Source organism: Schistosoma haematobium, chromosome 1 (assembly GCF_000699445.3).
Source record: "Schistosoma haematobium chromosome 1, whole genome shotgun sequence".
Classification (NCBI taxonomy): domain Eukaryota; kingdom Metazoa; phylum Platyhelminthes; class Trematoda; order Strigeidida; family Schistosomatidae; genus Schistosoma; species Schistosoma haematobium.
Genome location: NC_067196.1, coordinates 45,171,669 through 45,243,757, shown reverse-complemented (window position 1 = coordinate 45,243,757; position 72,089 = coordinate 45,171,669). Strand labels below are relative to the sequence as shown.

The 72,089-nt window shown below is 37.0% G+C and overlaps 3 protein-coding genes across 8 annotated transcripts in view; 2 read left to right on the top strand and 1 right to left on the bottom strand.

Moving 5' to 3' along the window:
• Positions 1 to 24,604: 24,604 nt before the first annotated feature.
• MRPL48_1 (39S ribosomal protein L48, mitochondrial) lies at positions 24,605 to 28,137 on the bottom strand (the record flags this gene model as incomplete). 2 transcript variants are annotated; one of them, XM_012943205.3, is made up of 7 exons in its annotated part: positions 24,605 to 25,281; positions 25,326 to 25,415; positions 25,460 to 25,562; positions 25,600 to 25,730; positions 25,773 to 25,821; positions 25,859 to 25,930; positions 26,972 to 27,003. In XM_012943205.3, the coding sequence occupies 7 exons, from the start codon at positions 27,001 to 27,003 to the stop codon at positions 25,195 to 25,197; spliced, it is 564 nt and encodes a 187-aa protein (XP_012798659.2). In that variant the 3' UTR covers positions 24,605 to 25,194. The 2 variants fall into 2 exon arrangements, with proteins under 2 accessions (XP_012798659.2, XP_051074204.1); XM_051208803.1 differs by having other exon boundaries at positions 25,859 to 28,137.
• Positions 28,138 to 34,823: 6,686 nt separating this feature from the next.
• On the top strand, positions 34,824 to 66,940 carry GDPD1_1 (Lysophospholipase D gdpd1). 4 transcript variants are annotated; one of them, XM_051208801.1, is made up of 8 exons: positions 42,309 to 42,530; positions 42,575 to 42,756; positions 47,252 to 47,383; positions 52,365 to 52,531; positions 55,789 to 56,009; positions 59,367 to 59,438; positions 60,820 to 60,871; positions 66,583 to 66,841. In XM_051208801.1, the coding sequence occupies exons 5-8, from the start codon at positions 55,843 to 55,845 to the stop codon at positions 66,718 to 66,720; spliced, it is 429 nt and encodes a 142-aa protein (XP_051074202.1). In that variant the 5' UTR covers positions 42,309 to 42,530; positions 42,575 to 42,756; positions 47,252 to 47,383; positions 52,365 to 52,531; positions 55,789 to 55,842; the 3' UTR covers positions 66,721 to 66,841. The 4 variants fall into 4 exon arrangements, with proteins under 4 accessions (XP_035586298.2, XP_051074201.1, XP_051074202.1 ...); XM_051208802.1 differs by having other exon boundaries at positions 47,256 to 47,383; positions 66,583 to 66,823; XM_035730753.2 differs by lacking the exons at positions 42,309 to 42,530; positions 42,575 to 42,756; positions 47,252 to 47,383; positions 52,365 to 52,531 and adding exons at positions 34,824 to 35,045; positions 35,090 to 35,271; positions 39,775 to 39,902 and having other exon boundaries at positions 66,583 to 66,823.
• A 3,538-nt stretch (positions 66,941 to 70,478) lies between these two features.
• Positions 70,479 to 72,089, top strand: part of MS3_00001365 (uncharacterized protein) — a 13,343-nt gene continuing 11,732 nt past the window's right edge. For both annotated transcript variants that reach the window (XM_051208799.1, XM_051208798.1), the window contains exons 1-2: positions 70,479 to 70,509; positions 70,556 to 70,834. In XM_051208799.1, coding sequence (XP_051074200.1) covers positions 70,508 to 70,509; positions 70,556 to 70,834 — 281 coding nt within the window. In that variant the 5' untranslated portion in view covers positions 70,479 to 70,507. The remainder of the gene's footprint in view (positions 70,510 to 70,555; positions 70,835 to 72,089) is intronic.

The following is a 72,089-nucleotide window of genomic DNA, read 5'->3' as shown; positions in this document are numbered from 1 at the left end:
CTTTGTAAACTGCGTAATATGAAGTGCCTATAAAAATAGATTAAAATTTTTCCCCTTTGATAAATTTAGATAATACGACGGGGAGACGAAGGTTATCAGAACTATTCGATATGTTAGCTTAATACATATCAAACAATCTGACTACACATTTATTTGTTAGGTCGTTTATTCATGGAAAAATCAAGGTCAACCAGAAAAATTAAAAGGTGGCAGAAAAACAAAGATAATAGGAAAAATAGTGGGAAATTATCACTTGTTCAAACGGTAAGATCATCGTTTCTATAAATCACATTATTTTATTATTAATTTACAGTATTGATGTAGCTTTAACCCAATTATCTCACTATATTTATTTATCTGAACACATAAACAAGGGGGCACCAATTACATATGGGCCACACAATACCAATGAGGCCAGTGGCAGTTATTATTGATTTACGTGAGGGCTGGAATACTGACCGGGTGCCCAGACCGAAGCAGATGTTTTCTTGAGGAGCCAAACCCGGGGCCTTCGACCTAAAGGTCTGATCCATAAGGCAGCGAAGCAACTTTGGATGATCCAGTCCCATGGTAGCCGGTGACCAACAACTAGGTCACACACCTTTTGTTCCTTCAGGATCCTGGAGCCCATGTGCACCAGTGGTTTTGAGTCAGGGTTTTCCAACTCCCCTAGGTGGATCCTCCATATCCACCAACTCTGTTAATGCACCGGACATTGGCTTTTCGTCCTCTCAATTTCGTAAACAACACCCCTACCACGAGAAGACAGTGAGTAGGACTTCCCTGGTAGTGGCTGTATATGCGTGGCCATGTGAGATCATTTGGAGAGGGAGAATGGACTCTACCCATCCTTGGTGGTACCAGGGCATTATTTCACTACTTTCTCATTAATCAGCCTGTAGTGTGGCATCGACTCGCGGTTGACAATAATCACCACTACAAGAAGGTTGCGTAACAGGTATCAGAAGGCGATTGGAAGTTGGAGCGAGATATATTTGTTGGCGATCTCGTGGTATCAAAGGAATACCGAGATCGTGCCAAAAGAGTACAAGCGGAATCACTGAGCAAACGTAAGCGCGTGCAAAGTCACAATCAACGGAAGGAAGAATGTCTTTAGTACAGTCAAACAAACAAGTAAAACAATCACTGGTACAATTGGTTATCATAATAATTCTTCCCATTAAACCAGTCGCGTTCTCTAGACAAAAGTAGGTCACTACAAGCCAATCAGAATTAAAATGATTAGGACAATTTAAGCTAAATCAATCCTTGGGTACCGAGAATAAGAAACAAACAAACCACTTAGCCAACTAGTACACAGTTTCCAATCACATAATTTGAATGGCTGAAAACTTTCATTTTTTTAAAACAGACCAATAAATGACTTTCTCGAAGTGTATTTTAAAAAATTCCCTTTCATATGTCATGTTGATCGTCAAAGTAAGTTTTTGTTCGGAAGTTGAATTAAACAAGCGATTATGTAAAATGGATACAAAACATATATCCACTCACCACCACTCTATTGAATGTTGTTATGTTTTGAAGATTGTGTGTATGTGCACGTGTATCTCATAAAACAATGTGATAAAGTCAACAACAATAGATTATTCATTACATGAATCGATGAATAAACCAATCCATAATGATGAGTTCCACGCATTGTTTGTCACCTAACATTTAATTAAGTTGTATTCTTGATAATAACGGTTCAAAAACAAATATTCTGTATGTGAATTATAGGATTAAGAAAGAGAGATATTCTTCTGCATTTAAAGCATCTCTCCTACATTTAAGCTTGTTTACGTTAAATGGTGTAAAGCCCTTCAATTAATTTATTTAACAGATGATATTATTCGGAAAGTAATAATTTATCTATGTTCTTTGTATTATTATTATTATTATTATTATTATTATTATTATTATTATTATCATGTACATATATATATATATATATATACATCGGGCTATACTGGCTGGAACAATCACTCCTCAAGGTCCTACCATGCCAGACAGGTCGGTTGAACAGCAGAAAGACTGAAAGCTCAAACCCAAGGTTTGAGGGTGAAGTCGTACTGCTGACTGTACAGAAGTATGACGGCAGTAAGGTGTTTCCTTCAGAAAACCGGCATAACAGCGATGCTGCCTTCTCACAAGGAGGGGTAAGGTTACAAAAGGTCGACTCTAAAAATGCACACCTCGCCTTATCCTACAGATATCCGTCTCCGGTGGCGAAGTTCCAACAAGTATAAGGTTGATTCGAAAATTACTCACAAGAGGTCGTGTGTGACCGGCCTCAAGCAGTTGTTTCTTGGGAACTGCGGTCACACTCTTAGGTCACTAAGACCACCTCTAATCCACTTTCCTTTTCAGGTACTTCCAGATGAACCCTTCCACAGTGTGGGCAACTGGGAAGTGATAACCGCCCTCATAACTCTATCAGCACTCAATGCTACAGTATTCATTATCAATTTCCCTCTTCGATTCCCATTATTCCTCCTACCTCGACTTTGAACTCTAAACTTCCTCTTTTGGCTTCCTTCTCGAGTGTCACCATAGCCAACGATTCTAGTGCGCAAAACACTGTCCCAGGTCTACTGAAGCCTCGCTCCAAACTACACATTGGAGCCTTCAACGTATGCACATTATGTCAAATCGGTCAGCAGGCCTCCTTGGCTAAAACCCTAGGATCCCGTACCATTGATGCATGTTGTGTCTCCGAAACACGCACACAGGATCCTAGTGTGGTCATTCACTTGACCTCATCTCGTCAAAACGGAGAGCCAACGAGATACACCCTCCGTGTATCTGGCGACCCGACGACTAGTTCTATTAGACTTGTAGGTGTAAGCATAGCACTAAGTACGAGGGCAGAACAAGCACTATTAGAGTGGATCCCCGTTAACAGTCGTCTATGTGCTGTTAGGCTAAACGGCTCCGTAAAATCTCAAAAGGATAGAGACACACGTCGTTGCTTTTCGTCGTTTCTCCCTACACTCCCACTTGACTGAAACCCAGTTGAACTGAGAAATGACTTTTACAGAAAGCTTAACATTCAGACATGGTACTCGTAGCTTAATTATTGACTTACGCCTGTTACTCCCAATGGAGCATAGCCCGTCGACCAGCATTCTCCAAACCACTCTGTCCTCCGCCTTCTTTTCTAGTTCCATCCAATTCTTGTTCATTTTTCTCATGTCTATTTCCGTTTCCCGGCGTAATGTGTTCTTTGGTATTCCTCTTCTCCTTTGGCCTTGAGGATTCTATGTGAGGACTTGCCTTGTGACGCAGTTCGGTGCTTTCTTCAATGTGTGTCCTATCCACTTCCAGCTCTTCTTCCAGATTTCTTCCCCCGCTGGAATCTGGTTTGTTCTCTCCCACAGTAGGTTGTTGCTGATAGTGTCTGGCCAACGGATCCGAAGTATTTTGCGTAGACAACTGTTAATAAACACTTGTATCTTCTGGATGATGGCTTTTGTAGTTCTCCAGGTTTCCGTCCCATAAAGTAGAACTGTCTTGATATTTGTATTGAAAATCCTGACCTTGGTGTTGGTTGGGAGTTGCTTTGAGTTCCAGATGTTCTTCAGTTGTAAATATACTGCTCTTGCTTTGCCGATCTGCGCCTTCACACTTGCATCAGATCCGCCGTGCTCATCAATGATGCTGCCCAGATATGTAAAGGTTTTTACACCTTCCAAAGCTTCTCCGTCAAATGTGGTTTGATTGGTACATGTTGTGTTGTATCGGAGAACCTTGCTTTTCCCTTCGTGTATGTTGAGACCTACTACTGCTACACTGTTCGTCTTCTCCCGCATTTATTGTTGCGTGTGCGATAGAAGGGCCAGGTCATCTGTAATGTCTAGATCGTCCAGTTGCATCCTATCTGTCCACTGTATCCCATGCTTCCCCTCAGATGTTGACATCTTCATAATCCGATCGATCAACAGGAGAAAGAGAAAGTGTGAGAGTAAGAAACCTTGCCTGACACCGGTCTTTACTTCGAATGAGTCTGTGAGCTGTCCTCCATGTATGATTTTGCAGTTTGACCCATCATAGGAATTCCGTATGATATTGACTATCTTCTCAGGCACGCCGTAGTGTAGAAGAAACTTCCATAGTGTTGTCCTGTCCATGCTATCAAATGCTTTCTCGTAGTCAATGAATTTGATGTATAGTGATGAGTTCCATCCAATTGATTGTTCCACAATGATCCGTAGTGTTACGATTTGGTCTGTACACGACCGATCTTTACGGAATCCAGCCTGTTGGTCTTGAAGTTGAGTATCTACGGAGTTATTCATCGTGTTTAATAACACCCTGTTGAAGACTTTTCCTGGTATTGCGAGAAGAGTGATGCCCCTGTAGTTATCACACTTGCTAAGATCGCCTTTTTTGATATCTTGATCAGGTGTCCTTCTTTCCAGTCTGTTGGTATTTGATCTAAAATACTAGCCTATATAATCATCGGGCATGAGAAAACCAGGCTGGCTTCAGACCTGGTCGTGATTGTATCAACCACATATTCACTATTGATCAGAACACAGGCAAGCTTATTGGTGTCCGACAATAATAATTTTTCTTGACTTGAAAGCAGCATTTGACTCTGTAGACCAAGAGGTTCTATGGCAGCGTCTGCCACTGATAAGCGTACCTCAGAAGTACATAAACCTTTTAGTTAACAAGGTAATATTTTAACTAATTTACTATGAAAGTAAATTTTTCTATTCATCTTACATTCACATTAAAGTTCAATCATCCTCCACATAATGACTAATAATTTTGTGTTTATTCTCATACTTCTTATAAGTGAGAAATTCTTCAAAGTGAATGACAAGAGAATCTCTTCCCTTCAAAAAAAGTCATACGATAATTAAGTTTGTTATGGTATGATCAGACTTTTTGTACGTCAACATTTCTGTTCAATTTTCTAATTAGTATAAAATAGTGCATTACTACTACTACCACTACTGTCATGTGAGTTTTTATGTTTTATCTCTATAGCAGAAGCATTTTCATAATTTATAATATTATTCAGTCGTTTATACATTTCTCAAGATCCTAGCTACTGAATGGTTAAATGAGTAACCAGTAGGTAGACTAGTCAGTATAATTTATCCAATATTTCATTTCGCTTACTTAACTTTTCATACATAAGATATATTTTGTCGAACATTCTTTGTATAACTGTAAATCTGGGCTTTGTAGTAACAGTGTGTAGTTTGACGACAGTATATCTAAATAATATGCATCACAAATGCCATTTGGAACCTGATAAAAGTTGGGATAAGAAGGCGAGGTCACATTATCTCTAACTCGATGTAATATTTTATGACGCTAGTTCAGTCCCAATGATATTTTGAAATTGGTCTTATTTTCATTGTAACATTTAGTCAGAACAGTATTAGGGTTTATATTCCCCAGTGCAACATTCTTTCAGGTCAGTATATTCATTATCAGTTAAGTGCGAGTTTCATTCAATATGAATGGTGTGAACTTTCGTCCAATATGACAGTTATGCTCTTTGTACTATTCTATGTGAAATTCATATATCTATTACGGTAAACCTATCTTTTCACTTGTATGATGTCCATAAAGTGTGTGTGTGTAAAATCAGTGTATTTTGTTTAATGACAACGTGATTTTTGACTTGTTTATAGGTTATATTTTTGGAGATCAGGTAAATCTTCATTCCACTAGTCATTCATGTTCTGACTTTGCACCTTAGGAATTACAATGGTTTCCGTTTCCAAGTATGGGCAGAAAGACTGCGAACACAACACAGCCAACGCATAAATAACGGAGTCTGGAAACCATTCGTCATACGAACACATCTTGTTAGTAATCATTAATATGCACAAAACCTATGATTAGTCAACAGAACTCAATTGTTCAACAGTTTCACATACAAAATTTAGGAATAGACAAATCCCCCAGTTATTATCTTAATAATCCTAAAGATAAATATTTTTAATCAGTTTTTTCAGTGTCAAACATGATTCGTGTCTAGAGTAAATGGAAACAGGCCTCTGGACTTAGTATCCAAATAATGATTTTCATTACTTTCAAACTGCATTAGTTAGTTTGTCGATTACATAGATACTAGTCCTAACCAAGTAAATTGTTTTGATAAAGGATGTAATTTGTAAACAGGAATGTTCTAATATTTCAAACTTAATTACTTACACATTGGTTGTTCATTGACTTTTTGTCAATTTTATTATAATACAAACATAAAATTGTTAAAGTTTTAAAGCAAATTTTTGGTTCACACATACAACTATTTCATTCATTTAATCTCCTTAGTAAAATTGGACAAAACAAGAATATAAAAATTTATAGGATAAAAGAAAACGAATTCACTAGTATTTCGTAATTTATCTTCAGTTGTAAATAAATCAAGCTAAAAGGAAAATGAATTTAACTGTATTGAAGATGATATTCAATTCCACTGACAGTAGTAAAACAATGAGTCAAATCAATATAGAAAATAAAATCTTACAAATTGTTATTCAAAAAATTATACACAGAATAGTTTTATTTATGATGAGAAAGTAAATTATAAAAATGTGAAACATAGAAAAAGATGCAAGTTTGCATGTATGTAAGAGAAGTGAATGGTTAATGAACTAAATCCATAGAAGAATTGTTAAAAAGTTAAGGTGAATAAATTTCAACTAATTCAATTTAAGGTATTTAAAAGTATAAAAAAATCAATTTTATTAATTTAGATCAATACATGATTATCGAAGTAATGGGAGATTATTTAGCCTACTTATTTTACCAAGATAAGGTTAGAAGTATTTAGTTACTATGAATTCTTTTAATTATTATGAAAGATTGAGAGATATTTATCTGATAAGTTATATTAATATAGTGTCTAAAAATGCCATTTGTAGATCTTTTTTTCTAAACAAACAAAAATTTTCAGTGTTACTACCTTAATTTCATTAACATGTACACTGCATTAAGGGTAAACTTTGAAATATTTCCGACTAATATTTAATTTGTGACTATATACTATTGTACACTGGGATCAACCAAGCTGAAATGAAACCTTTATTTAGTAAACATACTGAAAATCCTAGATATTCGACAGTTATTAGTGGAATCCAGGAGGTGTATTCCGTCCTATTTGGAACTCATCACCTTCATCATGATGCTGATATCCACAGTTGGATTCGAACCCAATTCGTCAAATGCCTATCGTGTTATGCACTACGTTATTAAGTCGAGATAGCCACTAGCTTGTACAAACGGACATGTACTTTAATTCAGTTTGTAATGATTTGATGTTCTTGACTGAATTTTAATCAGTCAATAACAGGATCATTAAAGATTGTATTTGTTTTATATTTCATTATCTCACTGTACATGTTAAAATTTTCCCTAATTTCCATTTTTAATTCTGTTAAGTTCTTTGCTTTATATAGTATATGACAACTTAAATCTATAAGTGTTCGTCTCAGATAAAATTGCACCTCTGACTGACTATCGTAATGGATAGATTGAAACATACACCATAATTTAAGGAAGGCAGTGAAGTATTCTAACCTTAAGATTTTCCAGTCGTTTCTTATATATATAAATATATATATGGAATTTTCTAGTTGTTTAATACAGTATCTTGTAACTCTTAGAATTCTACAATTTATCATCACATTGTAAATAAACAATTATCTATCTTTATAACGATTTACAAAATTTAAATTTCTCTATCGATTCAATTCATTAATTTACTAGTTTCTTTGGGACTGAATGTTGTTTTTAACACATTTGAAGTATTGTCCGCTTGTATATATCCATATATCTATATCTATATATATATATATATATATATATATATATATATATATATATATATATATATATATATATATATGTTTTACATCTAAATAACAAATTCATTTTATTCCATAAATCTGTACGTTCTTGTTTTGTGCAAGTCTTTCAGATGTATATGTCATTGAAAATGATGTATAGATTTCAATGACTTAATAATATCATTCATTAAAACAAATCTATGAACTCATAGAATTTAAGCTTTAATCATTATTGTTCCATTTTGTACATGAAACATATCATTTACATAATGATACTATTCGATCAATATAAAATATAACATATAGACATTTCATGTTTGCATTTGGAAAGAAAAGAAAAAACAAATCATAATTTGTACAGTGATTTGTTTTTTCAATTCACTAAGTAGAAAATGTTTATGGAAACTTAATACACAGACATAAATCGATAAAGAAATTTCGTTGTATATTCATTTGTAAATAGGATTTTTAATAAATGCATAATGATGTAAAATTGATATTATAGATGGATTAATAATGTTTACTTTAATTACACATTTTGAGTCTCATTCTTTTGTGGATTTCTTCTCTTGCCAACCTACGCAACAATTAGATTTTTTTTTCGAAACAAAAGAATGAAATACAGAACTGATGATCTCGCGATTTTATTACTGATGGCATGTCATTTATATATAAATATTGTAAGCTGATATAAATATACATTTTACAATGTCAATATTTAGATCAATATTCTCACGCAGACATGTTTTGATAAATTACAGTTGAATCATTGCAAAGCACAACACATATTCGATGATATTGGAATTATATCAAATCACTTCTTTTAAACAAAACGACAACAGCAACCGATAAATTAGATAGACATACGTGTTTATAGACATATGTAAGGATGTAACTACATTACTTGGAAATAATTTCTAACATAAAATGTAAGGAACCTATTAGGATCTTATTACTGTTGTTGTTGTTGTTGTATCTTACGATATAAACTAACGAATAGAACATTTTTCTATACACAGTAACTTCACATCGTAGTTTTCTATAGAGTCAGCCAATTTAAATGAAATCTGACTTTTGAAGATGTTTAAAAAAAAATTACTACTTGCATATATTAAATCTTTCCAACTAAACCACCTCGTTTAGAGAATAATGATATATTATCAAAATCTGTCCATACCATTCTTTGACAGGTTCTTTGATTATATACAACAAGTGACACTACTCGACTGCCTAGACTGAAGTGAAACGATACTTCGATCTATGACCTGTTGGTTACAAACCATGTCAGCCATTAAGCCACTGTCCCACAGAACACAGTAAGACAGTTTTTTTCTTATAAATAAAATGAACGTAGTGGCAACAACTCTGAACTCTCAAAACATAACGAAGTTCCAACAATTACAACTGTTCAAGTTATTGTTAGTTTATTGTCATTATTGATGGAATAAAATAAAATTAAACAGGATAAATCTTCTGCAACTACCAACTTCATTTTCAAAAGATTGGTTTTTTTATAGTGGAAATCGCTTCACAACAATACTGGTTATTATAGATATAACTAGGTAATGTTGATTGCTAAATAAATTTTAAATATATACAATACAACTGTAATAATAAAATCAATTCGTGTATCATAAACAAATCCTAATTGTTAGCTTGAATATACGATTATAATCTGTTTGTGTGCTAGTCTATAAATAACAAGTCCCTGGAAATTCAGTAACCAAAAACCATTCACAATGTCTTCCTAAATCAAGAAATTTTAAACTTTATTTCAAAGCACTATTATGTAAATAAAAATGATTAACGATGAAAGCCCGGTGTGAGGGAGATTCCGTGGCAACGTTTATGAGAGAAGCTTTCACGAACAGCTTACTGAGATTTAATTCAATTTACTTATCACCATCAAATATAAATATTAACTGAGGTATTGAAATACTCTGACTACTTTTGTACACTTCCCAGATATTTAGTAGGAACGAGTCAGATAAGACCAAGTGGATAAATAATGTAAACTGACTATACAAAACAAGAAGTGCTGCTGTTATCCCAGAATCTTTATGTATGAATGAGCTCCAGAAACGGATATCGGAAGATGGCATCTGCTTTGTGATTGTGATGAATCGTAATTTAATAAAAATACAATGCATAGTTATTCAATTAAAATAAATTTACAATGGAAATAGTTGCAGAATGATATGTGCTGATCGAATCGACAATGTAAATTCTCGTATAGGATTATTTAAACCCCAGAATAACAGTATTACTAGTAGTAGTAGTAGTATGCATCAGAATCTGAAGTGGATGAACTAATAAACCATGTATCTACTGGTTGAAATGTTCAGTTCCAACCTGAACACTCTGTTTGAATCACTAAAACATTAAAAATCCGAAAAATAGTAGCTCTGACTTTTTGTACTAAAAGAAAGACTACCTTTGTCACATAGACACTCCAACTAACACACACTTATTAACAACTACGTTTAATGAACTTCCAGCGAATTTTAAAGCATTCAACAACAGATATGGAATCTTCGTAGTTTTTGAATATTAGTAAGGAATATATATGATACATGTTATGCTCAAGGAAAACAACAGATTATTGGACTTTCAAAATGCGCCTAAAAATATGCTGTTCATCACATATAATACAATAGCCTAATTGAAATTTCTTCAATGAAAAAACAGGTAACCCATATGCTTTACTAGAAGTCATATATTTAATAAAAATCTCATCGGTTTGTATGAAAGGCTCATTTTGCAATGTTCATTGATCTTCGCCAGTAATCAGTATCATATTACATTCAAGTAATATACTAATCTGTTAAATAGTAGTTAATTTCATTTCCTCGTCTCAGGTACTGATAGAATTCCCTCAGTCGTGTTTGTAATCTCACCATTAAGGTAAGCAACAAATTGAAGACTAGACTATAGATGAAGGGATCCGGTAGGATGTTCTGAAACTAACTTTTGCATCCACAAAGACTCGTCAGCAAAAGTATATCTCCATACTTTCTGGAACTAATGCTCTCACTCCATCAAGCAATCTAACATAAGCCACACACAGTCAAAAATTTAAGTATGAAGTAATTTTGGTATCGGATTAGATCTTCTCAAACTGGGACGACTGTGGTAATACACCTTCAATAATCTAACAAAATAAATTGCACGGTTTTTCGAAGGTACATAGTTGCGTGATGACATTGTGAACTTTAATCCATATGGTCCAATCAGCATTAACGACTAGACATGAAATTAGTTACTATCCAATGATTAAGTAGTCTAACTACTTTAAAATTACATGAAAATCGCAGTTTGGGTGGTTCATTGAAAATATCACTGATTTCGGAACTGAGTGATGCATATTCAAATGTCTAAAGGAAGATACATTTTATCAAACTGGCAAACATGTCTTGCTGATGACTCACCTCAAATGCGAAACCAAGATCTAAAGCTTCTTGTGAGTTATTTAGTAAATTTATGCAACCTTGTCTATAATTATTTAACATATATGATACTATATTGAACAAGAGATTAGAACTGCGTTATTAATAGAGTATTCATAAATTTCAAGGTGAGTGATATTTTAAACAATACTGAAAATAGTAGCATGAAAAAAAGTCTGCAAATAATACATGCAAGTCAATAGTCCAATTAACAAACACAAAGCAGATGAGGTGGAAACAAACTAGTGGTAATAGAATCTTACGATTATACAAAGAAAATTAGGAAGGCTAGAAACATGGTAGAATATACGAATGTATATGTTGCTTCTGAATGCAGAATTGGTGAAATGCTAAAACTACTTATGTTTGTAAGTTTTTCATTCAGAAACTCTACGTTATATTTAAAGATTTGAATTGCTCATTGATACATATTCTTTTTTCGGTAGTCCAACACAATAATCCTCAGAAGTGTGCTTTAAAAAATGAGACTGTTTGGCTAAAATAACCAGCTTTGTTTGGGAGATCAAGCTAAAAGACAAGCACTGAGGTAGCCTAGAGCAACCGTTTGCTGTAAACATATTCATGGGCCAAACGTTGATTGAGAAAACAATCCAAAACCAAACAAAATAGAAAACATTTTCCGCAGATCACAAGCTAACGTACTTTTACTTTATTCCTTCGTAAAAATATACAAATATCAATATATAGTTAGAAAATCCACCTGGAAAAGCCCAAGGTGCCTAGATCATTTTTATTTCATCGACAACATGGAAGAATTATCGGCAATGGTGAAAAATTTATATTACTTAATAAAATGTTATCAGCTAAGGCTCGTACTAACTACAATTTCTATCTAATATAAACTGGCTGTGATTCGTATTGGCTAACAATCTTTTACATCTAACACATTAATTTTGTTGTACACACTTGTAATGTAATTTAAAACACTTAATTTTAAGATACATTTGGTAGTACCCCAATCGATTTCAGTAATTAAGATGACATCGTGTATTCCGCCGTAAAATATTTATCTAATATTCTTCTAAAACTAATGACATGTTTTAAAAGCACACATACACAAACAATCAATAGATTTGTATTTCTCAAATATATAATGGAAAGACTTGCAGTAGTATCATTAGACTGTTATATACTCAACCCAAGCAAAACCTGTTATTCGATCAGAGACCGACATATTCTACTTATACAAATAAATACATGGAGGATGCCCTTATCATCCGCGACGTAAACATACCCTACATGGTAAATAAGAACTTTCGTCTAAATTTGAACGAATAGTTTCACAATATTTGGGCGCCGAGTTAATTTGAGACATTAAAAAGAAGAATATATTTGTAAAATCTCAGCGAATGAATTTTAAGTAAATCCAACGTTTCGCCTGGCAATCTGGTCCAAGCTTTTTTAAGGAAAATATAATCAAACAACAAAATTATCGAATATAAATAGGTACATGGTTCTTCGGTTTACTGTATACTGAATAAGTCATCCAATCAACGTGAAGGATTTTTTATAAATAGGTATTTGTATTAATGTGTAAGAGACCTGTTTATATGAAAAATAATAAAGGTCAAACAAATGAAAGTTCATTTGAAAATAATCAAGGGGAGAGAAAGAATAAGAAATTGTCATGTTATCCTAGGTCACACCCTACATGGATTCAATAATTCCCACAAGGTAATTACTTTCACACTCGGATGGGAAGGGGATTTAGTATTTTATCTTCTTCATATTTCAGTAAAGCAATTTCTGGACGGCTCACAATGGGATTCAGTATGTCTAAAACCAACATATAACGAACAAAGTCGGTTTCCTTTGAATCAGAAGAGAGGGTTAATTCAATCTCTATACCCGACTACCAGAAGAAACTGTACCAAGAAATCTATCGATAAAAAACTGCATATCATCCAGTGGATACCCAATGAGAATAACTTCTTTCATGTTCATTCAAAGAAAAATAATACCCAAACAACAAACGGAAATAACATCTAAAATACTCGGAATACTTTGTTTATGAACGTTGAATCCAAAGCCCATATAGCGGAGGAAATTTTAGTGTCGATTAACAAGATCGCTAAGAAAAGCTTCTTAGTCACTTATATTTCGGCTTGTTTTTGCCAGTGAACGAATAATTTAAGAATACGTTAAGGATAAATTCCATCTTTGACTCAATTAGATTAATAATCAGTTTACTTGTTCTTCTGGACCAGATTATATTGCACAAAGCATACTGTCTCCAAGTGAATTTCACAAGTATTACTCAGCATCGTTATTTAAAGGTGAATATAAAACGATTAACAGTTTTATTTGCTAATAATTAGTCAACCCCGGTCACATAATCCCTCCAGAATTAGCTTTCCAAATCATCGATCGGTTTGGGTAAACTGACTGAAAACGTACAGTTCAGAGATCTGTGCACAGCCAGAGAGTTGACAGTTCATCGTTAAAAAGCTTATCTATGAGTTCAGCAACGATATATTCAAGCTACCATCATATTTCGATCTTGAGAACTAAAATTAATAATAATACATCCCTCCCCATTTTACATGTTGTACTTTATTTATCCATGTTTTCTTCTTCTTCTTCTTCTTCTTCTTCTTCTTCTTCTTCTTATTATTATTATTATTATTATTATTATTATTGTTATTATTATTATTAGCTATGAGTAGGATCGTATAGCTTTGGTAGATAAAATCATCGAAATGAAACTAGTTTCTTTCTCAATAATCTTATTATCACGTACAGACAACATTAAAAGGTGAATATTGTTGTAAACGTTGTAAGAAATCAAAAATGAGTTGTATTGGTATTTCAACACTAATTGTGAACGAATAAACACAAGAAAAACACGAGTTGAAGTAGTGTATAGAAAATATATTGTGATTACCAAGCAAGAAACAGCGTGATAGAATTAGGATGGGTATAATTAGAAAAGGATTTTAGTTAAACTGAACTGTTTCTGAAATGGAATTAGTTTGCCGTTACCCAGTTTGACGCAAATAGAATTTGAATGGAACTGATCAGAACAAGAGAAGTGTTCAGAAATTGTGTCACAAACGAATATACTTAACAAAATTGATACAATAAGATCGTCATACAAGCATGCAAGCAACAATATAAGCAAAAAAGATGTTTTTCAGTCACGTGACAGTTTGATCTTATAAGCAGTCCACCTGGATACAAATGTGTATAATCCTTTGATGGAGCATTATGACAAGCATCCTTCACAAATTAAAAACAATTCAGTGGCTAAATCATTCAGATTCTTGTCAGCTGACGCGCACAGCTTTCATGTTAAAAATTTGATTAACAACCATTTTGGAAGCATTTTCTTCATACAAGCTAGTTCAATGACTACAATAAGACGTATCCATCTGTTCGGAAATTCAGTATGAGACAAATCTATACCACAATAGCACACAAAAAGAACTAAAGTAATAACATTTTATCTTGCGAAATAAATTTTCTGTAGATTGAAGGTGATTCCATATCAATATTCCTAGAACACGATAGTAAGCGAACCACCAGTCTTATTAATATTATTCAGATTATTTCTGGACAAGCGTGTACTTCCAAAAGGATTCAGCGTGTTTTGTAGCAAATGAAATGACAGGAGACATGTGATCTGGAAAGCTGAACAATATGAGGATTGGTAGGAAACTCGGATTTTCCATCCACGCAGAAACCAACTACAGTGAATCATCACCTAACTCTTAAACGTTAGAAAATCATTTATCCAAATCGGTAATATAAGTACATTTCTTTTATTATAAACCTTACTATTTTAACTGCCATTTAAGTTACTAGTTCCCGGGCGACCTGTTTCCTAAATAAATGCGTGGAAACCTATTTCAAAATATTTATTCGTGATTGGTAAATAAATGAGTAAATGACCTAATGGAAGAATTAAATATCCATAAAGATAATTCAAGCCAATGAGTTTTTGGTCTTGAACACCGTTAAACACTGTGTAACAATATAATAGTCTATATAGTAGACCTGGAAATTTTCCCAGCAATGTGATTTTTCAGTGTTAACCCTTAGAAAACGTTTTTAAGTGCTTTTTGGTATCTTTGCGACGTTTTAGATGCATATGGATTTTTTACTGCCTTTCTGCATAAAATTACAACTTCAAACATACGGGAAACAAACAGATCTGAGTCATTGCTTAACACTGATCACTTGTGGAACGTTTTGTGGTGCTGATAAGATAGCCAGGAAGAACTTATAATCCATTGGTTGAATAGTAAATGACTTACCATTTGCTGATCCTATATATGCCGTTAATTACAAACCGATGTAGCAATAAAAAACCTAGGTTACACAAACTTTGATATGAACTAGAAAACTTCACACAAACCCTAATTATCTTTCTTAAAAGAATACTTTATTGACGTTATCATCTGGTGACAAGGTATGGGATAGGGAATGAAGAAATTTGAATGCTCTTCTAATGACACAATAGATGACATACGTGAGGACACTGAAAAACAGGTTTTTCAAGCATATATCTGTGAATACTTTTGTGTAGTTATTGAAGTAAAAAGTTCATGTCTCTGCATCAGACATATAAGGATATATCATTTAATAGACTGATTTAATATTGTAATTCGTTTCACTGAGCAAACTTGTGCTTGCTGTGCACTTTGTGTCAATGCACTTCTGCTATCGCAATTAAATGGTCAAACTCTCTGAATTTACGTGATTTAGTGGAGTCCCGTTAAAATACATCGGACCGTGTCTAAGAGAACGCGTGAAAGTGTGGCGAAATCTAGAGTTAAAAGTACGAATTATAACTTACTTACTTACTTACTTACTACTTACAACTGTATTCGTGTTAAAGTGTAACACGCAGATATAAAATAATATGGAGTGTTAAACATCGATGATAGAAAGAATTGGAATAACAACGATTATCAGTATATATATACATTTGAAGACAGATATAAATAACAGAGCTACAAGGTGGTAATTAACTAGAACTCAAAACTCATAAGATGGATTACATTACTTACTAACTTATGCCTGTTACTCCCAATGGAGCATAGCCCGTCGACCAGCATTCTCCAAACCACTCTGTCCTCCGCCTTCTTTTCTAGTTCCATCCAATTCTTGTTCATTTTTCTCATGTCTATTTCCGTTTCCCGGCGTAATGTGTTCTTTGGTATTCCTCTTCTCCTTTGGCCTTGAGGATTCTATGTGAGGACTTGCCTTGTGACGCAGTTCGGTGCTTTCTTCAATGTGTGTCCTATCCACTTCCAGCTCTTCTTCCAGATTTCTTCCCCCGCTGGAATCTGGTTTGTTCTCTCCCACAGTAGGTTGTTGCTGATAGTGTCTGGCCAACGGATCCGAAGTATTTTGCGTAGACAACTGTTAATAAACACTTGTATCTTCTGGATGATGGCTTTTGTAGTTCTCCAGGTTTCCGTCCCATAAAGTAGAACTGTCTTGATATTTGTATTGAAAATCCTGACCTTGGTGTTGGTTGGGAGTTGCTTTGAGTTCCAGATGTTCTTCAGTTGTAAATATACTGCTCTTGCTTTGCCGATCCGCGCCTTCACATCTGCATCAGATCCACCTTGTTCATCAATGATGCTGCCCAGATATGTAAAGGTTTTTACATCTTCCAAATCTTCTCCGTCAATTTTGATTGGATTAGTGCATGCTGTGTTGTATCGGAGAATCTTGCTTTCCCCTTTGTGTATATTGAGATCTACTGCTGCTGAGGCTGCTGCTACACTGTTCGTCTTCTCCTGCATTTGTTGTTGCATTTGGGATAGAAGGGCCAGATCATCTGTGAAGTCTAGACCGTCCAACTGCATCCTAGATGTCCATTGTATCCCGTGTTTCCCTTCAGATTTTGAAGTCTTCATGATCCAGTCGATCACCAGGAGAAAGAGAAAGGGTGAGAGTAAGCAACCTTGCCTGATACCGGTCTTTATTTCGAACAACTTTGTCAACTGTCCTCCATGCACGATTTTGCAGCCTTTTCCGCCGTCGTTGCTAAATCTTCCGCATATTTACGTTTGTCAGTTCTGATGCTCCTCTTCACTTGTTTGTTTACTTCTGTGTATCCAGCTTGTGCCTTGACTTTTTCTGCTCTTGTTCGGCTGGTATTGATTGCTGCCTTCTTGTTCCTCCTTTCTTGAATCTTATCCAGTGTATCAACAGTGATCCATTCCTTGTGATGGTGCTTCTTGTGACCCAGGACCTCATGACATGTTGAAATGATTGCCTCTTTGATCCCCTTCCAGTTGCTCTCCACAGTAGTTCCTTCTCCATTGAGTAGATCATGAAAGGCCTGGAACTTATTGCTTTCATCATGAGGCGTCATAGTTCTTCTAAATGAAGACCTTCTGACTCCCAGGGCAGAGTTTAAAAGGTTTGAATAATTTTTTCTGGTTAGAGTTTTTTAGCGAATTAGTATTCTACGGAATGGGGACATTAACCCCATGCCCAACCCTTCTCCTTAATCCGGGCTTGGGACCGGCAGTAGCCCCCGGAGGGACTCCAGGCGGAGTTAGATGGATTACATACTAGTTATAAATTTGAAGAGTGTACATAGGTTTTGAAAATTAGGTGAAAAACACAAATGAATGGAAAGATAATCTTTGAGAAAGTGAGATGAAAATTAGTTTAGAGTTGACTGCATAACAAAATAGACACAATAATAATAATAATAATAATTCCAGGCGATTTTAATCAAAAACGTAACTTTTTCACGGCAATGATAAATTGACAACTGTCTCTTCCGGGACACATAAATAAAACTTGCTACTGCTTCAAAGAAATGTAAAAAAGCCGATTTATTTTTCATGTTGAAGTATTAATAAACGCCAAGAACTTCCCGACTATCAATTGGATATCAAGCTATTGCACTGGTTAAAGCTGTTGCATCATTAGTCCTTTCGAGACTGTTTGAAAATGCGAATATGTACTTTTATCCCTGTTCTTTCAATGTACAAGACAGAAGCCATATTGACTAAACTGGTTATTATTGATGCATAGATCTGGTTGTTGTTTTGTAGTCTAGTGTTCAGATAAAAAAGTTTCCGATACTCTTCAGATATAAGTTTCATAGCCTACTCATTACAGTCGATATAACTGGAGGAGTATACTCAAAGTATAATAAAATAAATTCATGATCGAAATATTAAACAAAATCTTTCGTGTCACAACACTTTCCCTAATAAATTATTTGGTTTGAAAAAAATTCAAATAAGGTAATAACACAACCCCCCTAAGATAACTCATGCTAACATGAAGATCATTGGCCTGATCATTGAAAGATGTAGAGACCAATAATAAACAAAATATGATAACGATACATAATTGGATAAAGGTTTGAAATTTCTCTATGATTTCGTTATCAGTTTCATATTGCAAGCTTTCCCAATATTCTTTCTAACTGGATTACTTGTAATTCCTTATATTAATTAAAGTACATGGATTCTCGGTGATTTTTTCCGATAGTATATATACTCGAAAAATCAATATTTTGTTCCATAATAATTTCTAAGAAATAGCTAGATACTTATGACGATTTCGTCTGGTCAAATCAACAAAAAAATAGTACAGTGAATGGATTCCATTCAAATAAGTTCATTTCCAATTCATATAGCTGTACGGGATTTTAAATGTTATTATCCTCATCAGAAAACCAACTATAACATTCTAGCACTAAAGAACGTAATTAGGGGAAGTCATTTATCAAATGAAAGGTTCATGCTCATGTATGTCAATGATATAACGTAAAATAATCTCAAAAAGGGAAAACATAGGTTACTTAAGGTGAATATGAAATAAGAATTTGTAAGTAAAAAAACTAATAAATAGTGATTTTTGTGTACGCATTACTAATATCATTGTATAGATAGCTTTGGTGGGTAAATAATGTCAAGATATATATCCTAACCAGAATTCGTTTAGCTGTCCTATGGTTATTTCATGAGAAATGAGCACTTTTTGCAGTAATTTGGCAAAGAAAGGTATATCAATCACATCCTTTCTTTTGTAATGTGTACTATACTCAACCTTAAATGCAGTAGTTGAAATCGATGGAACTTTGCTAAATATTTTTAATATCTTCACCTACACATGTATAAAATTGCTGAAACCTTAGAAATTTACATATTCAGATTACTTTAAGCCATATTTATAAAAAACAACCACTATTTTCTTTTAAACAAATAAGAGCTTCCATCCTCTACACTGGTATCGCTTAAGGCCAATCAAGACCACTGAACAAATTCTTCAGATCAACAAATAACTCTTAAATGAATTGCTTGCTTAACTAGATAAATTTTACAACTAATGTTCTGATCGTCACTTAGTGTGACGACATTTACAGATAAACAAGTCTTCATAATAATATACTTGAGAATATAAACAATGGCGAGTGTTGTTGACCGATCTACTGCGTAAACCTTTAAATTAAATAAAATTATAGTATTAAAATGTTAATTTTAAACTTTAGATGTATTTGAGTAATTTCTTGAACCATAAGAATACCATATATTAAATAATATACGGTTATTGAAATTTATGAAAACATTAAAAAATAAAAAAATAAAATATACTCATAAGTGGAAAAATTTATAGACTATCATTATTATCACAGATAAAATATTACATTGATTTTGAAAACAAAATGGTTGGGTCATAAAAAAACTACATAGAATATGACAACGGATCAAAGAGCGAAACTGATTAGATAAAGATATCTTTCAAGGCGATTCATCGATTAAAGTTATCAATCATAAAACGATACTAATACAGATTATTTATTTAATCGCAATATGTAAAAGATAAATTACAGACGCTAGTAAACATAACAACTAAAACAACTAGGGATTTCAACCAACCGTGTAAAGAACAGCTATTTACTTAATATTTCTTGCAAATACTAACTTTAAGCATAAGCAAAAACATCTTTTAACATGGCGACCCCCTAATTCGTCCCAACGTTGGACCCAAATAGATCACATCGCTAACAGCCACCAATGGAGGGGCTCGATAGAAGACTGTCGCTCATTCTGGAGCACATGCTTAGATTCAGATCATGCTCTAGTGAGAGCGTGTATTTGCCTACGTCTTACTGGATGTAGGAAAGACGCTGAAAAGGAAACCTCTTAGGGTCCTACCCTGAATGACATGGCTCAAAATCGTTTGCAATGGCACAAGTGCAGCTACTCTTTGTGTTCTCCCAAATTATAATCTTCTGAATTATTCATGTCCCTTGTTTCCTCTTTCCAAGTTTATTTCACTGTATTATACTCCTTGAATAACATTTTCAAGCCCTCATGTTTCCGATTACTGTTTATACTCTTACCACCTCTACCACTACGGAATTTGAATCGACAACTGCATCTCTGTGCTAATGTGGTATGGTATGGCAACTCGAACTGACGTACGTACGTACGAAGTTCTACGTTGTTACTGACTGACTGACTGAATATTTTCATATCAATAGTCAAAAAAAATTGTTGTAGACTTACTCCAAAGAATAATAAAAAGACAGGTTAGAAACTGGAAATCTGAAACATGCTTAACATAGCCATAGTATGGGAGACTTTATTGGTCAAGAATTACAACAAAAGCCACAATGTGGAGGTCTGACAATTAAACACTGAGTCCCTTCTTGAAGCCGTAAGGATTCATTGAATAAGGGTCAAATTCTAAGTGCTAAATGATATGATTTTCACAGTGGGACATTTCCATAATTTTTGTTAATGGAGTAATTAAGGATGTTATGTTACGTAATAGGTCGATATGTAACCAATGTAAGAACAATTATATATCTATAAGTCTAAGTTAACTCGTAAGAGATCCGAGAATGTACTTTAAACTTCATTTACATATTATGATATATTACCCCAATATTAGAGAAAGTAATACATGAGTTATCTGTAATCCAATAAAAAAGGACTTGGTTAAGTTTTCATAAAAGCAATGGAACCGCATAAAATTTCTAACCAAACAAGTAATTGGTCATAAATTTAGTTGGTGATTGGCTAGAAATGTTATAAGAATAACACTTTCTGAGGAGTTTACGTAAGGGCTCATATGAAATGGAAATTCTATTTCTAAAGGTGATATGGAATGAATGGTGAATCTTAGTTCTGAATATTGATTTTGATAATTGCAAGCGTTTCTACTTTATTATTGCATCAAACCTAGAGGAATTAAGTCAAATAAAGTTGCCGACAGTATAGAAATACTAGAAATTGGTCTAAGACAGTATCATTCAAGAAAGAGATTAATTATAAGTGGCATAAGCATTCTGAACAAAATTCGCCCATGTTGTGGAGTAGGAATCAGTTAATTCAAGGCAAGCAGACTATACTAGAACAAACAAATAGACTGGATAAAAATTGGTTGGCTAGAAAAACCTCGGGGCAGAAACTGATTTGTAAACCCAGAATGCGCAATACCACAAATATATTTTGGGAATAGTCATAATTGAATAGTTTGTTGGTGTAAAGTTATATTCATAAGTAGTGCAAACGATAGTGATTCGGTGTTCTATAAAACACCAACCAAAATTACTAGAAAACCACTCAATAATAATAAACATTGCATTGAAAAGTATGCTGCTTTATTCTTATAAGTGTAGTGAAAAAAATTTAAATGGACAACTTCAGACACTATGTAACAAGATTACTAAAATAATGAACCAGGATGTTATCAAAATGAAAAACAATAATAGAAAGAGCAAGAACAAACATTCTAGCAGAATAGCATGAATTCATTTTTATTTCGTTGGTTCTCGTCAGCTGCTTACAACCTGTGATATTTAAAATCATAATTAATGGATTTAAATTACTTACATAAAAGAGTTTGATTGGAAGTTATATTAAAGACATATTCATATAGTATAGCAAGGGTGTAAATAAATTTAATAGACTGAATATTGTAAATATATACCTTATGTGATGAAAGAACATTGTGACAACAGTTCAAAGGGTTAGAAACAAATAAACCTTGATAGGAATAAAATGAGTAGAGTTCAGTTGATAAAATAAAATAAGATAGTTGGAATAAAACTCAATGGTGTAATAAATGCAAGAAAGAGTTTAAGGAAAAAGAAAAAAAATTAATAAGATATAACGAAGGAATATTAATCACCAAGGCAAGGAAAGATTAATAACCATCTCCTTTTGAACACATAAATCAGGCTTTTGGCGCCTGATAGCAACTGCTTCAGCAAACTTCAGAAGACTGGAGTTTGGCTGCTTACTAATCACCTTGAATGATTGTAGGGTATCGACCTGATGTCTTGTATCAAGAAGATGTTTGGTGACTGCACTATTTAGAGTCTTTCTTTCTCTTGTTCTGAGGCTTTTTGGGACATGTTCAAAAAATCTGAGATATGCCCTCCTTTCTGTTCGGCCAATGTAGCTGCTTTGGGAGGTACACGTAAATTTATAAATACAATTGGCGGCAACATGAAAAGGATGCTTATCAACTTTTGATTGAATTATTGAGCATGTTGTTTTATACAGAATTTGAAGTTTGGCCGCCGGATAAGTTCTGGCTAGCGCAGTATTCAGTCTCCTGTTGATTGTGTTTGCAGCCTCGTCACCTTTGAAGTTAAGACTTATAGTTATTGGTTTTTTATTGACAGTAATTACTTCAGTATTGTTTTCTTTACGCTTCTTATACTTGTCAATAAACTTTTGTGGGTAAAAGTTGTCTCGCAGGCATTTTTCCACTTTCATCAATTCTTCTTCGAGTTTGTCAGTGGTACATATCTTTTCTGCCCTATAAAATAGTGTTTTAACTAATGCCTTCTTGTAACTGAGTGGACAAAAGCTATTGAAATTCAGGTAAATGCCATTCCAAGTACTTTTTCGATAAATCGAACGTTGGACTGTCCCGTCTCTCCTACGTTTTATAGCAACATCAAGAAAGTGGAACATGTCATTCTGTTCGTGTTCCATAGTAAATTGTATGTTAGGATGAGCGTTATTGAAGTGTTTTAGCATGTGGATTGCATGCTGTTTATTGTTACAGACAATAAACGTGTCATCAACATATCTGGAATATTCCGTCGTTTCGCTAACCGTCTGTTTAAGCACCATTTTTTCAAGATACCCCATAAAAATATCTGCCAGAATTGGACCTAATGGGCTTCCCATTGCTACGCTTCTTGCATTTATTACACCATTGAGTTTTATTCCAACTATCTTATTTTATTTTATCAACTGAACTCTACTCATTTTATTCCTATCAAGGTTTATTTGTTTCTAACCCTTTGAACTGTTGTCACAATGTTCTTTCATCACATAAGGTATATATTTACAATATTTAGTCTATTAAATTTATTTACACCCTTGCTATACTATATGAATATGTCTTTAATATAACTTCCAATCAAACTCTTTTATGTAAGTAATTTAAATCCATTAATTATGATTTTAAATATCACAGGTTGTAAGCAGCTGACGAGAACCAACGAAATAAAAATGAATTCATGCTATTCTGCTAGAATGTTTGTTCTTGCTCTTTTCAAAATGATAAAGGGAACTATGTGTATGAAATAATAGAAAGATTGAAGCTCTATGAGGTAAACGTAATTTAAATTTCTGTGGCAAATATTAATATTCAAACTACGTGGGTATTTTTTTACCCAATTATCACTGACACTTCATTTACTTTGCGAGTAATAAATTAGGTAAACAATAGTATGAGTACATTGTGCAATTTTCACTTGAGAAACAACTTCGGTAGACTAGATGATTATTATACTTAAATGCGACTACTGGGTGAAGATCACAGGAAACAGTAGATATTGCTTTATATGCTAAATTAGAGAAGTGTCGAGTTTTTTATAGTCTACCAATCCTAAGATGAATGGGAAAGATATCTATACTATGACAACCGATTTTCTGAACCTTGTTACTTAGTCTCTAATCATAGACTCCAAATCATTATAAATTTTAGACATTTTCTCGTTAATATACGCCTAGTCTTGTATTTTCTCTAATCGCGCCTTGAAATTAGAAAAAAACAATTATTTTTATACATACTCTGGATGATTAAGTCAGGTTTATGACACGAAAGTTCAAGTTGATGTAAGAAAATTTACCACTTAACATTTCAAAATAGATAACTCATAGCGAAACTGGATCATTAACTCAGTGTGTTTGAATTCATAGAATTATTAAAATATTTCATATGTTCAATTTCTTTTTCGGATATGTTGTAAATTGACAAAACACTAATATGGTTATTTTTCGTAACTCCAGAAAGAATGAGACTTTCTACTTGTCATAGTTGAACAAATACGAACATGGCCCAATGCAAGGGAAAAAATAAAGACCAAAGATAAAAACTTTATTATCCATCAAAAATAAATGCAAAACTATATATACACCAAATGATATCTGATTTACCTATCTAATCACTAGTCGTGTGTGAATACAATGAACTGAATAATACTTAACGTTACATAATTAACAACTTAATGTACATATACAATTTATAATATCAACTAAATAAACTACTTTGATGAGCAAATATAACTAAATTGGTGGTTTATTATTCGCTTCTTACTAACAGCATATGTTAAAGATGAATATATGAATGGCTTCTATTGCTTAAGTTAGGAAATATAGTAATGTAATCATACAGTGAATCAACGCTTAATCGTTACTTGCAAAATGTAATAAAAGATTTAGGGAGATGAACTCAAAAGTTACTCTTTATTACATGAGAATTATGGAAAAGTATTAATGATAGATGGATATTTTACGCCTTATTTATACGGACATTTTTCACCATAATCGAATTCCTGACATGGAAGCTTTTTATGTACCTTAAGATCTCGATCGAATAGAACAATAAACAGAAATGTCAATGCTTAAAAACTAGTTGAATTTGTGTACAAAATGCCAAAAATCAGGAAATTTTTAAAATTTGAGTTTCGACAGTTCCTTTTCCAATGCTTCTTTTTCAAGTTGTGGAACGAAACGATTTTCATCTAAGGAAGTATCCGTCTGTAATAAATTATAACTTATTAGCTTTAATAATCAAACGATACCTTTCCGATATGAATGTTAATCCCTGAAGATAAATTCTGGTAGATCAGATCTAATAATATTGGTAACTGAACAGCTCTCACACCCGATATCTGAAGAAACCACAAGAAAATTAAGCAGAAATAAGTAGTGATACTCTATATATTCTTCGAAATTCAGATATTTCGAAATCTGACCGGATATTTGTCGAATTAGTATGATACAGTCGATAGAGCTTCTTGCTGGGAGGCAGTGGAAAACTAATTTAAAATTAAGTGATTGAAAAGTAGTACAAACTTTTCAACTTCATAACCACAATTGATGAAAAACTTGTGAATGTATGAAGTGAACTTCTCTAGCTGCACGTAGTTATGTCCTCTTACATCAAACTGCACACTTTGATAAATATGAATAGGTGGTTTGACAGACTAATTCACCTAAATACATACTTCATCAGGAACTGTACTTACCAAATAAGGTGGATCAAAACTTTTTAATCTGATACCATAACTTCGATATCTATATGTGTGGAAGCTAAGTGATAATCAAGTCTTACCGATAGGCAATTTGCAATGGAATCCCTTTCGTGAGTATACACCTAAATGACTGCATGACTTTACTGTCCAATCTAGAGGGAAAGGAATAGTATGTACAAAACAGAAAAAAACCCGTAGTATACTCTACAAATATACATAAAGAAACTTTGGTGTGACAAAAACAGGAAACCATACCTGAAGTAATTAAGTAAACACGTAAGCCGCTACGATGTTCAACATCACGGGGAGTAAAAATGGAGTATGGAAATGAAAAAAAGATGGTGATGCATTTTTTTTTCGTAGAATTGAACAAGCTGCAGTGTATTATACTCTGTCTTTGGTTGGCGAACAAATCTCGCTTATGCTAAAAGTGACTTAAGCCAGTAAAGACCGATAAAAACCTTTGGATCCGTGCTAGGATTTTACCACACACTAATACAAAACAGTTTATGAGGCTACCAAGATAAGTGAATTGGTTGATTCGCTCAACTACTTTACTCCCTATCATTCGATGTTGACGTAGACCAGTTTTGAAACAAAATTATACATCCAGAGGGATGTATTTCATATATACTGAATTGATGGTCAAGGCGATCAAAAGACTACATTCTATCAGCATTTCCACTAAACGGAACTGTCACCTGCCCAATATAAGTCAGTAAGTTAATCAACTGACAAACGATCTATCCCTTAAAAGTGATTATCAAAGAGAAATTCATATTTCTAAATGCATCACGACGTTTGAGTAAATTATGTGTAACCATCCACTTACGAGTTTCTGTACGCATGTTAAAAACATGGAAGAAACAGTACAGCATTCTAATACTCTCAGTTGCTTCTAACGCTGATGGACTAGCCGGAGACGAGAGTAAGTTAAGAATTTAGTATACATTTACTAACGAACGGATTTATCAGCACCAAAAATATATCCACTTGTCGTTTATGAACCAATGATCTGAAGATATGGGTAAATAAAATCCAATTAGTCTATGCTAAGTGGTGTGATGAAATAACTTTTCACTGCAGTTAAGACAAAACAAGATGATACCGTTTAAAAATAATAAATAAGTTAAAACAGCATCTGATAAATATTGTTGGGACATGCATCAAATTGTAAGAATACAATAACGTACGCTGTTCTTTGAAAATAGTTGAAATATGACATATTTATAGTAAGCTACGGCAATAACTTGAAAATTACTAACAGAAAGAATGGGTCGCATGAGTATTATTAGCTGTGATATATTAACCTTCAGATGATATGAGTTGAAAACCGACCCTTTAGTGAGAAACACAAATGTCTTAAACTTAAACAAAAGCCTAGTAGCAGCCGTACACGAACAGATTGGGAGAAATTGATGACATCAATTTCATTTAACAATAGCGACGATACAAACATTTCCTGTTTGTAATTATACCATCAGATCTTTTGGCGTTGCAAAGACATAGCATAAATGGACCGACACAGGACTACTTTGTAAGAAAAACTAACGACGTGAGGATTTCGTTGTTCAGAAAACCAACATGAGATAAAGGCACTACTAGACTCAAATGATAAGCAAAGATTTAAACCAGTGTGAATAATTGTCAGCCGTCGACAAGAACCATATTCGTTAGGCATAAGCACAAAATTCATGATCTCAGTAGTTTGATTTATTTACACTCCTAGAAAATAAGCACAATAAAGTCTAGATAGCAAGCTTCATAAAAGACACCCCACATACATAGTCATTAAACTTAACACAATACAAATATATTGTAGTCCTATGTCAGCGTCGAACTAACTCCGCTCGCAACTTCAATCGCGATAACAAAGCAGAAACGTTCTATGGACAGAGAAACATAGAGTAAGTTTGGAGATGAGCTAATATTGAAGTAAAATCTTCACAAAAAAATGAAATCCTTCTCTAGAGAGTAGCATTAGAAAGACACTTAAGTTGACCGCTGATGGTTTATGGATTTGTGACTCATAAATTATATATATTTGGAAATGACAATAAATTTCTAGATTACAAAAACATTTAGTCCACTAATGACAAAATGTTCAACATAACATGAACAACCAATGATGATTCGTAACACTACCTACAAACTCTGCGCAATATAGTTCAATCCCCATTTAAATCTTTTAAAATATCTATGAATATCTTGTCAAATATAATTATGAAAATATTATATCTCAAGTAGTTTTTGATGTCTTGAATATCTTTAAAATACATGATTTTATAGGTATTCAACACTAAATGGCTCAAATTGTTCATACGGTCCTGGGTGGAACAGAAGCTTTCGCTTAACGGGCTTTCGTATCTAGCAACAGTGGATCAGAGATACCTTCAGGCAGGAATGTGATTTTTTTACCAACAAGAGAGGAAAAATTAAAAAAAAGGTGGCAAACCATAGTAAGATACTGTCCATAGTCCTTGGGAATATGTTAAATATTCTCTTAAATATCTCCTAAGTAGTTATATGGACTAGCTCAGCCGGCTGCGAATTCCAACATTTGACAACTCTTAAAGGGTAGAGGGTCCGTTTTGCTGAATTGTGCCTCCAGTTTCTTGTTGTTATCCCTAATTTTTATGTTGGGACTAAGCTTAAGTAAGTGTTTGACGGGATGACCAGAAGTATTTAGTGTAGGGCAACTGGAATGTCACTGAGCCCTAGTCAAATCATTCGAGAGTTTGTGTCACTAAATATCGAACAAGTCATCGATCCCTATCAAGGTCAAGGATAACCAACGCGCATCAGTTAATCGTGTGCCGTGGACTGGCCCATGCGGCGGTGGTCTTACTTTCGCTTGTATCTACCTTAACCAAAATATTTTTGTAACCACGTCCTCTGTGTTATACGGTCTTCGAAGCAGCCATAGCACTTCGATATGTCGAGGGATTAACCCACACTAGATGCTGACCGCGGGGTGTGACTTCTGAGTTAGCTTTTTTGTCACACCAATCGCGTCCAACTCGAGTAGACCTCCAATCATCCGATAAAGATCATCTGCATTGGTGGACTATATTAGGATACTGTAAGTCATTAAAAGGCCACCTCTAAGACGCCTTTACTCCAATGGGTAAAGGTCTAGTGATTGGAGGTGCTCTTTATAAGGCTTGAATTTTAGTCCTCGAGCTGATTTCACGGCTCGCCGTTAGTATGTTCCACAGTGTCCTTATCTCTTGGAGTGGGGGAGTAAATGCTGGTTCCGTACTCTAAATGGGACTAATAAAACTGTTGAAGATTATGTGGAAAGTCCTTCTGTAGAACTGGCCAAAAATGCGCTTCAACGTTATCAGTGCAAAGTTTGCTCGTAAGGCACTTTTATCGCAGTTAGCGTAAGACTTCAAATCATAGGGCACCAACACAACTAGATATTTTTTCAACTTGAGATACCTCAAGAGGGGAGTTGCCTAAGTTGTGGTTGTAGTCTGTAGCATGCCTCAGAAGGACTTCTTTACACTTTGAAGTGTTAAAGTTAATTGTTCTGCCGTCTGATACCAAATCGTTTGAGCTTACTGGCAAGACATATATGGTTGGCCCTATCGAAAACCTTTGAGAAGTCAAGGTAAAAAGCGCGCTAATTAAAAGGACAATAGAATTTTTCCTCGCTGAGTAAGTTCTATTGTTTTGATCGTTTATTACGTATCAAGACTACTGTCTTCACTTTAATTGAATTTATTTCAGTTAAAGTATTCGATTAGAGTGACGTTTCTGTTTCTAAAGTGGCTTGTCGTCGGTACTTTTGAGTACTTGGTTTTCGATTGTATCTGTTAGTACTTTTGGTTCTAACAATCCACAGCTTTTCACATTTTTTTCGTAGATCATTTTTGTCTCTGAGTGTTATTGCGTCTAGTTTTTTTAAAGAAATAGACCCTTGTTTAATGACAGGACAGTGCAAAAAAGGTAATAGCCAACGTCCGGGTTTTCGTTATCCCGTTGAAAGTGGCATGCAGTGCGATGAGTGCAAAGTCTGGTACCACGAAGTTTGCACGAATTTAACGCCTGCGGCTTTTAAACGGTTCAGTAAAAACGGTATAGTATGGCTTTGTCAGCAGTGCTGTTCGGATGCAAACAGCTCTCTAACCGAGGCCATCTCGTTGGTAAATGCTGCGAAAAAGTGTTTCGGAAAGCGAGGTCAGCACGCATCGGACAGTACTCGCTCTGTCGACACGCAAATTGGTGTAAAGCAAGCTCAGGTGAGTTCTAAAACAGCTGACTCACACCGACCGAAAGAGAAAAAACAATCTTCAAAGAGGTCTGTCTTAACTAAAAACTCAAGAAAAGAAGTTTCTTCTGTCCGCCGTCTTCTAAATGATATCCAAAAGAAAACGCCTAGAAGCCACAATCACAAGGCTCGATCGGTTTCTAGCGGGAAAAATAACCTGACCTCAAAAGTCGTAGAAAATCGTCCAGCATCCTATAGTATGTTTGACGCGACTGTGGTTGCTTCTCCAAGCAACGTCGACGAATGGGCGCAGGTTGTAAGGAAGAAATAACATAATGATATAAAAGGGAATCCTGCCCCCATAAAAGTAGTCGAGAAATCGAAGGCTGATCACAATGACAGATCAGTTATTTTTCATAGAATCATAGAGTGAAAGCTCCAAACCGAAAACTCATTTTGAGAATGACATTGTGCTGATAAAACAGCTACTTAATCAACTTGTACTTCAAAATATCTCCGGAGTCACCTTGGTATAGGTGTCTAGACCAGGTAGTCTAGCGAACTTGAAGCCAAATCAATACAGACTGCTTAAAGTAGTATTCAAATCTTCGAAAAAACACGACTTATATTTACAGAATGGACACAAATTAAAGGGTTCGGGAGTTTTTATTCGTGAGGACTTGCCGTTGGTAGACCGCGTAATTAGACGGGAAGCCGAAAAAGAACTACAACTTAGGTTAGACGCTGGGGAAAAGGACCTGAAAATTTTAAATTTTCGGGTTGTAAGGCTTCAATAGAAAATGATGCCGAAGCCACTTAAAATGGCTTCGGATCTGCTACAATAATGCCCGAAGCTTACTCAATAAGCAATCGGAACTAGGTGTACAGATTGACTCTACATAGCCAGACATAATCGCAGTAACAGAAACCTGGCTTACACAGTTTGTAATAGTATGGAACTTGATTTCGGGGGTTTTACGTTAGTAAGGGCCGACAGAGCACAAAAGCGTAAAGGAGGCGGAGTAGCTCTATTCATTAAGAATGCTACCCCATTTGCCATTATCGATAGTGTATCCCATGAGAGTGGGACGTGTGAATTAGTTAGTTGCCGCTTGAAATGCAAGGGACAAGAGCTGCTGATTGGCTTGGTCTATCGCAGTTCAAGCTATGAGGCAAATGAGATCCTGTTAAGCAGTCTCAATACTTGGTCTCAAAGTGGTCGTTGTCTAATCCTAGGGGACTTTAATGCACCTATGGTAGACTGGGAAGATTTGCGGAATGAATCGTCAAATACTTCCTTCAAGCAGGAACTAGTTGATGCGGTTATCACATGTGCCCTAGTGCAACATGTGAAAGAAGCGACTAGGTTCGACCCGGACTCTGAATCATCCTTACTAGATCTTATACTGACTCACTATGAGGATGACGTTGCGAACCTTCATTACATGTCACCACTCAGTAAAAGTGATCACGCAGTTTTAAGTTTTGACTTCCATATAACTGTCAATCACGAACACGCATCAGCCCAATCCAGACCTAACGTCTGGAAAGCAAACATACCAGATGTCATGCACTCAGCATCGTAAGTAGATTGGACAATAGACCCAGAGTCCTCAATTGAAACGGCTTGGTACGCATTTCGAAATTCATACTTAAAAGTTATCACACCCCACATCCCTTAGAATAAACCAAGGGGGCCGAGAAACTCCCCACCACGGTTCAGTAGGGAGGTCCGCATCCTTCTCTGTAAGAGAAGAAAAATGTGGGATAAACTTAGGTCACTGGGGACTGGTGAGACAAAATCTCAGTATCGAAAAGCTCGGAATACCTGTGCCTCAACCCTCCGTAAGTTTAGAAGATTGTACGAAGAGAAAATTGTCGAGAAACCCATAGAATGTCCCAAAAGTTTGTATTCGTATATAAACCAAAGGACAAAAAGAAGAAAAAATATTCCTGCACTATGGGGAGACAGTACTGCCGCATCATTAGTGGAGGACGACTTTGGCAAGGCTCAAGTGTTCTCGAACTACTTTAGCAATGTATATACCATAGGAGCACCCATCACATCATCGCACACAAATCCCCCCACACATACACTGGATAGCGTGGCCATTAAAGAACTCGATGTCTTTGATCTGCTAAATAAGCTTGACATAGGTAAATCCATGGGGCTCAATGAATTGCATTCTAGGCTACTAGAGGAATTAGCTAACTTCGTTGAGAACCTTTTAAGTATATGCTTTAATATATCCGTAACACAGGATCGTTTACCAAAAGACTGAAAGAACGCCTTCAAAACAGTTACGAAACATACATCTGAGAATTACCGACCCGTTAGCTTAACTAGTGTGGTTGTTAAAATTTTAGAAAAGATTATTCGCAAGGAGCTGTTTAAGTATCTCGATGAATACCGGATCCTTTCGGAGAAGCAGCACGGTTTCAGAATAGGTTATTCTTGTCTCACTAGCTTATTAATTGCTTGTGAAAGCTGGTGTGCTCTTAAGGACCAAAAGTTACATGTAGACGTAGTCTACATTGATTTCAGCAAAGCTTTTTACAATGTTCCACACATCCGGCTGTTATATAAGCTGAGAGATGTCGGAATTGTGGACAATCTACTGATATGGATAAAATACTTCCTAGTTGGGCGCCCACAAAGAGTACGGGTGAACTCAAAGTTATCTGGCTGGGAAACTGTGCTCAGGGGAGTGCGTCAGGGTGCAGTTTGGGGGACAGTGCTATTCCTCTTGTATGTAAATGACCTTCCTCGTCTCTTATCATCATCGGTCTTGCTATATGCTGACGATGTCAAGGTATAGAGAATGATACGACGTAAGGGTGATAGCTCAGAACTCCAAAATGACCTGAAGGAATTATCTGAATGGTCTCAAACCTGGTAGTTGTCGATAAATACTTCCAGTTGTGTTGTGATGCATATCAGTCATCAAGGTACAGATACATACACCATGAATAACACTGAGCTACCTGTCGTCCAGACACAATGACTTAGGAGTCATCGTTAGCCAAGACCTAAAGACTACTGCACACTGCTGTGCAATAGCCGCCAAAGGTTTTTAGAACTTTATGGTCAATACGTAGGGCTTTCAGGCATGTCGACGCTAAGACGTTTTTGACTTTATATACAGTGTTTGTACGCCCTAAAATTGAGTACTGCATACTAGCGTTTATTTCCCGCTTAAAAAGGCAGTGAACTTTTGGAAATGTTCGGTAAACAGCAACTAAGCTGATTCCCGCAATAGCAGAGCTTCCTTATGATGCTTGACTGGCCAAGCTAAACATATTCCCGTTGTCATATCGCAGAACTAGAGGCGACTCGACTACAGTTTTCAAATTGCTTAGTGCTAAATTTGCACCTGATATGCCCTCATTTTTCGTGTCTTCCAAAGCAGAGAATTTATGAGGACACTCCAAAACATTCACCAGCTCAGAACAAATTACTTGTCAGCCGACTATTGACTTTCCCATCAAATCATCAACGAGTGGAATTCATTACCTCAGCACGTGTCTGAGGCTCCATCTGTCGACTCTATCAAAAAAAGTTGTATCAGCTGAGAGACCACCATTGCCAGGACTAACACAGGCCATCAAGCCTCCTGTCCTTTTCAAACTGAAAATGGATGATGTCAACCTTCCACTTGCGACCAATCGTAAAATTGTAGATTTTTCATGTTTTATCTGCCTAATCTATAAGTTCTTACGAAGGAGTCACATCACTCCCTACACTGACTTGTCGGATCGCAACAATTACCAATATATAACGGAGAACACATTCATTCTGGAGATAGAAAAATACATTTAGTATGAGTGAAAGCAAGTCATATAGAGCGACCATGCCTGTGAGGCTGAGCCATGCCACTCAGTTAGATTCAATTGACTTTTTTCTTCTCGCCTTCTCCGTCGTTTTGATTTTCCCCGCATCAAATGTTGAATATCTATTTTCCCAGTTGCCTCGTGTTTAGCTTTGAGGATTGTGTGGTTAGGACCTGTACCACAACACAACTCTCACACCAGAATCAGCGTGACGTTAATTCGATAACAAATTTAGTGGGATTGTCGCGCCTTGGAGGTTACCAGAAGAATGATAATAATCCTCCCGGTGCTGACAAGCTGAAAGATAAATCAGAAAGGGGCGGCAGCAACTGGCCGAGAGAAATTTCATAGAGTATTTTCGAAATGTTTGCTTTTATTCCAAAAACGCGAAAAATAGAAATCCACATGAAGATTAATAGTTCAACAAAGTGAGATTATGACAATTAAGAATGATTCCATGTAGAGATATTTTATTAAGTCGTTGTAAGGTGTAGTAATAGCTGTTGATTAATAGTTTAACCTACAAGTAGTACAAGTATTTTGTGTTTATAAATATCAATATCGAATCAGTGCTGATTTCGGTATAATTTTTAGTTTAAATCAGAAAGTCAGTTAAGGTCATTGTTGGTGTGCCCTCCGTATGGGTTGATTTCAAATTTCATCTGGATTAGTTGGCTAACGTTGACGTGAAAAACTGGGAAACCGAATAGTAAGCTGAGGCAAAACCACAGCCGACTAATAGTTCTGGTAAAACTCAAAAGAAAATTAATCTACCGAACATTAAGTTCAAGACAGATCATTTGGATCAGTCGCCTAACGTAGTTACGGTTTAATATATGCAAGCTTTTTGAAATCAGAGGTCAATCCTCTATAAATCTTCAGCATGTGATCAATTTTAATTGAAAATCTGAAATATCGTGCATTTTTAAGGCTGGTTTTAAGATATACAGACATTGAAGTTCTCATTTTTGTTTGCACGACCTATTTCTCATGGCCTACAAATTATGAGTTCACTTCGAATGCGGGTGTACAGTAGGGTATTCAGACATGCTGGGTTTCATCGCGACAGTGTTTGTTGCTTACTCTTCCACGTCATATATTCTGCTGAGGAGACCGATCATATTTCTCAGAAGAAAGCGGCTTCCTTTCGAAGCTTCTCATATTAGTCACCGGGGTGGTTCAGGAGAACAGATTGAAAATACTTTAGAGGCTTTCAGTAGGTATGAATGAGCATTTGTCATAATTGTACGTTGATCACACCTAGCTCTTTGCTTGTTGGCACAAATATGTTCGAGACTGATTGTCATATCACGAAAGATAATCAGGTTGTCGTATTTCATGATAATACGCTAGATCGTTCTACTGGAGTGTCGGGTTTAGTGAAAGAATTTTCATACGAAGATTTACCTAGATACCTTAGAGTAATTGAAGTTCAGTTCACCCCAGGTATAAAGTCATTTTAGCTGTGTCGTTTTTTATTTTTAACTGATATCAATCCAGCCTTTATTGTTAGATCTAATATCAGTATTCTTTAGTGTATTGTGACGAGTGAACAAACTAGATTGTTGTTCTCTCAAGATAACTTTATAACTATTCAGGGTCTTTCAACTACTTGCTTCTCTACAAATCAAAGGCGTTTTACGTGCTGGAAATGAGTAAAAGTCCTGGGGATCCCTTAGGAGTATAAGAAGCTATATACCATGTTTAAGCGGTTCATTTCTTCCATGAGTTCACAGTAGTTTCTGCAGTTGAGTGCTTTTAACGTGCTTAAACATCAGTATGTATATAGTTTGATTAAAAGTAGGAGGGTATTACTGATTTGATCTCACTTGATAGTTATAAGATGTAGTTGCAGACTTGTGTGGTATAAAAATAAGGACTCATAAATGACTGTGTAATATCCACATGTTGTGACGTGTTTGCACCTTTAATTAATGCCGAAAAGCTTCTGTGCTTTCTGTCACAACATATTCTGTTTCAATACAATGCATGGATTTCGAAAATCGGCAAGGTATTCCGGTCAATTTTATTGATAGAATTCTTAATTACCTACCCAGTTGTTTTCTGTCACTCTTATTTTATTTAATTATTTGAACAGATAAATATTGGTACAAAAGGGCACCAAATATGTGTGCCCCACGAATCTCATTTGATATGTGTGAGGGCTGTGATACTGCTCGAGTGCCCAGACCGAAGTAGGTGGTTTTCTTAGGGGGCCACACCCCCAGCCTTTGACCTAAAGGTCTAACCCACAAGGCAGTGGAGCATCGTGAGGAGATCCAGTCCAATGGTAGCCGGTGGCCAAGAAATTGGTTCATACGCCATTTTTTTCCCACAGGATACTGGGCCCTATGTGCACCATTGGTTTCGGATCTGGTTAAAGCGCCGGACATTCGCTGAAACACGCATACAGGATCCCAGTGTGGTCATTCACTTGACCTCACCTCGGCAAAACGGAGAGCCGACGAGGCACACCCTCCGTGTATCTGGTGACCCGACGGCCAGCTCTCGTGGACTGGCAGGAGTAGGGATAGCACTAAACATGAGGGCGGAACAAGCACTGTTAGAGTGTATCCCCGTTAACAGTCGTTTATGTGCTGTTCGGCTAGACGGCTCCGTAAAAACTCGGAAGGATAGGGACACACGTCGTTGCCTTTTCGTCGTTTCTGCCTACGCTCTTACTGACTGCAGCTTAGATGAAGTGAAAGATGAATTTTACAGAAAGCTATCTGAACTTCTTCAGAAAGCTAAACGTCCAGACATAGTACTTGTAGCAGGTGACTTTAATGCCCAGATAGGTAGCTTAAACCAAACAGAAAGGCATTTAGGTGGGTATTTTAGTATTCCGGTTCAGCGAACAGATAATGGTGATCGTCTGCTGCAACTGTGGTCAGACAATCGTTTATTTTCAGCAAACTCAAATTTTAAGCATAAGGAGAGACATCGTCTAACATGGTGACCCCATACACCAAACCAACGATGGACTCAAATAGACTATATTGCCATCAGTCATCGTTGGAGAGGGTCGGTAGAAGATTGTCGCTCATTCTGGAGTACCTGCTTGGACTCCGACCATGCCCTAATACGAGCACGCAACTGCTTGCGCCTCACTGGACGCAAAAAAGTCACAGTAAAAAGACTCATTAGAACTGGATTGAGTAGCGAGAAAACCAAAAGTAGATTCCAGGAACAACTGAGGTCACAATGAGGTAGTTCTGAAAACGAGGCTGACCCAGATGTTGCTTGGAAAGCTATACAAACAGCAGTGACATCTATCAGTGATTTAAACCACAGGGTTACAAAAAACCAATGGATTTCCTCTAGGTCTATTGCACTGATGGATTCTAATAAACTCATCCCATCAGGCTCTGAACACGATGAAGAGCGCAACAAATCAGATCTAGGTTAAGCAAAAGTCTAAGGAACGACCGTGAGCAGTGGTGGGCAACGAAAGCAAAAGAGATGTAAAAGGCGGCGACTACAGGGAACACAAGACAGCTCTACAGACTAATAAAAGAAACTGGAATTAATAAATCAAGTGTAAGTCAAACTATTTCGGAAAAAGACGACCCCCGCATCTACTCTCGGTCCAGACGTTTAGAACGATGGGCGGAACACTTTCGGGAACAGTTCAGCTGGCCTTCAGCTACTCTACAACTACTCTCCATTCCCAGACAGTGTAAATGCAACATTGAAGTAGGTCCTCCAACTCTAGCAGAAGTTCGAAAGCCTATAGTTAATCTGAAACGAGAAAGGGCAGCTGGTCCAGATGGATTGGCTCCAGAGGTTTTTAAGGATGGTGGTCCAATTTTAGCGATCCGGTTGACTAGTATTTTAGTTTAAACCTGAGAACTGGATATAATCCCATCTGAACGTTCGCGATCAGTGATCGTCCCAATATATAAGAGAGGGTTAAAATCACCCTGTGACAACCATAGAGGGATTAGTTTAACTAATATAGTATCTAAAATATTAGCCTCAATAATTATCAGACGCTTAACTAAGACTCGTGAACTGCAAACACGAGAGAATCAAGCTGGCTTCAGACCTGGTCATGACTGCATCGACCACATATTCACCATTCGTCAGGTTCTAGAACACAGGCATGCTTATCGGCGTCCGACAATGGTGGTCTTTCTTGATTTAAAAGCAACATTTGACCCTGTAGACCAAGAGGTTCTGTAGCAGTGTCTGTCATTGAAAAGTGCACCACAGAAATACGTAAACATTATGAAGGCTCTTTACTCGAACACTACTAATCGAGTCAGAGCTTATGGCGAACTGTCATCTGATTTTGCAACCTCAAGTGGTGTCCGTCAAGGCTGTCCACTTTTTCCATTTTTGTTTAACTTCATCATAGACTTATTGATGGAAATAACATTCTCGTCTACTGAATTTTCGGGCATTGATCTCCTACCAGAGGGTCCACTTATCGACTTAGAATACGCAAATGGCATAGTCCTACTTGTTGAAGACGCTGATAAAATGCAGAGTCTTTTGGTAGCACTGAGCAACAATGCCAGAATGTTTGGAATGCGCTTCTCTCCCTCTAAATGCAAGTTGTTGCTTCAGGACTGGTCTGCGTCAACACCTGAACTAAGGATAGGGAGTGAAGTAGTCGAACGCGTTGACAACTTCACTTATCTTGGAAGTCTGATCAGCCCTAATGGGTTGGTGTCTGATGAAATCTCAGCACGGGTTCAAATGCGCATTTGGCTTTTGCCAACTTATGTCACGTGTGGCGAAGGCGAGATATCCGTCTATCAATAAAAGGACGAGTATCCTGCCCGGCAGTCCGTTCTGTTTTAATTTACGGCAGCGAAACATGGCCATTAAGAGTAGAAGACACTCGTAAGCTATTAGTATTTGACCACAGATTCCTTAGAAATATTGCTGGCGTCTGCTGGGATCACCGGGTAAGTAATAGTGCGGTTAGACGCAGGGTATTAGGGAATGATGGTAAATCAGTTGATGAGGTTATGAATCTTCATCGACTGAGATGGTTGGGCCACGTGTTACGTATGCCTGAATACCGATTACCACGACGTGCAATGCTATCCGGTATTAGAGATGGTTGGAAGAAAGTTAGGGGCGGCCAAACCAAAACGTGGCATCAGTGCTTGAAGTCACTAACTTCTAGTCTGAGCCATGTTGGTAGATGCAGACTACTTGGTTTGGGTCCGCGTGACTATCGTAACCAATGGTTGGAGAATGTAGGTGATATGGCTCAGAATCGATCACAATGGCGTCGGTGTATACACTCTTTGTCTTCCTTTAAACTATGAGATTAAAATCGCTTCATATCTTTCTTTGTACTAACTAATTCTTTCTTCCTGTACTATATCCTTATTGCAATCTTTTTTTTATATATTACCACCTCTGAATTAACTACTTTTATGAATCCGGTGTCCATCTTGTTGTGTTAATGAGGTATGGCAACTTGGATCGATGAATATATGTGCCTGGTCCTATGTTGTAGCTGACTGACCGACTGACATTCGCTTTTCGTTTTCTCATTTTCGTAAACAACACCCCCGCCACGAGAAGACAGTGAATAGGACTTCCCTGGCAGAGGCTGTATACGCGTGGCCGTGTGAGAGCATTTCGAGAGGGAGGGAGGGCCCATATCGTTATCTCTTTATATGTGTGTCCCACACTATTTTCGAGATCCAATTGTATCAATGTTTAATAACCTTAAACACATACAAAAATAACATTCCTGACTCTATCAAAAGTAGTAATAAGGCTTCGTTAATTGAGGTATGTTGCATAACAGATTTTCATCAATAGATTCTTATCATACAACTTTAAATTTGCATGAACTTGAACTAGTCGTTATCATGTCTTCGGTTTTTTGTTGACCTCTATTCTGTGCATTGGTTAACATCTGAATTTCCTACATCAATAATCATTTAACTAACTGTGATTTCTTATCTCTACCCCAGTTAGGCTCCTTTTGTATTGCGGAGTCTCCCTCCTCATATAAAATTCCACGATTAGAGGACTTGTTTAATAAGTTTCCAAATACCCCCATCAATATTGATATTAAAGTTAATGACAATCTTCTCATCAATGAGGTTAGTTTGTGACTTCATATTTATTTATGTGTACTCCTTTGACCCCAGTTTTTATCTTTTCTTTATGTATAGCTTCACTTTATATGACCGTTGTATATTTTGCCGATATCCGACGTTCGTAATACACTTAAGAACTGACCCACCTAACGAGGCGGAAGTCTGCAAGGAACTCACAAGGCATCACAAATCGCCATGCCCAGTTGACTTACCTCTGGCCTCTTTTAACGATTGCAGCGATTTTCTGGTTAAGGAACTGACTGAGTTGTTTACAAATGCCTAGCAATTAGAGTGCCTCTATGTCATGGATTGAGTCGATAGCTGTCCTTGTATTTAGGAAGGGTTCACGTCGTTTCTGCGACTACCATCGGTGTATAAATCTACTTCGCATCGCGTCTCGATCATTGCTGCCACCTTGACGTAGTGGTCGGGCTTGCCTAACGTGATCAATCAAACGAACTGTACTGCCTGGAACATTCATTCCTCAAGGTCCTACCATGCCAGACAGGTCGGTTGAACAGCAGTAAGACTCAAAGCAGCAAACTCGAGGTTTGAGGGTGAAGTCGTACTGCTGACTGTACAGAAGTATGACGGCAGTAAGGTGTTTCCTTCAGAAAAACGGCATAACAGCGATGCTGCCTTCCCACAAGGAGGGGTAGGGTTACAAAACGTCGACCCTAAAAATGCACACCTCGCCTTATTCCACGGATATCCGTCTCCGGTGGCGAAGTTCCAACAAGTATAAGGTTGATTCGAAAATTACTCACAAGAGGTCGTGTGTGACCGGCCTCAAGCAGTTGTTTCTTGGGAACTGCGGTCACACTCTCAGGTCGCTAAGACCACCTCTAATCCACTTTCTTTTTCAGGTACCTTCAGAAGAACCCTTCCACAGTGTGGGCAACTGGGAAGTGATAACCGCCCTCATAACTCTATCAGCACTCAATGCTAAATTTGCACCTGATATGCCCTCATTTTTCGTGTCTTCCAAAGCAGAGAATTTATGAGGACACTCCAAAACATTCACCAGCTCAGAACAAATTACTTGTCAGCCGACTATTGACTTTCCCATCAAATCATCAACGAGTGGAATTCATTACCTCAGCACGTGTCTGAGGCTCCATCTGTCGACTCTATCAAAAAAAGTTGTATCAGCTGAGAGACCACCATTGCCAGGACTAACACAGGCCATCAAGCCTCCTGTCCTTTTCAAACTGAAAATGGATGATGTCAACCTTCCACTTGCGACCAATCGTAAAATTGTAGATTTTTCATGTTTTATCTGCCTAATCTATAAGTTCTTACGAAGGAGTCACATCACTCCCTACACTGACTTGTCGGATCGCAACAATTACCAATATATAACGGAGAACACATTCATTCTGGAGATAGAAAAATACATTTAGTATGAGTGAAAGCAAGTCATATAGAGCGACCATGCCTGTGAGGCTGAGCCATGCCACTCAGTTAGATTCAATTGACTTTTTCTTCTCGCCTTCTCCGTCGTTTTGATTTTCCCCGCATCAAATGTTGAATATCTATTTTCCCAGTTGCCTCGTGTTTAGCTTTGAGGATTGTGTGGTTAGGACCTGTACCACAACACAACTCTCACACCAGAATCAGCGTGACGTTAATTCGATAACAAATTTAGTGGGATTGTCGCGCCTTGGAGGTTACCAGAAGAATGATAATAATCCTCCCGGTGCTGACAAGCTGAAAGATAAATCAGAAAGGGGCGGCAGCAACTGGCCGAGAGAAATTTCATAGAGTATTTTCGAAATGTTTGCTTTTATTCCAAAAACGCGAAAATAGAAATCCACATGAAGATTAATAGTTCAACAAAGTGAGATTATGACAATTAAGAATGATTCCATGTAGAGATATTTTATTAAGTCGTTGTAAGGTGTAGTAATAGCTGTTGATTAATAGTTTAACCTACAAGTAGTACAAGTATTTTGTGTTTATAAATATCAATATCGAATCAGTGCTGATTTCGGTATAATTTTTAGTTTAAATCAGAAAGTCAGTTAAGGTCATTGTTGGTGTGCCCTCCGTATGGGTTGATTTCAAATTTCATCTGGATTAGTTGGCTAACGTTGACGTGAAAAACTGGGAAACCGAATAGTAAGCTGAGGCAAAACCACAGCCGACTAATAGTTCTGGTAAAACTCAAAAAGAAAATTAATCTACCGAACATTAAGTTCAAGACAGATCATTTGGATCAGTCGCCTAACGTAGTTACGGTTTAATATATGCAAGCTTTTGAAATCAGAGGTCAATCCTCTATAAATCTTCAGCATGTGATCAATTTTAATTGAAAATCTGAAATATCGTGCATTTTAAGGCTGGTTTTAAGATATACAGACATTGAAGTTCTCATTTTTGTTTGCACGACCTATTTCTCATGGCCTACAAATTATGAGTTCACTTCGAATGCGGGTGTACAGTAGGGTATTCAGACATGCTGGGTTTCATCGCGACAGTGTTTGTTGCTTACTCTTCCACGTCATATATTCTGCTGAGGAGACCGATCATATTTCTCAGAAGAAAGCGGCTTCCTTTCGAAGCTTCTCATATTAGTCACCGGGGTGGTTCAGGAGAACAGATTGAAAATACTTTAGAGGCTTTCAGTAGGTATGAATGAGCATTTGTCATAATTGTACGTTGATCACACCTAGCTCTTTGCTTGTTGGCACAAATATGTTCGAGACTGATTGTCATATCACGAAAGATAATCAGGTTGTCGTATTTCATGATAATACGCTAGATCGTTCTACTGGAGTGTCGGGTTTAGTGAAAGAATTTTCATACGAAGATTTACCTAGATACCTTAGAGTAATTGAAGTTCAGTTCACCCCAGGTATAAAGTCATTTTAGCTGTGTCGTTTTTTTATTTTTAACTGATATCAATCCAGCCTTTATTGTTAGATCTAATATCAGTATTCTTTAGTGTATTGTGACGAGTGAACAAACTAGATTGTTGTTCTCTCAAGATAACTTTATAACTATTCAGGGTCTTTCAACTACTTGCTTCTCTACAAATCAAAGGCGTTTTACGTGCTGGAAATGAGTAAAAGTCCTGGGGATCCCTTAGGAGTATAAGAAGCTATATACCATGTTTAAGCGGTTCATTTCTTCCATGAGTTCACAGTAGTTTCTGCAGTTGAGTGCTTTTAACGTGCTTAAACATCAGTATGTATATAGTTTGATTAAAAGTAGGAGGGTATTACTGATTTGATCTCACTTGATAGTTATAAGATGTAGTTGCAGACTTGTGTGGTATAAAAATAAGGACTCATAAATGACTGTGTAATATCCACATGTTGTGACGTGTTTGCACCTTTAATTAATGCCGAAAAGCTTCTGTGCTTTCTGTCACAACATATTCTGTTTCAATACAATGCATGGATTTCGAAAATCGGCAAGGTATTCCGGTCAATTTTATTGATAGAATTCTTAATTACCTACCCAGTTGTTTTCTGTCACTCTTATTTTATTTAATTATTTGAACAGATAAATATTGGTACAAAAGGGCACCAAATATGTGTGCCCCACGAATCTCATTTGATATGTGTGAGGGCTGTGATACTGCTCGAGTGCCCAGACCGAAGTAGGTGGTTTTCTTAGGGGCCACACCCCCAGCCTTTGACCTAAAGGTCTAACCCACAAGGCAGTGGAGCATCGTGAGGAGATCAGTCCCATGGTAGCCGGTGGCCAAGAAATTGGTTCATACGCCATTTTTTTCCCACAGGATACTGGGCCCTATGTGCACCATTGGTTTCGGATCTGATTAAAGCGCCGGACATTCGCTGAAACACGCATACAGGATCCCAGTGTGGTCATTCACTTGACCTCACCTCGGCAAAACGGAGAGCCGACGAGGCACACCCTCCGTGTATCTGGTGACCCGACGGCCAGCTCTCGTGGACTGGCAGGAGTAGGGATAGCACTAAACATGAGGGCGGAACAAGCACTGTTAGAGTGTATCCCCGTTAACAGTCGTTTATGTGCTGTTCGGCTAGACGGCTCCGTAAAAACTCGGAAGGATAGGGACACACGTCGTTGCCTTTTCGTCGTTTCTGCCTACGCTCTTACTGACTGCAGCTCAGATGAAGTAAAAGATGAATTTTACAGAAAGCTATCTGAACTTCTTCAGAAAGCTAAACGTCCAGACATAGTACTTGTAGCAGGTGACTTTAATGCCCAGATAGGTAGCTTAAACCAAACAGAAAGGCATTTAGGTGGGTATTTTAGTATTCCGGTTCAGCGAACAGATAATGGTGATCGTCTGCTGCAACTGTGGTCAGACAATCGTTTATTTTCAGCAAACTCAAATTTTAAGCATAAGGAGAGACATCGTCTAACATGGAGACCCCATACACCAAACCAACGATGGACTCAAATAGACTATATTGCCATCAGTCATCGTTGGAGAGGGTCGGTAGAAGATTGTCGCTCATTCTGGAGTACCTGCTTGGACTCCGACCATGCCCTAATACGAGCACGCATCTGCTTGCGCCTCACTGGACGCAAAAAAGTCACAGTAAAAAGACTCATTAGAACTGGATTGAGTAGCGAGAAAACCAAAAGTAGATTCCAGGAACAACTGAGGTCACAATGAGGTAGTTCTGAAAACGAGGCTGACCCAGATGTTGCTTGGAAAGCTATACAAACAGCTGTGACATCTCTCAGTGATTTAAACCACAGGGTTACAAAAAACCAATGGATTTCCTCTAGGTCTATTGCACTGATGGATTCTAATAAACTCATCCCATCAGGCTCTGAACACGATGAAGAGCGCAACAAATCAGATCTAGGTTAAGCAAAAGTCTAAGGAACGACCGTGAGCAGTGGTGGGCAACGAAAGCAAAAGAGATGTAAAAGGCGGCGACTACAGGGAACACAAGACAGCTCTACAGACTAATAAAAGAAACTGGAATTAATAAATCAAGTGTAAGTCAAACTATTTCGGAAAAAGACGACCCCGCATCTACTCTCGGTCCAGACGTTTAGAACGATGGGCGGAACACTTTCGGGAACAGTTCAGCTGGCCTTCAGCTACTCTACAACTACTCTCCATTCCCAGACAGTGTAAATGCAACATTGAAGTAGGTCCTCCAACTCTAGCAGAAGTTCGAAAGCCTATAGTTAATCTGAAACGAGAAAGGGCAGCTGGTCCAGATGGATTGGCTCCAGAGGTTTTTAAGGATGGTGGTCCAATTTTAGCGATCCGGTTGACTAGTATTTTAGTTTAAACCTGAGAACTGGATATAATCCCATCTGAACGTTCGCGATCAGTGATCGTCCCAATATATAAGAGAGGGTTAAAATCACCCTGTGACAACCATAGAGGGATTAGTTTAACTAATATAGTATCTAAAATATTAGCCTCAATAATTATCAGACGCTTAACTAAGACTCGTGAACTGCAAACACGAGAGAATCAAGCTGGCTTCAGACCTGGTCATGACTGCATCGACCACATATTCACCATTCGTCAGGTTCTAGAACACAGGCATGCTTATCGGCGTCCGACAATGGTGGTCTTTCTTGATTTAAAAGCAACATTTGACCCTGTAGACCAAGAGGTTCTGTAGCAGTGTCTGTCATTGAAAAGTGCACCACAGAAATACGTAAACATTATGAAGGCTCTTTACTCGAACACTACTAATCGAGTCAGAGCTTATGGCGAACTGTCATCTGATTTTGCAACCTCAAGTGGTGTCCGTCAAGGCTGTCCACTTTTTCCATTTTTGTTTAACTTCATCATAGACTTATTGATGGAAATAACATTCTCGTCTACTGAATTTTCGGGCATTGATCTCCTACCAGAGGGTCCACTTATCGACTTAGAATACGCAAATGGCATAGTCCTACTTGTTGAAGACGCTGATAAAATGCAGAGTCTTTTGGTAGCACTGAGCAACAATGCCAGAATGTTTGGAATGCGCTTCTCTCCCTCTAAATGCAAGTTGTTGCTTCAGGACTGGTCTGCGTCAACACCTGAACTAAGGATAGGGAGTGAAGTAGTCGAACGCGTTGACAACTTCACTTATCTTGGAAGTCTGATCAGCCCTAATGGGTTGGTGTCTGATGAAATCTCAGCACGGGTTCAAATGCGCATTTGGCTTTTGCCAACTTATGTCACGTGTGGCGAAGGCGAGATATCCGTCTATCAATAAAAGGACGAGTATCCTGCCCGGCAGTCCGTTCTGTTTTAATTTACGGCAGCGAAACATGGCCATTAAGAGTAGAAGACACTCGTAAGCTATTAGTATTTGACCACAGATGCCTTAGAAATATTGCTGGCGTCTGCTGGGATCACCGGGTAAGTAATAGTGCGGTTAGACGCAGGGTATTAGGGAATGATGGTAAATCAGTTGATGAGGTTATGAATCTTCATCGACTGAGATGGTTGGGCCACGTGTTACGTATGCCTGAATACCGATTACCACGACGTGCAATGCTATCCGGTATTAGAGATGGTTGGAAGAAAGTTAGGGGCGGCCAAACCAAAACGTGGCATCAGTGCTTGAAGTCACTAACTTCTAGTCTGAGCCATGTTGGTAGATGCAGACTACTTGGTTTGGGTCCGCGTGACTATCGTAACCAATGGTTGGAGAATGTAGGTGATATGGCTCAGAATCGATCACAATGGCGTCGGTGTATACACTCTTTGTCTTCCTTTAAACTATGAGATTAAAATCGCTTCATATCTTTCTTTGTACTAACTAATTCTTTCTTCCTGTACTATATCCTTATTGCAATCTTTTTTATATATTACCACCTCTGAATTAACTACTTTTATGAATCCGGTGTCCATCTTGTTGTGTTAATGAGGTATGGCAACTTGGATCGATGAATATATGTGCCTGGTCCTATGTTGTAGCTGACTGACCGACTGACATTCGCTTTTCGTTTTCTCATTTTCGTAAACAACACCCCCGCCACGAGAAGACAGTGAATAGGACTTCCCTGGCAGAGGCTGTATACGCGTGGCCGTGTGAGAGCATTTCGAGAGGGAGGGAGGGCCCATATCGTTATCTCTTTATATGTGTGTCCCACACTATTTTCGAGATCCAATTGTATCAATGTTTAATAACCTTAAACACATACAAAAATAACATTCCTGACTCTATCAAAAGTAGTAATAAGGCTTCGTTAATTGAGGTATGTTGCATAACAGATTTTCATCAATAGATTCTTATCATACAACTTTAAATTTGCATGAACTTGAACTAGTCGTTATCATGTCTTCGGTTTTTTGTTGACCTCTATTCTGTGCATTGGTTAACATCTGAATTTCCTACATCAATAATCATTTAACTAACTGTGATTTCTTATCTCTACCCCAGTTAGGCTCCTTTTGTATTGCGGAGTCTCCCTCCTCATATAAAATTCCACGATTAGAGGACTTGTTTAATAAGTTTCCAAATACCCCCATCAATATTGATATTAAAGTTAATGACAATCTTCTCATCAATGAGGTTAGTTTGTGACTTCATATTTATTTATGTGTACTCCTTTGACCCCAGTTTTTATCTTTTCTTTATGTATAGCTTCACTTTATATGACCGTTGTATATTTTGCCGATATCCGACGTTCGTAATACACTTAAGAACTGACCCACCTAACGAGGCGGAAGTCTGCAAGGAACTCACAAGGCATCACAAATCGCCATGCCCAGTTGACTTACCTCTGGCCTCTTTTAACGATTGCAGCGATTTTCTGGTTAAGGAACTGACTGAGTTGTTTACAAATGCCTAGCAATTAGAGTGCCTCTATGTCATGGATTGAGTCGATAGCTGTCCTTGTATTTAGGAAGGGTTCACGTCGTTTCTGCGACTACCATCGGTGTATAAATCTACTTCGCATCGCGTCTCGATCATTGCTGCCACCTTGACGTAGTGGTCGGGCTTGCCTAACGTGATGAATCAAACGAACTGTACTGCCTGGAACATTCATTCCTCAAGGTCCTACCATGCCAGACAGGTCGGTTGAACAGCAGTAAGACTCAAAGCAGCAAACTCGAGGTTTGAGGGTGAAGTCGTACTGCTGACTGTACAGAAGTATGACGGCAGTAAGGTGTTTCCTTCAGAAAAACGGCATAACAGCGATGCTGCCTTCCCACAAGGAGGGGTAGGGTTACAAAACGTCGACCCTAAAAATGCACACCTCGCCTTATTCCACGGATATCCGTCTCCGGTGGCGAAGTTCCAACAAGTATAAGGTTGATTCGAAAATTACTCACAAGAGGTCGTGTGTGACCGGCCTCAAGCAGTTGTTTCTTGGGAACTGCGGTCACACTCTCAGGTCGCTAAGACCACCTCTAATCCACTTTCTTTTTCAGGTACCTTCAGAAGAACCCTTCCACAGTGTGGGCAACTGGGAAGTGATAACCGCCCTCATAACTCTATCAGCACTCAATGCTACAGTATTCATTATCAATTTCCCTCTTCGATTCCCATTATTCCTCGTACTTCGACTTTGAACTCTAAACTTCCTCTTTTGGCTTTCAACTCGAGTGTCACCATAGCCAACGATTCTAGTGCGCAAAACACTGTCCCAGGTCTACTGAAGCCTCGCTCCAAACTACACATCGGAGCCTTCAATGTATGCACATTATGTCAAATCGGTCAGCAGGCCTCCTTGGCTAAGACCCTAGGATCCCGTACCATTGATGCATGTTGTGTTTCCGAAACACGCACACAGGATCCTAGTGTGGTCATTCACTTGACCTCATCTCGTCAAAACGGAGAGCCAACGAGATACACCCTCCGTGTATCTGGCGTCCCGATGACTAGTTCTGTTAGACTTGAGAGTGTAAGCATAGTACTAAGTACGAGGGCAGAACAAGCACTATTAGAGTGGATCCCCGTGAACAGTCGTTTATGTGCTGTTCGGCTAGACGGCTCCGTAAAAACTCGGAAGGATAGGGACACACGTCGTTGCCTTTTCGTCGTTTCTGCCTACGCTCTTACTGACTGCAGCTTAGATGAAGTGAAAGATGAATTTTACAGAAAGCTATCTGAACTTCTTCAGAAAGCTAAACGTCCAGACATAGTACTTGTAGCAGGTGACTTTAATGCCCAGATAGGTAGCTTAAACCAAACAGAAAGGCATTTAGGTGGGTATTTTAGTATTCCGGTTCAGCGAACAGATAATGGTGATCGTCTGCTGCAACTGTGCTCAGACAGTCGTTTATTTTTGACAAAGACAAATTTTAAGCATAAGGAAAGACGTCGTCTAACATGGCGACCCCCTGCACCAAACCAACGATGAACTCAAATAGACTATATTGCCATCAGTTATCGTTGGAGAGGGTCGATAGGAGATGGTCGCTCATTCTGGAATGCCTGCTTGGACTCCGACCATGCCCTAGTACGGGCACGCATCTGCTTGTGCCTCACTGGACGCAGAAAAATCACATTATGAAGACTCATTAGAGTCGAGGTCAGTGACGAAAAAGTGAAAAGTAGATTCCAGGAACAACTGAGGTCATACTTAGACAATCTTGAAAACGAGACTGACCCAGATGTTGCTTAGGAAGACATACGAAAAACTGTGGAAACAGCAGCGACATCTCTTGGTGATTTGAATTAAAGGGTTACGAAAAACCAGTGGATTTCTGCGGCATTTATTGCACTGATAGACTCTCGTAAACTTATCTCACCAGGTTTTGAACACAATGAAGAGCGAAAACAAGTCAGATCTAAGTTAACCAAAAGTCTAAGGAACGATCGTGGGCAGTGATGAGTAACGAAAGCAAAATAGATGGAAAGGGCAGTGACTGTTGGTAACACCAGACAGCTTTTCAGACTGATGAAAGATACTAGAATTAAAGAGTCAAATGTAAGTGAAACAGTTTCGGAAAAAGATGACACTCTTGTTTGCTCTCAGTCTAGACGTTTAGAACGAAATGCGGAACACTTTAAGGGGATAGTTCAGCAGGCCTTCAGCTATTCTACAGTTACCCACTATTTCCAAACAGCCTGAATGGAACACTGGAATAGGTCCCCGACTCTAAATGAAGTTCAAAAGGCTATAGTTAATCTGAAACGAGAAAGGGCAGCTGGTCCAGATGGATTGGCTCCAGAGGTTTTTAAGGATGGTGGTCCAATTTTAGCGATCCGGTTGACTAGTATTTTAGTTTAAACCTGAGAACTGGATATAATCCCATCTGAACGTTCGCGATCAGTGATCGTCCCAATATATAAGAGAGGGTTAAAATCACCCTGTGACAACCATAGAGGGATTAGTTTAACTAATATAGTATCTAAAATATTAGCCTCAATAATTATCAGACGCTTAACTAAGACTCGTGAACTGCAAACACGAGAGAATCAAGCTGGCTTCAGACCTGGTCATGACTGCATCGACCACATATTCACCATTCGTCAGGTTCTAGAACACAGGCATGCTTATCGGCGTCCGACAATGGTGGTCTTTCTTGATTTAAAAGCAACATTTGACCCTGTAGACCAAGAGGTTCTGTAGCAGTGTCTGTCATTGAAAAGTGCACCACAGAAATACGTAAACATTATGAAGGCTCTTTACTCGAACACTACTAATCGAGTCAGAGCTTATGGCGAACTGTCATCTGATTTTGCAACCTCAAGTGGTGTCCGTCAAGGCTGTCCACTTTTCCATTTTTGTTTAACTTCATCATAGACTTATTGATGGAAATAACATTCTCGTCTACTGAATTTTCGGGCATTGATCTCCTACCAGAGGGTCCACTTATCGACTTAGAATACGCAAATGGCATAGTCCTACTTGTTGAAGACGCTGATAAAATGCAGAGTCTTTTGGTAGCACTGAGCAACAATGCCAGAATGTTTGGAATGCGCTTCTCTCCCTCTAAATGCAAGTTGTTGCTTCAGGACTGGTCTGCGTCAACACCTGAACTAAGGATAGGGAGTGAAGTAGTCGAACGCGTTGACAACTTCACTTATCTTGGAAGTCTGATCAGCCCTAATGGGTTGGTGTCTGATGAAATCTCAGCACGGATTCAAATGCGCATTTGGCTTTTGCCAACTTATGTCACGTGTGGCGAAGGCGAGATATCCGTCTATCAATAAAAGGACGAGTATACTGCGCGGCAGTTCGTTCTTTTCTACATTACGGCTGCGAAATGTGACCATTAAAAATAGAAGATACTCGTAAGCTGCTAGTTGGGGGCCGCCAAATCGAAACGTGGCACCGGTCCATAATGTCACTAAATTCTAGTCTGAGTCATGATGGTAGATGCAGACTACTTGGTTGGGGTCCGCGTGACTATCGTAACCAATGGTTGGAGACTGTGGGTGACATGGCTCAGAATCGACCACAATGGCGTTTGTGTATACACTCTTTATCTTCCGTTAAACCGTGAGATTAAAATCGCTTTATACGTTTCTTTCTACGAAGTAATTCTTTCTTCCTGTACTGTATTCCTTATACACAATCTTTCTTTTATATATTATAACCATTGAATTAACTACTTCTATGAATTTGTTGTTCACCTTGTTGTGCTAATGAGGTGTGGCAACTTGGACTGATTCACATATGTGCCTGGTCCTATGTTGTAGCTGACTGACTGGATGTTGTTATAAAATTCGTGTTTTTGATGGTATACGTTAACTGCCCGTCATAAATTATGAATTTAAACTTCACGTACTTTTGTCTTAACAGTTAGTTATTTAATGTCATTCCTTATCACAAGAATGAAAATCAGTTGGCAATATTTTTACGATGCTCCTATTACATAATTGTACAGAAATACTGTTTTGTCGTAGAAACATTTCCAATTTGCTGTTTCTTTTTTTAAATAATGTAACCATTTACTTATAAGGCGTAGCAATTTATACATTAATTAATTTCCCAACGTTAATATTTAAAACAATTCTGATTATGAAGACAGATCAAATAATAACAGCCGTGTTGGGCTGTTAATGTGATCCTGCTGAGTATTCAGAAGGAAAAACAGTTTTCGAGGAGGTAACCGTTTTTTTCCGTCTGTTAGATCAGCTTAATTTTGTAACTAGATATCCGTTAGTTCTATCTGTAGGACAAAATGATGTATGGCAGCCATAAAATAACACTTCTAAAGTTGATGAAAATTGGTGCACCAATTTGTTTTCTTAGAGTTTCATTCACTTTATTTTACAAAAAGTATATGGTTAGTGAAGTCTTGGTATAAAATTAATATTCACACTTTTAATGCAAAAAAGCGTATGTATAATTTATTTAACTGTCAATATTAGTCTACAATCCTTGACAATTTACTGTAATTTATGATACTTCAGTTTTTTCACCAATTCTATTTGACCTTATACTAATAGAAGTATATCTTAGTTAACAACGTAATATTTTAACTAATTTACTATGAAAGTAAATTTTTCTATTCATCTTACATTCACATTAAAGTTCAATCATCCTCCACATAATGACTAATAATTTTGTGCTTATTCTCATACTTCTTATAAGTGAGAAATTCTTCAAAGTGAATGACAAGAGAATCTCTTCCCTTCAAAAAAAGTCATACGATAATTAAGTTTGTTATGGTATGATCAGACTTTTTGTACGTCAACATTTCTGTTCAATTTTCTAATTAGTATAAAATAGTGCATTACTACTACTACCACTACTGTCATGTGAGTTTTTATGTTTTATCTCTATAGCAGAAGCATTTTCATAATTTATAATATTATTCAGTCGTTTATACATTTCTCAAGATCCTAGCTACTGAATGGTTAAATGAGTAACCAGTAGGTAGACTAGTCAGTATAATTTATCCAATATTTCATTTCGCTTACTTAACTTTTCATACATAAGATATATTTTGTCGAACATTCTTTGTATAACTGTAAATCTGGGCTTTGTAGTAACAGTGTGTAGTTTGACGACAGTATATCTAAATAATATGCATCACAAATGCCATTTGGAACCTGATAAAAGTTGGGATAAGAAGGCGAGGTCACATTATCTCTAACTCGATGTAATATTTTATGACGCTAGTTCAGTCCCAATGATATTTTGAAATTGGTCTTATTTTCATTGTAACATTTAGTCAGAACAGTATTAGGGTTTATATTCCCCAGTGCAACATTCTTTCAGGTCAGTATATTCATTATCAGTTAAGTGCGAGTTTCATTCAATATGAATGGTGTGAACTTTCGTCTTATGAATTTGATATTCATCTCGTTGTGTTAACGTGGTAAAGGAACTTGGACCGATGAATATGTGTGCGTAGTCCTTAGTTGTAAATGACTGACTGATTATGTCAAAGCTATTGGCTTCCTTCATATTTCTATATTATTCAAAACCCGAGAAAGTTTGATTCGCGAGTTACAGGCCAGTTTTCGTTCTAGTCGAGGATGTATTAACTATAACTTCACCCTCCAGCAAATTTTAGAACACCGTTATATTTATTGCAGGTCAACCATCGTAGTTTATTGATATTAGGGCCGCCTTCGATTGGTTGAACAGGACTGTTCTCTGGGATCGTCTATTGAAGAAGGGTGTGGTGGGAAGTTTATCAACATCTTGAGAGCCCTATATACAAACACTTCAGTCAGATTGAGGGCATGCAACCACCTCTCTCCATCGTTCCGTTCAAGCAGTGAGGGCAGGCAGGGTTGTCGAATCTCACCATTCCTCTTCAACTTTGCTATCGATGATTTTCTAGAAACAGCTCTGATGGATGTAGGTAGTGGTAGTGTGGATCTGTTGCCTGACGAAAAACTTCAATTTTGAGTAGGTGAATGATATTGTCTTACTGTGCGATGATACCTTAGCCATGCAATCCATACTTAATCACTTGGCAGTCAGTGTCCGTAGGTATGGCATGTGCTTCGTACCTTCTAAGTACAAAGTACTTCTACAAGACTGGCAGAATTCTAATCCTGCACTCACTCTGGATGGTGAACAGATAGAAGTAGTCGGGAAGTTCGTGTATCTGGGTAGCTGCGTGAGTGATGAGATCAACTCATATAGTTAAAGCCAGAGCGGCTTATGACAATCTGGGCCATCTTTGGCGCTTTCGTGATGTCAGTCTGGCTGTAAAAGGTCGAATCTACAGAGCGTTGATGAGAGCAGTTTTGCTCTATGTTTATGAAACCTGGTCTCTCTGAGTTGAAAATGTTAGACGACTCTGTGTTAGATCATCGTTTTCTCAGAAAGATTACTGACATCCAGTGGCAACACCATGTTAGTAATGCAGAGGTCCGGCATTGTGTGTTCAGGCACAGTGACGATAATTCAATTGGTATCACTATCTTGAAACATCAACTTCGGTGGCTTGGACATGTCCTACGAATGTCACCTCAGAGAATCCCACGTCTTGTATTAATTACCTGACGCTGGGACTGGTTGGAAAAAGCGAATAGGTGTACGGCATGGTATTATGGTATGAAGGAAAACTGTACAGGAGTGGCTTCCGTTAGTCCTTCACGGATGGTGCAACACAGTGGCTAGAAATGTTATCAGATATGGCTCGAAATAGAAATCAGTGGTGATCCCGCTGTGACTTCATAAAACTTAGAGTGACTTCTTTACCTGAAAAAAACTTTCTGGTTGTATTTTTCCTAGCTGAACTGTTTGTCCCATTATCATTATTATCTCACTTGCACTGATTTCTTTTTATTGACGCTCTTGATTTTATTATATCCACCCTCCATTCTCTATCTCTTCACAACCTCGTTGTTATTTTATGGCGCGTATTTGGTGCCCCCTGTACCAATGTTTGTGTTCAAATAAATAATATATTCACTCTGAAAAAGGTTGACTATCTACATGAGTTCTATCGTTATTTCCTTATATGATCTCAGTTTTTGATGGGTTGTTAGTTCAGTGTTTGAAGTAGAAATCATATAATTCTCACGTTCTCACCACCACTACGAGAATATAGACTTACTTACCTAAAACGTTTGCACCTATTTGACGAGATTACATTTTCTGTTGCTATTTTTATAAAAGTGGTCCATGGAAATGTTTTCTCAGTTTTATAAATTTTGTCCACACCAAGATTTCCTTAATATTTATATGTACTCACCTAAATGGTATAACAAAATTGCCTACTTATATCTGTAAATACTCGCTTTTACTTTGAATTTTTCGGGACAGTTAAACTATGGGGGATTATAGGTCTCCTGACATTTTGATCCCATCCTACAGCTCCCACTGGCGTAAAATATAACATTAAAACTTGTTTCAAGAGTTTCGTAGTTTGTCGCTTTATCTAATAATTTATGCTATCGAAAATTACCCTGGTAGCGATTTACATCATTTTAACACATAAGAAATATTGAGTTCTTTTATATTCCTTCTTATTTGTACTGTGAAGCCGTTATGGGAGAAAATTATTATTGTTATGTTTTGGGTTTTCGATATCAAAAGAATACACAATTCGTCAACATAACAGGTTTTCCTTGCTCAGTAAAATGACACGTATACGTAGTATTAAGCAAATATAAATACGATTAAGTTATTTTAAACGTCAGTAAATGTAGGATACAGGTCGTTTTAGGTCATCCAGTTGGTACTAAAACTCAATTTATCAGTTCGATTTCACAGCTGTAACATTAACGGAGAGTAGACGATGCTTTTTGGGAATTCCAAGTATTTCTAATAAGTCTACAACGTTTTTAATTATCCTCATGAGCTTATAACAGTTGACCAGTCTGTTAATTGCTTGATTACCAAGAATCTTTTCAAATCTAAATGATTTTATTTTATAATCAGTAACCGCGCCAATTATCTGGTTTTTCAGGTTTTGGTTTTGTGAATTTTCCTCAGCAGTTCTTGAAATGCTATCTCATATCAACCACTGTTCAGCACTCAAAATTTTTATATGCATGAAATTTTTCCCCGATGGTTTATAATATACTGAATTTACTTACTACTATTTTAGGTTGCCCGCCTTACTGAAACTTACAATCGAGAGCATATAACTGTATGGGGGTCGATGAATTCAAAAGTATCAAAAAAATGTGAATTACGCAATAAAAACATTCTCACTTTTGCTCCAATTTCGTATGTAATATGGATAATGACGTGCTATGTTGTGGGACTACTCCCTTTCATACCTATAAAATATGATTGTTTTGAAATTCCTTTAGTTTCTGTTATTCGGTAGGTTAACATGGCCTTTTTGTTGTCTATTATCACTATTATTTGTTCATCTTGTTACCTTTGACAATCTGTCGGACGTGATTTTATAATTCACTAACGACTGAGTAGTGACTAATCCCACATATCTCAAGTCCGTCTCAGTAATATTCGAATTCTATTGATCAAGTTGCAATGGGCTCACTAGTCTAAGTGACTCAATATCACGTACACTATGTTGAGATGTAAATTGGTGGTTGGAGGTAATCGACAGGAAACCCTAGACCTAGATTTCATATTATTTGGTACTCGTCAACAAGGTGTACTTTTAATTTTGAGGGGAATGACGCTCCCTAGCAGTTCCAATCCCGTCACCCGACTTCACAGTTTATAAAGATAATTAAGTATTTAATCTTTCAACAATAAACTCGTTTGATTTAAGCAATTAATTAACGACTTTAGAACACCTTTTTGTGTCAGGTCTATTGATAGCACCCATTTGCTTAATCCGAAATAGGCATAACCGGGTTTGAACCTGCAATTTATCAATCAAAAGACAGTCACTTCGAAAACTAAGTCATTTTTACCACTTCAATTTCGTTTTCTGAATATACTTTCTTGGAGCCGTGAAATAATGGCTATAGCTTTGTAATACCAACCAGTAGGTTACAATTTGAAATCATACTTCCTCTCTCTCGTTCAAGGGAGCTGGATAATATCATTAATCCTTACAGAAACAATGTATGAAAACTCTTAAATGGTAAATAAAGTAAATACTTGCTTTACAACAGTCGATATTCTTTATAAATACCTTTTACACAACATGGAATGCCACATATTTTATCCTTTCCAATACAAACTTCTTTCGACAACTAGTGCTCATGTATTTACTTGCTTAAAACCAGTTCGTCCACTGTATATGAACTCCCGACCGTAGCTACTAAATTGACCCAGTCAATAGGCTCAATTTACTGTCCATGTATCTGGAGCCTCCCCTTGTTTGCGTAGGTATAGGACCAAGTTCGAAATCAGAACAGGCTTTCTTAGACCGTATTCCAATAAACAGTTGTGTGTTCTCTCTCCGACTAACTGGTGAAGTACAAACACGGTCAGATAAGGACATGTCACGTTGTCTCTCTTTTTACTCCCATAGACTGCAATTGGGATGAATAAAACGATGTTTTGCATTAAGCTTTATATAACTGTCTACTACGACTGTGCTCAGAAAGCCGTTTATTCTTTGAAAGCACTAACTTTAAGCATAATGATAGACATCGTCTTACACGGCATCCCTCATAATCGACTGACTGTCAGACGCAACTAGATTATACCTCCGTCATTAAAGAGGCTCGATAGAAAACTGCTGCTCATTCCGAGGCATATGTGTAAACTTTTTCAGGCTATAGTACGAACACGTATTTTTTGCGTCTTACTGGACACAGAAAAACCAAACCAAGAAGACCCCTTGTAGATTAGTTTAACGACGAAAATGTCAAGATTATGTTTCAGAAACAACTAGAGAAACATTTGGTCAGATGTTAAGGCGATTGTCCTTCGATTTGTTTGGCATGATATCCAGACAGCTTTGAAAATAAGACTGACCTACGAGCTACTGTGACCATCAGAATGTGACGAGGAGTCAAGCGAACCTAATCTCAGACTGATACAAAGCCTATGCAACGATCATGAGCAAGAGTGGTCAGCGAAAGCCAAAGCTAAGGGGAAGACAACGACGACAATAAGTTTTTCAGACTTGTAAAAAACGGGTCGAAAATTAGGGGTTTTTGTGAAAAAGACGGAACAATGATCCACTCTCAATCTAGGAGACTGAAGTGACTAGCAGGACGTGTTGAAAGACAGTATAACTGTGTTATATCCGAAGATTAAATTATGGGTTACTTCCGGGGTCTATATATAGTGTTATTATATATACATTCTTATTGCATGATTGTTAAGTAACTAGATTACATATATTTATATTCCTTTTATCATAAGCTTTTATTTGACCTATTGACTACTATCATGCGACTTACTATTCTTAAATTATTCCCGATTTATTCGTCACTGTCTCTCATAGTCACTTTTTGGCTTGATCCAGTTAAATTGTTTTTTTTTATAATATATATTTTATGGTATAACCTGGTCTGGTTTGCTTGCATATGAACCAAGTATGTCTGAAATGTATGATTCATATATTGGTAGTTTATATTGGTGTTCTGAACTCAACAGGCAGGGCTAAACGAGAACTACCAATAAGGACTCTAGGCTGCTCGTCATTGGTTTGACACAGTGCTGAGATTGTATAAGTCGTGTTTTGATTGGCAATTTAGTCACGTGATAGTTAACAGGCCACAAGACAATAAATTGCTCTCGAGCTACCCTCTAGTTGCCTACTTTTAGCAAGCACTGTGAATAGAATGTCAACATATACTTCCTGAGTCTTAATGAACTCAAAAAAGCCATAGTTAGTCTAAAGTGAGGGCGAGTGTCAGGTCCTGATAGATTAACCCTGGAGTCCTTTAAAGTTGGTGGTCCAGTTTTATCTGTCGAATTGACTGAGATATTTGCAAGAGTATTGGAACTGTATATAGTCCCATTTGACTGGTCTCGACCACTAATCGTTCCATTCCCCTTGTGATTATTACTCAATCTGGCTAAAAGAATGTTTAAAATATTAGCTCGTGAAGAGCAAACTCAGAAAAACTAGGTTTGTTTTAGACCTGGAAATGGATCTATCGACCGGATATTCGTCAAGTTCTGGAACACTGATATACCTATCGACTCCCAACCACAGTTGTAATTTTTTGACTTTAAGACAGCCTCTGATCATGTAAATCGATAGGTTTAATGGCAGTATGTCATTAAAAGGCGCATTAACGTAGTCCATTAACTTTATACTTTCTCTTTAATCAAACACTGCTGCTCATGCTAGAGCTTATGGTAAACTATCATCAGAATTGCTAACCTCAAGTGTTGTTTCTTTCCTGATTTCTACTTAACTTTGTCATAGACATTGTTTTAGGAATAACGCTTTTTCTCAGTGGCCTGTGATTGACTCGGTTGCCCATTTTGTTACTATTCTCAAGGATTTAATCGTACACTTAAACGTAATAACTATTCATCTAATCAATATTCATTGAATAATCTAACAAATCCAGTAAAGATTCAACTGAACTAATTGAAGTTAAGACAGGTGAGAAAAAGTCATCACCTTTCACTGTAATCGGTGTTTTTAGGTTTTTTCTCTATTTGTCAGTTCGAACCATAGTAATCTCTTATTATCTATTAATAATTTTACAGTTAAGCGTTATCAAATATATGTAAAAATGCCAAACAGGTGTTGATCTTTCATGTCATTATTCTCCTTATTTTTTTACATAGATCTAACGAGTTTGCCAGACGACGTCATTGGGATCGCTTTTTACCTCATACAGTTCTTCTGCTCTCAGATTTGTAGGTATTTATGCTTTCTGATGGGTTTTGTAATTTTTGCATTGCATCTTGTAATATAACTGATTTTGTTTATCGGCTTGTAACACTGGGAACTAGACATAGAGATTGTAATTGGGGAAAAGCGATAATGTGGAATTACTAAGAGGAAAGTAGAAAATAAATATAAAAACCCACTGCAACCGATTTTGAAACATATTGCTTAAGATCACTAACCATTTTTTACTATCATTTCTGATCATTATTATGTAGTTTACTCTTCCAAACACATTTCAAGCGAACAGTCAATAATCTCGCAATTTGATGAGTTACCTTTGTGCGGCTGGTTTAAACCTTCTTCCAACCTAAATGTTTGCTGGTCACCATCATCCTGTTTAGTATGTAGAGTTTTTAAAAATTATAGTCGAAGGATTCAAACGAAATAATTTCCTTCACCAACCAACGTAGTCATTCTGTTTCATGTTCTATGAATAGACAAATCTGACTCAAATAAAATCTAGTGTTAAAAACATTGTTGTTGGAGTGAACATTAAAGAGGGTTTTGTTAATGTTAACTGTTTATGTGACGCCATAAAAATTCATTCTTATCACTGTTTGCAATTAACTTTTTGTTTCTCTTTTTTTTCTTAAAAAAAGTGAACATTTGTTATCTTACATTGTAAAAGATATCTTGATCGTTTATTATATACATTAGTGATAATTAAACATAATCGACCAATAAGAAATAAATTAACTATAAGGAGATTAGCAATTGTGTTTATTAAAAACTAAAATAAATAAAAAAACTTTTGTAACATAATATCTTAAATCAACTTATTATCAATTGGATCACTTGTGAAGAAAAAGTCTTAAGAACAAAGCTTTTTGTAATTGTTTAGTGTATGTAATTCATTCGCTTACCTTATATGTCAAGGTATTAACCAAAATGGTTTACACTAGAAATTTGTATAATAAGAGGTACACTTAACGAAAAACTGTATTACGAAAAATGAAATTCAAGTCTACAATATATTTCAGTTTGTAGTTCATGAAATAAAAATAAATCTCTATTTTTATGTTATCAATTAATCGTTTAGTACGAAAACAAATTGGTATTTAGTCAGTTTAAGATTATGATTTGTTTCGGCTTTCTTATAAACTCATGATTAATAGACAGTTGGTATTTTATATATCTGGAAATACTCATATTAATCACAGTTTTAATCTATGTTAGGATAAAACTGGATATACGTTTATCATACTATATAGTGCGATTGACTCATGACCATGATTGTCACTACAAATGGTAGACATTAGAGTAAGCTTTCTTGTCTCCCAACTATTCCGTTACTTTCTACTTCTTGTTTTCATTTTTTTTGCGCGCATATGTGTATGTATGAAACAGCATATTATCGTCACCTTTGTTCATCGAACATCTACGAAAACGTGGACTTCCGGTAAGTTTGCTAAATTAATAAGTTATTTTAAACAAAAAAATATCTTCCAGTGTTCATGTAGGTGAATATTTCGTATCCATTCTATTCGGAAATCCATGTTTGTGTCTGATTCGATTCAACTTTTATTGTGAAATTTCAAACTATGATGGATAATGGCTATCAGTGGAATCCAAGACGTGCGTTTCGTTCTATTTGGGACTCATCAGCTGGATGTGCCAGCATCCCAGAGTTGATGTTTACTCAGGGACTCGAACCTAGCACCATTCGCTCCAAACGCCATCGCGTTATCCACTTACCTACTGGATCCTGATAGCCATCTGTTTGTGCAATCGGGTGAAGTTTAAATTCACTTGATATTTTTTGCTTGTATCTTCCCATCGTTGATGCAAGTACATCCAGCTGACGGATCCCAAATAGGACGAAACGCGCTTCCTGGATTCCACTGTTAACCACCATCCATCTTTGCCTATAAAGCTTGTGACTTAAGGCAATATCGAGGCAGTTCGCACAAGGTGCATATATGCCAACAAGAGACTGATCAATTACAGTCCTAAACAACAATGAGAAGATACAAGCTAATAATACCTTTTTTAATTCTATTATGTATAAAAATTCATCAAGAAGTAATGTGATCACTATTAATTTTTAACTGTTTTCAAATTTTACCACCCACGGCTGTCATTATAGTTTTCTTGTCAAAAGGAAGACTAATTACCAATTTTTCATATCATAGATGATTTATGATAGAAACGACTATCCCGTTTTGTATCTTGAATAACAGAACTTTTACTCCAATCAATGCTAAGCAAATTTCAATAAAACTATCTACTGATTGTTATAAAAACTAATTGTGTACATTTTTTTAAAGATCGGAATACGTTTTATGTATACACTTACTAAAGTTCTCCGCACATTCTCATATTGTAATCGTTTGCAATGGCACAAGTGCAGCTACTCTTTGTGTTCTCCCAAATTCTAATCTTCTGAATTATTCATGTCCCTTTTTTTCTCTTTCCAAATTTATTTCACTGGATTATACTCCTTGAATAACATTTTCAAGCCCTAATGTTTCCGATTACTGCTTATACTCTTACCACCTCTACCACTACGGAATTTGAATCGACAACTGCATTTCTGTGCTAATGCGGTATGATACGGCAACTCGAACTGATGTACGTACGTACGAAATTCCACGTTGTTACTGAACGACTGATATTATTTTACACCAAACTCCTATAAACTTGATTCATCTATCAAGTACAAGCGGGTTAATGTATCTGGTTTTAAGTCACAGTTTAGCTATATGAAAGCTACTGATATTACCCAGCTACCTAAATCGAAAGTTGACGCTGAGGTTTTTAACTTGTGCGTTGATTATTGAAAGTTGGATTATTTAACTAATAATAAGCTATATCTTTACTACTACTGGTAAATATTTAATAAGCTGAACTAATGTATATTTTCAAATCAGTAATTGCAAAATACACTATGCTAAATGTAAAGTATTTACACAATATTATTAAGATAAACAGACATCATCAATATAGAGACTGGTACAAATGTATGTTGACCTAAGTTGCCATACCACATTAGCATGACAAAATAAACAAAGGGAACTAACCGTATGAAATGAAATTAAAAATTAGACCTAAATAATCTAGCAGCAATAACAATTCAAAGAAAAACCAAACGTTGAAAAGATAAAATGGAAAGGCATGTATACAGAAGTACTGGAATTCAATATCGAGAGGAAAATATACGGTAGATGCATCTGTCATCCAGTTTCTAACCACACCTTATTAATATGAATATTAGCACCATGTAGATCAATAAATCAGATATTTTCTACACCTACAATTAATAGAACCAACGTTTCATATTTCACTTCTGTATTTTAAGCCCTAAAAGCTTCTTATTATTTTCTTTAGTCTATGAGACAACGACCTACTACCTGAATATATGGATTAAAATAAAATAATTTAAGAAACTACATCAATTTAAGTAACATTGTTGTTAGTTAAATATTAGAACCCTTCATAGTATCTTATGTTATCTGAAGCTTAGATAAAGTTTCTGAATTCGTACGAGAAACCGAATATCTGACCTCCTCCCATTATAATAATGTTAAGCAGTGATTCAAACGGGGAGCATGTATTTCAATCTAACAGTTAGTGCCTCCGGATTATTTCCTAAATTAAATTGCAATCACCAAGTAGGCAGTGCTGATATTAAGTATTAGAGTAAATTATTTGATTATTTAAGTCTTTGCAAAATTAATTGTCATGACCCTGTCTTGTATAAATATGTTCCGTTTTGTCGACTTATTCTTGATAATTTTTACTATTTCAAAAATAATTTCTATACAAATATTTCAATTTAAATGACAGGATATAAAATTAGGATTCCTTGTTCGATAGTGTTGTGTTTAAGTATGCTTACATTTAATAAAAATTTGTGATCACGAGACGCTTGATATGATGAAAAACCATTTTCCGGTAAACGTATTTACCATTTTTTATACTCGATCATCGTTGAACAACCGATTGAATGGGACTCGCCACTATACATCAACTTGATTGATTATGAGAAGGCATTTGACAGTGTGGATAGGAGGACCTTATGGAAACTTCTTCAACACTGTACTGTATTTGAGAGAATCGTCAACATCATCCGGAATTCATACGACGGTCCACAGTGCAGAGTCTTGCATGGGGGGCAGCTGACAGACGCTTTCCAAGTGAGGACCGGGGTCAAACAAGGCTGCCTACTCTCCTTCTTCTGGTAGTTAGTTGGATTATGAAGACCACCTCCACACCTAACGGAAAGCACGGAACACAATGGACGGGTTGGATACAGCTGACGATTTGAATTTCGCAGATAACCTTACCCTTCTATCCCATGCACACGAACAAATGCAGATAAAGACAACTAGTGTGGAGGCAGCTTCTGCATCAGTAGGCTTCAACATGCACGAGGGAAAAGGCAAGATCCTCAAATTCAACACAAAGAACACCAACCTAATCACGCTTGATGAAGAATCTCTGGAAGAGGTGGAAAGTTTCACGTACCTGGGCAGCATCATCGATGGACAAGGAGGATCTGATGAAAACACACAGTCCAGGATTAGCAAAGTAAGGGCAGAGTTCCTGCGATTGAGGAGCCAACACTAAGATCAGAATCTTCAATACGAATGTCAAGACGGTTCTACTGTATGGAGCTGAAACTTGGAAAAATACTGCAGCTATCATCGGAAAGTAAAAAGTATTTAAAAAGAATTATCTGCGCAAGATGCTCAATGTCCGTTGCTCGGATACCATCAGCAACAGCCTACTGTGGGAAAGAACAAACCAGCTTCCAGATTAAGAGGAAAAACGATGGAGGTGGATAGGACACTGCGAAAGTCAACGTGGTGCATTACGAGGCCAGTCCTAACTTAAAGTCTTCAAAGCAAAAGGAGAAGAGGAATACCAAGTAACACATTTCGTCAGGAATCAGAGGCAGACATTAAAGGAACGAATAGCACTTAGAAACAACCGGAAAGGAGAGCCCAGAACAAGGTCGTTTGGACAATCGTGATTGGTAGTCTATGCTCTTCCACGAGGGGTAACAGGCGTAAGTAAGTAAGAGGTAGTAACAATATTAGTGATAATGTAAAAGATTGGGCATCGGAGCTACGATTACGGAATAAAGAATGAAACTTTTTTCAATATACATTCGTAAACTTATTCGTTTTAAGTTGGTTTTTTACAGTAGAGTTAGATTATGTGTTTACTTATTAACTATGGCAAATTTGTTGGATCAGACGTTCACTATATATATATATATATATATATATATATTTTAAATAGCCAACAAATACATTCACTGCAGTGAATGTCATGTGGATTAAGCATTATTTGGCACCAATATATTAGAGTTATGTGGTATGTAACGTTAATTTGTAACATTTTAATAATTCTATAACTTCGACTGACCTCTGTTTACTTTTGCCAGTCGTTGTTTATTTCGTAATCAACATAAGAATTTATTATTTTCATTTGATATTTTAAAGCTCGTTTAGCTTTTGCCAATTTACGTCACCATTGGTGTAGGCAGAATATCCGTCTACCAATTAGGGGGCGAATATACTGCTCAGCAGTTCTTTCTCTTCTACACTACGAATGCAAAACGTGGCCATTAAGAGTAGTAGATACTCGTAAACTACTAGTATTTGACCACAGATGTCTTAGAAATATTGCTTGCATCTGCCAAAATCACTGGGTAAGTAGTAGTGAGGTTAGACACAGGGTATTAGGGAATGATGGTAAAGCAGTCGGTGAGTTTGTAAATCTTCATCGTCTGGAATGGTTAGGTCACGTGTTACGTATGCCTAAACATCGATTACCACGACGCGCAATGCTGACTAGTGTTGAAAACAGTTGGAAGAAAGTTGAGGGCGGCCAAATCGAAACGTGGCACCGGTCCATAAAGTCACTAAACTCTAGTCTGAGTTATGATGGCAGATGCAGACTACTTGGTTGGGGTCCGCGTGACTATCGTAACCAATGGTTGGAGACTGTGAGTGACATGGCTCAGAATCGATCACAATGGCGTTGGTGTATACACTCTTTATCTTCCTTTAAACCGTGAGGTTAAAATCGCTTTATACGTTTCTTTCTACGAAGTAATTCTTTCTTCCTGTACTGTATTCCTTATACACAATCTTTCTTTTATATATTATAACCATTGAATTAACTACTTCTATGAATTTGTTGTTCACCTTGTTGTGCTAATGAGGTGTGGCAACTTGGACCGATGCACATACATGCCTGGTTCTACGTTGTAGCTGACTGACTGACTCCTAAATAGTGTTATATACTTCTTATGTCGATATTAGGTCCACACACCACAATTCAGATGAATACACATGAAGAATTTCACAAAGGACAAGAATAAGTTGTGTATAAATTCTATGTACTACGTGATTTGCGAACCCAGTTTGTGCATATTGCCTTTGCGAGTCTAGGTTAGTAAATGAAACTACTATTAATCCTCGATACATTTCTGGAATCATTATTATTTGAAATTTTCGAAAAAACAACCTCCAAAGCACCCGTGTAAGATGTCATTAAAATTGTGTTTAATCTTCAACTTCCACGCCATTATATTTCGTCAGATGGAAATCGTTATAGGCTTGTTACTAAACTGGGGTCTATTTTTTTTGTTTAGAACTTTTAAAATTATTTCATCGTTTAAATTTATACTTATAGGACTATAATTTGACAACTTATTTCTGTTCAGCATCCACATAACTGAAATATCACCTGGAGAATCTAGTCTTGTAAACAGTTTTATAAACTATCTAGCTTTTCCATGTCAGTTGAATAATTCTGAAAGTGCAACACTTTTAAAGTGGCCGTTTAACTTTCAAAGTAATTAGTCAATAACACATTACAAAGTAAAATGAAGCTTGACTGAGCCTTATTTTCTCCCGTTTCACCTGTAAGATTTTCAATAGTAAGCGAATGTTTAAGCAGTATGAAATTCGTTTGTTTACTTCCCAAAACTACATTTTTTAAAACTAGTGTTTTGGCTGTATTTTTTTATTGGAAAAAAATGACTTAGAAACTATTTATAAGTCATCATACTTATGCTTAAAACACCCGTATATTCCGTATTACTTGTTCGAAAGTTCTGTCTATTAATTTTCTTATTGATATTTTCTCTACAAGGTATTCTTCTGGGTGTGTAACAATGAAGAGGATATGGAGAAAGCTTTTGAACTTGGAGCTTCAGGAGTAATGACAGACTATCCCAGAAAACTAACCGAATTCCTGAAGAAGCATCCTGAGTATCCAAAAGTTTTTTAATTCATTTAACATCCTCGCTTTAATAAAACATTGGACTTTATTTCTGTTCATATCCTATGTTTTATGAATTTCTGATTTGAATTAAACGTGTTTATTTTGTAAATGACGTTGAATTTATATGAACATTAGTCATTTTCATTATTTTACGATCGGAACACTTCACTCCGTAAATAATAACCACGAGTTTCACAGGCCTAAGAATACTTCATGTTGTCGATGCATAAACCATGACTTTTGTTTTTAATTGTATTGAAGGTCAACAACACTACACTTCGACATTCTCGATGTAAATTTTGCAGGTAGAAACTCAGAAGTAAATCTTAATGTTTGCTAGTTAATTTAGATAGTAGGTTAAAAATGTCTTACAGAAGGACGGTGTTACATTATCTTAAAAGCTACTGAATCTTTAATTTATCTGGTTTGTCTTATTTTCTTCACGAATTACTAGTTGTGGATTTACGCTCCAACTAGAATAGATAGACAAGACTACCATTTAGCTGTTGTCTTTGATTCTACTTCCTGTTCAGTCATTGCTGACCACCTGTGTACTACATAGCAGTGATTGATTATATCGTTCTTAGTTAGTAGGCTATTACTACAGCCAGGAAACGGATATTTGTTTAGGGAGTTATTTTTATTTACTCTGGTTTCAGTTTTAGGTACATTGTGTTGTGGATGACAAGACTGAATATGTTTATTAAGTCAGTCCAAAGTCTTATTACAGTCAGTTAGGGGGCAGCTATGAAAGGCTTCGATAGTAGCTTTGTTTTGGTGGTTATTTCCATAACGTCTGTACATTTCTTTATTTGTGGCACACATTCTATTGCATGGTTGCACTTTCTACCTGACTTAGAGTGTATTAATTTTGAAGTAAACTATTTAATATATTTGGATTGAGAATGCTACAGATATTCGGAGTTTGACAACACTTTAACAAGTAAAACCTAATATAAATCGTACCCACTAAGTGAAATCAAAAGACAACAGCGGGGAGGTTTGAAGGTATATATGATAGGCTATCAATATGTCGAGGATCGTCTAATCTAATCTGGCAAGCGAATGCAGGGGAAGTTGAGCACGGCGTTCCTTCTCTTGACCTGGTACGGATGCATAACCAAGCGCCTTCAGGTTGGTGAGTTCATTAAAACTAATATGGTCAGCATCCAATGTCGAAAACTTACAGTTGTTTATTTTGGGGATTTATTTGCCGCTACTCCCCTCCTTGTGAGGTAGTGATGACCCTAAGACGTGGCCACCCAGGAGTTTAGACCCAACGAGTTTGTTGTTGGTAAACACTCTTCTGGTAGCTTGCTAGGTTTAGTAGCGTCTAGTTGTCTTTCCTGCATCTCCTTACGATGCTCCACTGCCTTGTGGATGAGACCTTCAGTTCGAAGGCTCGAGGAGTTGCCACCATGAAAACCACGTGCTTCGGTTTGGGCAACCGGGCAGTATCACAGCCCTCACACATATCGAATGAGGTTTGTGTGGCACTTATGTATTTGGTGCTTCATTGTACCAATATCTATGTGTTAATATAAATAAATAATAGTGCAGTCAAACACCGGAAAATCGTAGATTCGGACTGGCGTCCGTGTTCTGTAGTGATGGTTGAAGGAGAGCCGAAGTTTGCTACCCATCGTTCGACGAATGCGCGAGCCACGGCTTCAGCAGTAACGCCCTTGTTAGGTATTGCTTCTGGCCATTGAGTGAAACGGTCTACGCAGGTTAAAAAGATAATAGTATCCATTTGAAGCTAGTAAAGGTCCTACCAAATCAAGAAGAACACGGTCAAAACAAGCGTCAGGAGTTTTGATGGAGCCTAAGGGACATTTGTTATGTCTAATAATCTTAGATTTCTGGCAGCTTACACAGGAGGGCGCCCATTCCCTCACGCTCCTAATTCATACCAGGCCATCAAAATCGTTCTGCCATGAGCTTGATTGTTGCACGAACACCTTGATCAGAAAGTTTGTGCAACGTATTCAAGACGTTGTGCCGGTAATATTTCGGCATGACTAGGCGATCCCTACATATTGATGTGTCACAAAGTAAGGTCTCCTTACCTATTCCCATCTGTTTAATACGCAGTTTAGGGGTTGTTGAGGATAACACGCGCTGAAGATCAGTGCCTTCTTTCTGAATTTGGGCGACAAATGTGTATTCCGCGTTAGGTGCTGACCTCGAAGTGTGACTTCGGATTAAGCTGGTTCGTCACGCCATTCCCGTCTAACTCGAGTAGCCCCCAAGCATTCGACAGATCATCCACGTTGGTGATCTACAAGTTCCCCAATTTGAATACGTGCTCAATCCTGTGTCCCACATGCACATTTTACAAGTGACGACGTCAATATAACGTTGACGAAATGTCCAGTATATAGTTCAGAAATGATTAGTATGTATAAAGCATGCTAAATGCCATCAAAATAATACGCTCTCTGTGAATAATAATAACAAAATGTTAGAAAGAATATGGAATACCATGTGGCTGAAATAACAAAAATCAGTTAAACTTCTAGTGCAAAAGGATAATACGTTATATCTTCTACTATTTATCCTGTACGTCCATGGATGACGGAGACTGTATAAAACATTGGCACTCCTGAGTTCAGGCGATATCAGTCTGATTAGTGGGCCTGATTATATCAATCTTCAAGTTTGTTTGAACAAATGAGTTAGATAGTTCCCAAGTTGATATTCCGAGATTAAGTCTGAAAAGTATGTGCTAATCTCTTAAAGAATGCTGGTCGGCGATCTATGCTCCATTTGGAGTAACAGGCATTACTAAGTAATCTATATCATATATTGCACTAATCACCAGCATATCATCAATGGAACACCATTTACAAAGTTCCAGGGATAGGAAGATCTACGAGTAAATACTGAATTCCAAAGCAATTGGTGCTGCAGATTTTCACGTATTTTGGAAACTTCATCAAAATTTCATAGGTTTTGAATAATATGCGGTTTAGATCTTTCAATCCACACATGTGTAACGCTTTTTCGACCAGGGATGCCACAGTCAGTCAAACCAGAATTGAGGAATAAAGTGTTCCGAAAGTATGTTTGGAAAAGGGTCGACACTCCGAGACCTTTCTAGTTTGATGAGAAGCACGGCGTAACCAATGGCTATATGAAGCAGATAGTTGACTAAAAAAATTCATCTAGAATATACTCAATGAAACTGGGGAGGTCAACATCAGTACCAAATACATACCGAAGCATGTATTTCACAGATCTATTTACCGCTACAGATTGGTTAATTTATGATTACTAAGGGAGTGATGGGTCCTCTCAAACTATTTTACAACGCATTAGCTTCAATCCTGTATGTCGTCGTAGAAAGAGAAGTGACCGGTTATTGGTTTTCAGTAACTTTGGTAATTATTTCAATGTTATATCCTTGCTTATTTTTGCATTAAAAACTTCCAAAGAAATCGTAGATTGTTTACAATTAGGCGATCCAATAAACCCAGGGTGGAATTCCATCTTTCTTAGATAGTGAAACGCTCTAACCTAATTGTCAGTATCGTCCACTCTATTGGGCACCCTCAAGGAGAGACGGATTGTCACTGGAAGCTGAGCTCCAATGCAAGCCGCACTTCCTACAAACTTTATTTCTGAAAACTAAATAAAGAAAACACAACAATTGATTTCGAAAACGATAATCACAAGTTTTTAACTCTATAAGTTACCAAATAAGTCCTTTCTCGTATTTTTATTAGAATTTTTTGCTTTCCGTACACTTGTTTTGCTACACACAATGAACACGTTTGAGTAGTACGTTACCATGTGGGTTTGCATAATTGCAATGATTTTTGTTTCTAAAAATATACAGGAACACTACCAGTAATGCCCACAGTCACAGTCCTATCAAAGACGTTTATCTTGGAACGGAATGCGGCAAGATAGCTGAAGTTAATGAGTTGATCATTGGAAGGCGAATAGTACATGAAAAAAACTTTGGGACTATCTGTTATGTCGGTGAGTTGCCGAGATCGAATGGGTCTTGGCTTGGAGTTGATTGGGATGACCAATCGCGTGGCAGACATGATGGGACTTACGATGATGTCCGGTATTTTCAGGCTAAATGTCCCACTTCCGGTTCATTTGTGAGGTGAGTAATAATGTTTATTGATAAAAAGAAAGCTGTTGCTTTAAGCAGCAAAAAGAAAAGCAAAAATTCATAACTTCAAAGCGGTCTGTCATTAAAAGTGCTAAAATTAAGGCACAGTCCAAACTTGACAAATAAAGAATGTTTAGTCCGAGTGGGATCAGAAGTTTATGTTGCGTACTTCGGTTGTGACACTATACTATCCGATATGTTAATGATCCACGAACTGGTTCTAGTCTCCTTCTGGTTCGGTTTGTTGTTTAGTGTGTTATCATTCACGATACATATATGCACTCCCAAAGGGTCTAGGTATGTAAGTGCACAGAATATTGGAGTTGGCTTTAAATGTCTAACTTTTGTTTCGCCGACCTATAATTTCTACCTATGAAATCTGCTGAAATCACGAATGCAAAACGTGGCCATTAAGAGTAGTAGATACTCGTAAACTACTAGTATTTGACCACAGATGTCTTAGAAATATTGCTTGCATCTGCCAAAATCACTGGGTAAGTAGTAGTGAGGTTAGACACAGGGTATTAGGGAATGATGGTAAAGCAGTCGGTGAGTTTGTAAATCTTCATCGTCTGGAATGGTTAGGTCACGTGTTACGTATGCCTAAACATCGATTACCACGACGCGCAATGCTGACTAGTGTTGAAAACAGTTGGAAGAAAGTTGAGGGCGGCCAAATCGAAACGTGGCACCGGTCCATAAAGTCACTAAACTCTAGTCTGAGTTATGATGGCAGATGCAGACTACTTGGTTGGGGTCCGCCTGACTATCGTAACCAATGGTTGGAGACTGTGAGTGACATGGCTCAGAATCGATCACAATGGCGTTGGTGTATACACTCTTTATCTTCCTTTAAACCGTGAGGTTAAAATCGCTTTATACGTTTCTTTCTACGAAGTAATTCTTTCTTCTTTATTGTATTTGTTTATTTATTTATTTTAACACATATTGGTACAAGAAGGCACCAAATACGTATGTGCCACACGAATCTCACTCGATATGTGTTAGGGCTGTGATACTGCTCGGGTGCCCAGACAGAATCAGGTGGCTTTCTTAGGGGGCTGCACCCCGAGCCTTTGACCTAAAGGTCTAACCCACAAGTCAGTGGAGCATCGTGAGGAGATTCAGTCCCATGGTAGCCGGTGACCAACAATTGGTTCATACTCCATTTGTTCCCGCAGGATAGTGGAGCCCATGTGCACCATTGATATGGAATCCGGTTAAGGCGCCGGACATTCGCTTTTAG

Coding starts and splice junctions, on each gene's coding strand:
- GDPD1_1 (XM_035730753.2), top strand. CDS start 34,873: ATGCTGGGTTTCATCGCGACAGTGTTTGTTGCTTACTCTTCCACGTCA. Junction 35,046..35,089: donor ACTTTAGAGGCTTTCAGTAG/GTATGAATGAGC, acceptor GATCACACCTAG/CTCTTTGCTTGTTGGCACAA. Junction 56,010..59,366: donor CCTTTAGTTTCTGTTATTCG/GTAGGTTAACAT, acceptor TTTTTTACATAG/ATCTAACGAGTTTGCCAGAC.